Below are 60,847 nucleotides of genomic sequence, written 5' to 3' on the forward strand. Positions count from 1 at the left end.
GAGAAGCTTTAAAAAAAAATAAGTGTGGGAAAATTGTTGGATTTGATGATATTCCAAGAGAAGTGTGGAAATGCTTAGGAGATGAAAGAATTTCTTGGCTTACTAAACTTTTTAATATTATTTTGAAGACTAAAAAGATGCCAAATGTGTGAAGAATGAGTATGTTGATTCCTATCTTTAAGAATAAAGGTGATGCATAAGATTGTGCAAATTATAGAGGAATTAAGTTGATATGTCATACTTTAAAACTATGGGAGAGAGTTATTGAGCTTAGGTTACGACGTGATACTAATGTTTCTCAAAATCAATTTGGATTCATGCCAGGTAGGTCTACTATAGAAGCCATACATTTATTGAGAGGTTTGATGGAGAAGTATAGAGAGAAAAAGGAAGATCTTCATATGATATTTATTGATTTAGAGAAAGTATATGATAAAGTTTCAAGGAGGGTTCTAAAAAAAAAGAGTTAATAATGATTATATTCAAGTCATTAGGGATATGTATGCTAGAGTTGTTATATGTGTTCAAACAAAATGTGGTTTGACCGAGTATTTTCCAATTTCAGTTGGATTACATCAAGGATTAGCCTTAAGCCCATATCTTTTTGCTTTAGTCATCGATGTTCTTACTAGATATTTGCAAGAGGATGTTCCCTAGTGTATGCTTTTTGCTGACGATATTCTTCTTGTTGATAAAACTAAATAGGGAGTTAAAGGTAAACTTGAATTATGGAGGTCAACCTTAGAGCCTACAGGTTTTCGTTTGAGTAGATCTTAACCGAATACATGGAGTCTAATTTTAATAGTAATAGATCTAGTGGGGGCTTTGACTTTGAGCAATCAAGTCATTAAGAAGAGTACACGTTTTAGATATCTTGGGTCTATTGTTCAGAGAGATGGTGAAATAGATGGGGATATTATTCGTAGAATTCAAGTTGGATGGATGAAGTGGAGGAATGCATCGGGCTTGTTGTGTGATAGAAAAGTACCACTCAAACTTAAGGGAACATTCTATAAGATGGTGGTTAGACCTGCAATGCTTTATGACGCAGAATATTGGTCATTAAAATAGAAGCATAATATTAAGTTGAGTGTTATAGAGATAAGGATGCTCGGGTGGATGAGTGGCTTTACTCTTAGAGACAGGATACGAAATGAGCATATACATGAAAAGGTTGGAGTAGCTCCAGTGGAAGATATGATTAGAGAGAGTTGTCTTAGATGGTTTGGTCACATAAAACAGCATCCTTCCGATGACCCAGTTAGGAGAGTAGATGTATTAGATTTAACCTATGTTAAGAAAGGTAGAGGTAGACCTAAAAAGACTTAGTTAGAAAATATTAGAAATGACATTTCTTTATTAGATCTAAATGAGAATTTAACTCTTAATCGGATACAATGGAGAAAAATGATTCATGTAGTCGACCCCACGTAGTGGGTTAAAGGCTTGATCTTGTATGCTCTAGCAAATTGCAAAATATAGACGTTTGGATGATCATAATAATATTCTAAATTTTGGAGTCATTTTAGTCATCTTATTTTCTATATTCTTTTTTTTTTTTTTTTTTGAATGGGACCTATGAGAATGGATTTTGTTTTCCAATATTTTGATTACCTTGGAAGGGCTTGGTTTATTGCAGCAGGTTTTGTTAATTCATCTCTCATCAAGTATAATGCATGATGCAATCTTTAATTCTTCTTGTTGCTGCAATATCCTGGGTTTTCCTTCAATGTCTTGGTTGCTTGGTAGTAACGCTTTTGTTGCGCTTTTGCTGTGTCTTCACTCTTACAATAAAATTTTATTCTAACCCCGCCAGGAGGCAGCGCCCCCTTTTCTTTGGGCTCTAGCGGCGTCTAGAGATTTGGGAGAGATCGATCCTCCTCTCGAATTGAGGATCAACTGTATCTTGCTATTTTCCATTTCTATTTCATCAAATAATACAAATTTTCTACTATTTTCTTGATTTTGTGTGGATTTTTGTGGAGGATTTTTGCTATTTTTCTAATGATTGATAAGAATTATTTGAGATATTCAAGTGTTTCCTATCAATATCCCTCAAAAAAAGCTTAATAATAACAAAAGAAAAATAAATATTATTAATAATAAAAGAAACTCTTTATTGCTTTTCACAATTTGTCATTTGTTAACAACATTCTAATATTAGTATTTATTAATCATTGTCAATTGTCACATATTTTATGCCTGTATTGATATCTCACAGGTGGGCCATCCCTCACACGTATGTCCATGTAACATGTTAAGCAGTGTTAGGATCATGTCAGGTTGTGTCCAACTTGTGTTGAAACTTAATTGTCCCTCATGCAAATATCCTTGTGATGTATTGAGCATGTTGGACATGTATTGAAGAGTGTCAGAGATGTGTTGCATTCGACACGGACATGAAAAGTATTTGGAAGTGTTTTTGCTTCCTAGATGTTCACTCACTTTAGAATTTTTCAACATGTATAAGAGTAGGGGAGACGGAATGGTCTGCCTGGGAGAAGGGAAAGAGGTTGATAGCAATAAAGAGAGTTAGGTAAAGAGAGCTCATTCAGTTTCTCCCAATAGGAATGCATTAACTTCAAAAGAACAAAAGTGATGCAGTAGGGTTTACAGCAAAATGTTTAGAAATGCCAAAGCTACTGACATGATATCCAACATATTCCAAACCTGAAATAAGCTATACAAATAAATAAATCTGTAGAAGAAAAAATACTCCTATATGTTCTTGGCAAACTACAAACAAACTAGTTAACAGGACACCTTCAGCACAGTTCTTGCTTATCAGAAGATTCCATAAAGCACTGGTTCTCTACAACCTCTCGGTTCTGTGCAGCAGTCCTTAAAAGACTAGATTCCAACATTTCTTCAACTGTCCTTCCTCGAAGGCAGAACACGATTACAGGAAGCAAAACTCCCATGAGAATTCTTTCCTTCGCAATATACACACCAGTAGCTCATCACAGCAAAGATCATAGCCTTCATCAGTTGCAGCTCCACAGTAATAGAAGCAATCAACAGCAGTTCTGCCTCAAAAGCATTACTCCTTCCTCAGGACAGAAACTATCTTCCGGGTTCTTGAAACCGAACCTGAAAGCAGCCAGAAGCAGGGAAAGACAGAGAAGGGAGAATACGATAGGCGACAAATTTACTAGGATACAAAATGAATTAGATTGCCTTTACAATAAGGATGACGGTCTATTTGTATCCATACCTCAAAAGTAATTGTGTACATATACCCTCCAATACTAAACTAGTAAAAACATATTTTACAGTTGACGGACCAATTCAAAAAAAGTAATGGACTGTGATGTTACTAGCTGGTCTGGGAATGATTTCGTAGTGGAGCTTGAGAGGATGTTGTCTGGTTGTTTGGTACCCTCTGCATTAGGATGTTTTAATAATTGATATAAGGGCATGTTCATGACCATCCAATCAAGGCAGACCTTCCATAATTACTTTTGCATATGCTTATGATTTTTACTTTTTTGACAATGCCATTTTAAGTTTATCTATTGGGCATGTCCACGGGCAGTGCCATTTAAGGGTTTTCTTAAAACATTCTCATTTAATTTGGACATCTTTTATGTTGTCTGCATAAATTTGATGTATCTCTAATTTGGACTATAGTGGGAAACTTTTCTGGACTCTGAGGGACGTGTCATGAATTCAAAGGATTTGATTAAAAGAATATTTTATGGTGGATTGGAGCACGAATTGCGGAAGGAGGTACCATTCTATTTCCTGTGTACTGGAAGCACTTGGTGTCTAGCTTTTGATTTTTTATCTTATAGCTTAATTATGAGTTTGCAGGTTTGGAAGTTCTTGTTGGGATATTATGAATATGAATCAACATATGCTGAGAGGGAATATCTTGAATCAGTGAGGAAATTAGATTATGAAACTATAAAATCTCAATGGAAGGTGGGTATGGTTTCTCGTGATATTTTTAAGTTCTAGTTTCAAATCTACCTTCCTCGTATTTGCATGGAATTGTGTGGTCCATCATTGTTTCTTTCGATTATTTTTCTCTTCTTTTTGACCAAATGTTCACAGGGCCTATTGTTATTATCATAAAATTTAAAAGCATCACTCCCGCTATAAAATGGCAAGAATGACTAGCTAGCAGACTAGTTAGTGGTAAAATCACTACGTGTCTATTATATGTAATTCTTACTTGTATTTATATAATATTGTTGAAATGCTTTATCAAATGTGAGATGAACATAAAACATAATTGATAAGTGCGAAATTGGTTAAATCAATGTGTTAAGTGTTACTTAAATATTTGAATTTTATTCAATCATATTTGAATCTTATGAATCAGACCTTGGCCTAATGGTTCATAATCTTGCTCCCAACTATGAAGTTGATTCCTACTCATATTGTTGATCATTTCTTGGAAAATATTAGCGTACATTTTTATTTAGCAATTACAAAAGCATAAGCTATAGGCCTATAGCAAACCTTAATCTGATCTTACCACCTTTATTAGTCACTCCAAACTCATAGTCACCATAAATGCTTTTACAGCTCAAGAGAGGACTATAAATTTTTTTCATGTGGCATGACCTGGAAATTTAATTTCCATTTTCAGAAAATTTGATTGCGAAGTTGTAAAAAGGTAGGAGGAAAATGGATAAAGAGAAAATCATAGTGACCGTCATGAATAGTTTTATGACATTTTTAGAATGCATCTTCACTTGCTAAGATGCAGAACTAAAATGAAGTTTCTAAAAAAGAGTTCTATTTAATTCATCTAAAAATTCGTGTACTATTGCAATAAAAAATTTATCTTGAATGATGAGTATATTAAGGGCTCTAGAATTAATGCAAAAATGTCAAGTACCATCATGTTTTTGAACAAGCAATATCGGAATAGAAAAAAAGCTATGGATCATGACAATTAATGTTGGAGTTAGGTATTTCAGAAACTAATTGTTCCATAGTACCATTTTGAAAATGTGGAGAAGGATAAGGAGGGACGTTAACAAGTTGAGATAAGGGTGGAGGATAAATAAGATATTCAATGGTATGAGGTTGAGGTAAATCTTGTGATGGTTGAAACAAATGTTGAGATTGTGTGAGTAAGGTAGAATTGGATAATGGTAGATGATGTGTAAGAAAAAAAAAATCTGTCGGAGAAGGTGACAGTTGTGGAGAAGGGATTCAGCCGATGAAAGAGGAAGTATCTTGATGGAGTGGAGTATGTGGACAGTCAATATACAAACTATCAAGTTTCTTGTCTATGCAATCCATGAAAGAATGAATTTGTTGAAGGGATGAGCCAATGGAAAAAGTGGCTACTGATATTAAGAATATTGCAAAAGATGTCCTTGGAGTATCAAAGGGAAAAGCTCCCAATAGTAAAAATAGTTGGTGGTGGAATCCTAATGTGCAAGAAAAAATTAAAAATAAGAAGCTTTGTTATAAAAATTCACGTAGTGGGATAAAGGCTTGATGTTGTTGTTGTTGTTGTTGATGAGCCAATGGAAGCAAATTGAACATCAAGTTGTTGTAGAGAATTTTGTATGTCGGAGAATTGTAATTCTCGATTTGTTTGCATTGCTCGAATGGCTTTCGCCAAATCAGCGTTTCTTATGTTGAGAGTTCTTGAATTGTTGAGGTTAATTGAAGTAGTGCCAATGTGGTTCTTGAAAACAAAAACCTAATGTGTTCTTGCAAAGAAGAATAGGAAATTCATGATGCAGTATTTGGCACTAGTGTTGATGACGGTTACTTTTTGATGAAGGTTCCTTGTTTGTTCTTGACAGAAACAATTGGCTGAAAAAGTTGTAGCATGTAACATTGTTGTTTTTGATAGATACGGATAAAAAATAACAGATCTCCAATTTGCTGGTTTTGATGTTTGTTGTTAAAAATAGCATGTCTTCAAACTGCCAATCTTGAAAGGGAAAAAAAAGGCTGCCAAATGTTGGAGAGAAGATGCAGATTGAAGGATGTCAAATACAAATTGGCTGGAATGTTGTAGGCTGAACTGAATATCTGTACAGTGGTCGCCTGATGGAAAGGAGGAGGAGAAGGTACTGGGAAGACTTCAAACAGCCCAAGAAGATGGTTGGAAATAAGCTGGCAAAGCTGGGCTGAACAGGAGGTGGGCTGGTAGCTTGTTCAGCTGAAAAAAAAAATGGCAAGAAAATGCGGTTCTTGCAGTTGAAATGGTAAAGTATTGAAGGACAGAAGTGTCTTTGGAAGAGAACTGTTTTGGAGGCAATTTTTGAAGCGGGCTGATTGTAGTGAAGAGGAAAAGCCTGTACCGAAGATGGTTGGACAGACCTTCGGTTGAAAGAAAGCTACAGTCTAGTTGGATGGGGACGGTTTAAGGCTAGTTGAATGAGGACGGTTTAAGGCTGATCGAAGGCTGCTGAAATGCGGTGGAGAGGCTAGTCTCCAAGAACTTGAAGTAGAACCTGAAGGCTGCCGTGGAGCAGTGTTTTCCGATGGAGAAACAATATCTTGGCTGCTGAAATGGAGATAGGTGGTGGGGAAGGAGACTGGACCGTTGATGAATGATGTGGAAAGTTGAGTTTAGTGCAACAAGAGCACCCTTTGTTATGCTTCTTGGTGATCCAAGAAGCTTTGGCACCTTTCGAGTAAGTGAAAACTTCCAAGAGAAATAGAAAACATTGAGAGATAAAAGGAAACTAGAAATTTTATTTATTCCACGGTATATCTTTTCAACTAGAAAGGTATTTATAATACTTTGGTAGACCAACATATTAATAAAGAACTGCCTACCTAAAATAAGTAAAAGAAACACTAGACTAGTGCTTTATTCCATATTTGGATCTATTTGTCATTTAAGAAATATAATATGTTGATGTATAACACTCACCCACTTAATTTAGTATGTTCAGCAGCGTGACTTAACGTGTGAGTGCTAATTTGGGTCATGGCTTCCTTGTATTGTTGGTTTTATCTAAAATTTGAAATCTAAAACAAGCAAATGAGAGGCAGTTGATTAGGGGACTAGATGCTTTTAAATACCAACATCTGAGACATGTAAAAATGATTTTTAGATACAATAAAATTTTTTGCATTTTTACTTTCAATCTTGTGAGTGATTTTTTAATGTGGGATTCTTTTGAGTGCAGTACAAGTGTGATGACCAACTTTTGGGGGATGATCTTTCCTTATATTAGCTTGAGGCTTTAATTTTCTTTACTTTGATGACTTTTTTCCTTTATGATTTTATTCTTAAATATTTAGTTGTTGGTGTTGCCAGATTCTTAATTTTTGGTTAATTTTTCTACTACTGGGATTAAATGTTATGAAAATATTCATAGCACATGTGGTTCCAAATTTTTATTGTGTTTTTTTTTTTTTTTTTTTTTTTTTTTTTTTTTTTTTTTTTTTTTGAATGATTGATCAATGCATTATCATTTTAATTCAATTTCACGTAGTTTTAGTTAACACCTAAACAAAGCAACTTTTTGTTTATTAATTAGTTTTTGGTCAGCAAATCATACTTTCTTGTGTGTGATTTACGCCCATTGCATCATCCTAGTTGCTTTAGGAACTAGCATCATTTCGTGACTAATACAGCTTTTGTGTATACAGAGTATTTCGGTGGTACAAGCTAAAAGGTTTACAAAGTTTAGAGAACGAAAAAGTTTAATTGACAAGGATGTGGTAAGAACATCTCTACTTTCTACCAGTGGGACGACTTAGTACAAAATTCTACTGAAGTATCTTTAAGATAGTATGGCAATTCTGATGTCACGTTATTTGGTTTTTTTCCTTGTTTTTTCAAGGTCAGAACAGACAGATCTGTCCCTTATTTTGAAGGAGATGATAATCCAAATGTTATAGTTCTACGTGATATACTGTTGACATATTCATTTTATAATTTTGACCTTGGATATTGTCAGGTATTCTGTTGTAGTGTTTAATGTTCTTTTGAATGAAGGACTAATCATATATACTTTTTACTTTCACTTTTTTGTTATTTTATGGCTATGCTGTAGTCTTAACCCACCTTAATGACCAGGGTATGAGCGACCTTTTATCGCCTATACTATTTGTTATGAGGGATGAATATGAGGCTTTCTGGTCTTTTGTTGCGCTGATGGAGCGCTTGGGGCCCAACTTCAACCGTGATCAAAGTGGAATGCACTCCCAACTTTTTGCATTGTCTAAGGTTGTCAGTTTCAGGTTTATGATTCTAGAAGTATATTTTAGAGTGCTTTCATTGAAGTTATAGTTGTGCATGTTGGAAATCGGTTGAGGTTCTTTCTTTTTTTGTCTTTATGAAAAAATTATAATGCTCTATAGTATACAAAATCTTTGTATGTGCGGCCTTGAAATTTTTCATTAAACATGCATATTAAAAATAAATAATCAAAATTGTCTCTAAACTTCATATGTTGTATTCATTTTAGTCCCAAATTTTTTCAGATATTCAATTTAGTCCCTCAACTCAATAAACTGAATAAATTTAGTCCTTATGCCAGCTGTCAGTTCATTAGAAAGATGAAAATTAGTGGAGGTCATATTGTGCTTTTTAGGTATGAGCTAATATTCAGGGATGGCATTAACCCTAAAAAGTCTAAAATGCCCTCATCAAAAGCCCCCCTCAATCAAGTTTTGTCCAAAGAAACTGTATGAGCAAATTGATTCAAATTTGGATAATCAAGGAACTATATTAAATACTCGAAAAAGTCAGATTAACGTGGAAGAAGTCTAAGGACTACTTTGATTATTTTCTATTTCTACCCCGACTTTTAACTTAAAATCTTAGTTATGCTATTCCACCCCGACTTGCTCCCCTCCCACCATTACATATCCCTCCAATCTCAAACGAACAAGAGTTAAAGATCACTTACCATCATAACTTTCAGAAGCAACTTAAAAAGAAAAGTAAGAGAGTCGGAGAAGAAAACTTTTGTATTTGACAAACTATTTATCCTGGTCATCTAGTTTAGAACATGTCTACTCATGCACCCATCATCCTTCTGCATCTATGTCAACTGCCGGAAGTATCTTGGTCATTTGAATAAAGAAAGGATTGAATAACGGAAACCTGATTAAGAGCTTTTCTTGAAATTGAAGAAGACTATCTTGTAACCAAAGGGGCTTGAAATTTATTCAAACCTTTTCTATGAGAGAAAAGGATGAAAATGGTCTTGACTCTTTTTAAAAGATCAAATAGTCCTCAACTATATTAATAGGAAAATTTATCTCCATCCTCAGGATAATTGTTAAAACAAATCTAAAAAAAAAAAGTCCCCTTCTAACACCTTGGCGCTCATATTAACCAAACTACCCCTAATGATTGAAGAAAAAGAAAACAAGCCCCATATTAAAAAATTAATTACAAAATGACCCTCCTAATACTATCTCAAGATTCTCAGGTAGGAATAGATTCGTCCGTGATGCATTGAGCATTTTTTGTTCATAATAAGGTGAGAGCACTATACCGTTAAATTTAGTGGAAATACTTGTGCTCCCTTGCAAATCAATTTGGTATGCATTTTTCACTAATAAGCTTTTGATGAATTGAAAATGGCCTTTGGCCTTGGGTTTAAAGCTTTGCAAATGATCCTGTAGAAAATCATTGTTTTGTAAACGGACTTGCAGCATTTGTTAGCCTGTTCTTGTTAACGGTGTCCTAAAAAATTTTGACGGGGTCTAACTTTTTTATACCACATAAAAGATGCGCTTAATATATCATAATTCTTTATTGTTAATGCGTGAGATGGGTGGTTAACTCTTTTTTACAATAACTGACTTGTGTGATGAAATCATAATTTTTTTATTTTTATTCTTCAATTCAGTTATCATGTTCTAATTTTTTCTCTTTTTTCAGCTGGTAGAGCTTCTGGATCATTCGCTGCATAATTACTTTAGGCAGGCAGATTGTCTAAATTATTTCTTCTGTTTCCGTTGGATTCTCATACAGTTCAAAAGGTAAAATCATGTTATTCTTTTCTCATATTTGTTTCTAAATTATTACTTAATTAATTTGTGACCAATGGAAAAACTACTTAGTATGTCTAATAATATGTTGCACCGATACACCTATTTATGAAGGTATCCAATATCAGACACATGTCGGATATGGACACGCGCTCAATGCGGCTCAAAGACAAGTCGGATATAGAAAAAACGTATCCAAATCAAATAATATTTAAATTAATTAGGACACACGTATCAGATACGCATATCTTATTAAGTAATGGAAAAAAAAGAATCAAGTAAAATGAGCAGCCTGTATTTTCTATTTTGCTATATCATTTCTGAAAATAGGGAGTGGGGTTAGGGCTTTCTTTTTTTTCATTTGCGGGAGCGGTCTGACGTCTAAGGAGGATGATACACGAGAAGTGATGCTGACGAAAGGTGATTCATGAGCAAGGAAGGCCATACGAATGTGTTGTTGACCTTTACACATCTGCCAAATCATCGTGAGCAAAAGAGGCAAATTTGGTGACTCGAGCGACAATTGGCGATCGCAATGCATCATTTAAATGATCAAATGATCTCCAATCACCAAAAAGACTGCGATGTTAAGATCATAGCACCGAATTTACCCAAGAGGGAACCCCTCACAGCCGAATCGAGCAGAAATGGTCAAAATCAACAATCGACACTTGAATGGACGCACGACGCTACCCAAATGACATCCGATCGAAAAACGGACTTCATTATTGCTTCTGAAACATTCGAGTCACCTAAAATCAACTATAATTTTGCCCAATGAAATTTGCACACAAAATTCAGTACACGAATCGAGACGCACGAGGAATGAGCGAGTACAATGATCAATTTATATTAATTTAAATCAACTCTGTGATGATAATAAGATATTAATTATAGTTATATTATTATATAATTATATATTTTAAAATACTATATCTTATTATTATTACTGTACATATATCCTGACTTACTTGCATATTGCCCCCCCCCCTTCCTTGTAGATCGTCGCTGAACTATCGCGTCTCTTCGCCGAACTATCGCGTCTCTTCCCTCAATTCTTGCTCAAACCCCATGCCGAGTCGAAGTTCTACCTTGTCATTAAAAGGAAATTGAATGACATGTTGTTTGTTTCTTCCCCCTGAATACTCAAACACCTCATAAACAAGATGAAGGTTTTTACTTACCTAGTGTAGTCCTATTAACCCCAAGAGATTTGTCAGTTTATGAATCTTTTATCTTGACATAGGCGGTGGACAAATCATCTAAAAATCTTATGTGTTTGAATGCTTGATTGGCAAAGCCTATTTTTCTTACTACTTCTATGTATTTTCAAACCTTCAAATTTTATCATGTTTGTTTGTTTATGAAAATTCCAAAAAAATTCAGAAGGTAAAATCATGATATTCTTTTATGATATTGTTGTCTAAAGTATGGAAAACTACTTAGTATGACTAATACTATGTTGCATTGATACACCTATTTATGAATGTATGCAGTATTAGACATGTTTCGGATACGAACACATGCCTGATGCCGAAGGAGGGTATACCATTTTCACGAGCAGGGAATGAGGTTAGGGTTTTCTTTATTTTTTCTTACAGGAGCAGCCTGACGCCGAAGGAGGGTGATACACGAGTTGCTAGTGACGCCAACGGAGGGTGATACGCAAGCAGGGAAGGCCATACAAGCTTGCGTCTTCTTCGATTGCTTCGTCTTCGTCATAGGAGCAACACGAGAGCACGCGAGACAAGGAGAACATCAACTAATATAAATGGAAGGAATCAACTAAATCTACAATAACAAACCAAGAATATGACACATGTCTAAACAAAAAACTACTGTTACAACATACATACTAAATCAAAGAAATAACTATTACTAAATAATCTGCTTCTAGGAAAATGGTTCAATGTATGAGTTGATCATACAAACTCAATAGAAAATTTTCAATTTGTTAAAGAATATACGAGAAGAGACAGGGCATGATATATGAATTATAAAAGATGTCTAAATAACAATGCAATATTAATGAATTAAATGTAATCATATAGCTCGAATCATTGTGGATATGGATACCGCAATGATCTTGCTTTCGTCGCCTTCGAGCATCACCATATATCAAGTATAATAATAAAAAAGTCAATTGTTATATAATCACTCATGAAAAATAGTAATCCATGTCATGCTAATTTATTGATTTGCTCTCAGCCATTTGTCATCATTCCTTTAATATATGCCCTTTTTGTTAAGATATCCGGAACAAGATGAAGGTTTTTACTTACCTAGTGGAGTTCAATTAACCCCAAGAGATTTTTCGTTTTATGGATCTTTTAGCTTGACATAGGCGGTGGCTGAATCACCAAAAAATCTTATAGGTTTGAATGTTTTATTTTTTATGCCTATGTTTCTTGCTACTTTTATGTATTTTCAAACCTTCAATTTTTATCATGTTAGTTTGTTTATGAAAAATCCAAAAAAAATTAAAAAACCCCATTCAATTTAAAAAATTTTAAATTTTATACCATGAAGATAGGATTCGATTTTCTCACATTTTTTTTAGAATTCGTTCTAGTTATTCGACCCATATTGCTATTATGCTTTATAAAATACATTTTGATATTTGAAAAAATCACATGCTAATATTTTTGCCAAGTATTGATTGTAAGATATGACTTATTGTGTATTCGTGTTAGATGGCCGATTTTTTGTTTTTACCCTTTTTGTATTAGTTTGTTAGGGAAGAATGATGTAGTACGGGGAGGGGTGTAGTGGCAAGAACGAAATCCAAGCGCCCTCCCGAAAAACCTGAAATAATTCCTTCTAGAAATCTGAAAGATATTCAGATTTCTTTCAGAAATTTGCTGCAGCTTTGGGAGGAAGAGGGCTTAATATTGTAATGAATTTGGAGAGCTTCTAGTGGAGGAATTCCCACGTGATGGTCTTGGAAAATTCGGCCAGCAGATTCAGCTTTTGGAAATCTTTTTTAAAAGGGTAAATTTGCACTTATGGAGAGATTTCAAAAGCCAATTAATTTGGGGAGGGAGCCGGCTGTAATAGAGAGATTTTCCTCAGGTTTTCATATTCAAAACTTGAGAAAATCTTCAGCAGAGGGTGGCGTGTGGGCCTTGAGATTTTCGGAATTATTTCCAATACGTGGAAGACTCTTTGCGGGAGGAATTGTGGGCAGGATATGGTGGAGAAAAACAAGGCAAGAGCTTGAGATAATACAGCCAGCAGTGAGTTATGATGGAAGTTAATTCCCAAAGTAAAAGGAGGTGTTTTAGGAAAGATTTGAGCAGGGGTTAATGTAGCTGGCAGGAGGTAGAGAGGGAAAATAGGGATTTAATTCCATAATACACTCTCAGTTTTGGTAAGGAAATAAAGAGGTGGAGCTGTGAGGGATTAACGGCTTGGGATTTAATTAAATGCTAGGGGATTAAAAATGGAAAATCCTTTGGATTTTGAATCTGTAACAGAGATTTGAAATTCAAACAGTACGTAAAATGGAAGAAAAAAAAAATAAATCCTTTTGAATTTGAAATTCAAATAGGATTTAAAATGGAAACTTAAAAAAAAAAAAAAAGAGGTTATGAAGCAATTAGGAAATAACTCCTAATTGGCTCATAAAGGGGGCCGGCGGTTAGATTTGAATTTAGGAGTTATGAAAGTGAGAAAAAAAAAATCAGATTTTGAATTCAAATTTCAAATTGATTTAAATTAAGTACTTTCCTAAAATAGATGAACCAAATTAGGAAAGAATTTGAAATTTGAATTTGAATAATTTCAAATTCAAATTCATCCCTAAATTAACCCTACCAAATTAGGAAATCCAAAAGGGGGTGGAGAGGAAGGTTCAACTGGCGGCTAATGAGGTGGAGCCGGCAGCATGATGGGTGAGGTGGCCGGTGGCTTTTGGAGAGCTCGGTAAGGAGCTTGGTCCGTGACGTTGAGGGAGGAGGAAGAATATGAAAATGACCACGGTGAGCGATAAGAAGGAAGAAAACAAAAACAAAATAGGAGATCGAAGATAAAAACGAAAGAGAAAAAAATAAAAACCGCGAGCCTCGGACTCTTCCGAAAACTGACGGGTGGTTCTTTGCCCTTCTCCAAGGGACTTCAAATCACGAGCCCGGACCCATCCTGTGGCTGGTGAAGACTTCGATTCCTCTCATAGGAATCTCACTAACGCTCTATCACAAGAAGAACACAAATGTGGAAAACAATTTTTCATATCAATAATTCCTTCCATTACAATAGCTTAAGGCCCTTATTTATAGGCCCCAATATGAGAAAATTCGAAATTACAAACTTGCCCCTTGGGCCATAACACTCAAACAAACTATCATAGGGGTAAAACAGGAAATACATTAATTTAGAACTAAAATTCAGAAAAAAAATCATAATTGAAGGTTTAAATGATAGCCGTCGATTTGCGACGCCTCCTGTGATAGATGCGCCAGATCTTCGTGCCGATGTCCGCATCAAAGAAACTACTGAGGCTGAAAGTTCAGGGGAGAAAAACACTTTTTTTGTTTTTACTAGTTCTCAGTAGCCTGAGAGTTACTGTTCTATCCATTTTTCTGCTTGCTTTGTTCATCATGCAGGATTCCTACATCATATATATTAGACTTGGTACCTTAAACTTCACACTTGAGTTTTCATTATAAGTTTATTTTTATTCCATCTTCAAGTATATAAAATTTCAACTAGGTCCATTATAATCCAATAAATCTCAAAGTTTGTCTAACAACAATATCATCATAATTATAATTGTCGTTGTACTAGTAACTTGTAACTTGCAGGAGCACCTAGCAAACCATATTAAATGACATGTTATACTTGGTTTGTGATCATAAAATTAATAATAAGCCACTCATGAATCATATGGGTATATGGGATCAACAATCTAGTGCAGTGATTGAATAAGCACATGATCGCAATGAATTCATCAGCGTGATGAGTAGGTGAGTCATGCAATGAGCGTTGTAAGCAGGCCCAATGAGATGGCTAGGATTGATTCTAAGAAGGGGATGAGGAGAGCGAGCTAACTTGGATCTGATTTCATGTTGGAAGGGACAATTCTTGTGTGTTATTGGCTGAATATTTGTTATAAGTAGAGAAAAAAAAAAAGATGATAAAAAGGAAAATATTTTTAACTAAGTAAAAATAAAATATCTTCCTAATATGGTACTTTAACGAGATACCTATTTTCTAATCCATTTATTTATCTATGAAAATTGTTAGAATCGTCAACCAAATTATTGAGCATATAAAAAAAATTCATGCAATTCTTATGATAAATAAGAGGCAAGAAATTCTTAATGAGTTAGAAGGTTTTGAGCTTAGGGAAAAAAACTTAGGAGAGAGAAATAAAGTAATCCAAATAGCACAGAGTGGGAGAATATGTAGGATGAACAGTTCAAAATGCTTTCATTTAAATCTAAGTTTTATCCAATGCTCGAGACCTTTTGTATGCTTGGGATGAACAATTCAAAATGCATTCATTTAAATCTAAGTTTTATCCAATGCTCTTTGCCTTTTGTAGCGCTAGGGATGAACAATTCAAAATGCATTCATTTAAATCTAATTTTCATCCAATGCTCATAACCTGTTGTAGCGATAAGATTTGAATAAAATGAAAATGATGAAAATACCGAGCTTATTGGTAAGTATCGAAAAATGTAGCAGAATACCAAATAAATGCTAAACAAAGTCTCTAATTTACATCTACCTTTGGATGCATCAAATATGAAGCTTATATATATATATATATATATATATATATATAGATCTTTCCATTTATGATCAAAGGAGAAGATTCTTCTTTTTACCAAACCTATGCGGATCGAATCACGATCTTCTAATTATAAGAAGAACAAGAGATCTTTCTCGATCAATCCCTTTGCCCCTCATTCTTCGAGAACCAGAAATATCCTTTTCGAGTTTGAATTTGTTCATCTGGAATTTGTGTGTGTGTGCGCGCGCGCGCGCGTTTTAATCTTGGAAACATGGGTTGCGTCACTTAGCTCGTCCCTACCGAAAGAATTTTAAAAGTTGTCTTATTATTCACTTTTTTTGTTTGACTGCAGAGAATTCGAGTACGAGAAGACAATGCACTTGTGGGAGGTGTTATGGACACATCATCTATCAGAGCACTTCCATCTTTACATATGCATTGCCATACTTAAAAGTCACAAGAAAAAGATAATGGAGGAGCAGATGGATTTTGATACTCTCTTAAAATTTATCAATGGGCTCAGTAATCAAATTGATCTTGATTCAGTAATTCGAGATGCCGAGGCCTTGTGTGTTTGCGCTGGAGGAAATGGAGCTGCCTGTATTCCACCTGGTACCCCACCATCTTGTCCAGTTGATTTAGATGCTGGACTCTATGATCAGCAAGATGATGAAATATTGTGAAGGTTTTTTTAACATATTTGCATAGTCACAGGAAACTATTTGAATTGTTTAAATTATTGCCAGCAATATTGTAATATTCTTTCGCTCTCAACCCATCTATATTTTTTCTACTAGATAATTGTGATATCTAGTGGGATAAAAGCTTGATGTTGTTGTTGTATAATTGTGATATCTGAAGCCATTTCTTGGTTTATATATATAATTTTTTTTTAATCAAATTCAGTACAAAGAACTATTCCCTTCAATCATTTAAAGTATGCTAGTCTTCAAAATTACATATAATTTTATGTTTTTCAAATCATTACTATAGATGTCCAAATTTCCGTACTTTTTCATCTAAACCTAAATTTACTTGATGCATTTTATTAAAAATTACCTCTTTATTTTGCTCATATTCTATTACATTAGATACCCATCCTTTTTTTTTTTAATAATATATATTACATCATTTTGATCATTGTGATTTTTTTTTTCTTGCTTGAAACAGATTTTATAATTTTTCTAAATAATATTTTTAAGCCTTTGATAATTTTTGCTTTAATAGGCGAAATTTTTATCATTATGTTCTAAATAATCCCATTTAATAAAATCATTTTTAATCTTGCCATATTTTGGAAGGATAAATAGCTCCTGAATTGCTCTTTTGCAGTTAAATTCTATGAACTATATCAAATTTCTTCCAATGATGATCGTGTGTTCACAATTTATTTCCAACGTCGGCCACACCGATGCGGCCCATACAAAGTATTGATATTTAACTTCTATTCTATGGACATCTTTCAGTTTTGGCATTGATATTAGTCTCTTAAAAAGATTTTATATGAACATCTTTCCTTTGTATTATTCTATTAAATCATTTCATAATCTTCTTAATAATGATGGTAGTAACTCCTAATGAAACTTTCTTCTATTAAATCATTTCATAATTTTCTTAGTTTTTGGCAACCTATTTTGGAAAATTTTCTCCTAATGAAGCGAAAATTCTGACTTGGCTCGTGCTCTCTTAAATTTCCTTAAGGGGAAGGTATTTTCATAATTGCAGTGATAATGTCCTCATAATATAAGAGAATTTTTTTCTTTATATCCCATAATAGTAAAAATTAGAGAAATATGTTTGCTTTCTTCTTTTATGCAGAAAAATGCTAAAAAATTTATTTAAAATCAAAATATTCAAAATATTCCCAATAAATGCATATTGCTTTTTGAAGTTGAATTATGATTTGAAGATGGTTTGAATTATGGTTTAAAAAGAATATTTGGTTATTATTTAGCCATTGTTTGTAGATTATTTGATTATGATTTGATTATATATTATATTGAATAATGATATAATAGAATGCAATGAAAGAAACTACGACATAATCGAGTGCATTAGAAACAATTATGTAAATTGATCATAAGAAATGAAATATAGCAATCATGAGTTTTATAAAACATAGAAAGCAGATTAGTATATATCAACACAGTAGCCACACCATAGAGTGCATTTTAGAAAATTGATGTAAATTCATGACATTCATTGCAACATCCACATCCTTGACTAAATAATTGTATACATGAGAATGATAATTGAACCTATGGCTCTAAGTTGTTGTGGAATGAATCTATACATTAAGGGTCATTGAAGAATTGTATGCGATCTATGTAGTTTTGAGAAGATTTTTCTTTGAAATCAAGCTTGTCCAGTGTTGTGTTGCAAACACTCTATTCTTGTCACTACAAATAAAATATAAGGGATTATCATATTTAATGTGTAAGAATCGGGGCCTTATTAAGTGAAACCTACTCAATATAGTTTTAGCCTTCCTTAAAGTTAACATGTTGATTGGAGCCAAAATTATTATTTTGTGTGGAGTCCGAACGTAGCTCTAAGTTGGACTCCAATCCATAGTCGACACGTATTTTTTGGGTTAAGTTTTTTTGTGCAACCACGTGAATTTTTTTGCTTACACGCAACCTCGCCCGGTCCTGAGGTCCTTAAATTACAGTATTTTAAGGCATGAACAACGGACTTGCTATAATAACATGTATTTTGATCTGGGTAAATATTTTTTTCTAGAGTCAATATAACTCTAAATCACAAGCTATCTTCGTCATAGCAATGAGATTGTGGTATTTTAATTGCGCTAATTTTTTTCGTAATTTTTTAGCACCGATAAAAATTCTTAAGAAATTTGCACCTGTCGGTACAAGTCTGTTGATATAAGTGATGATTTTGAGACCTTTAGGTGTCCGTTTTGCAAACCGATTTCATCGATATTTTTTAAATAAAATGATTTATTTTATGGATATTTTTCTATAATTTTTAAAGTCTCAAATAATTTTATATAATTTTTTTAGAAATTGAATAAATTAAGTAATTATATTATTATATTCTATTAAAATATCTTAATGCATTATTTAAGAATCTTTTATTTCCCTTAACTTTCGGCTGAAACAGAAAACAGATAATAGTTTAGATAAAATAAGAGAGAGTGGGAGAGATAAAAGAAAATATAGGTTTTGGAGGTCATGGTGCGATTTTCGTCAGTCCGCCAAGTTGAAAGATTTACTCGTCTCACTATAAGAAATCATTACCCTATTTTACAGTAATAATGTCATCAAATATTTTTTTTATTTTTTATCAAATTTGTGTTTTCATTACAGATAATTGAGAATAATTTTGTATTTATAAAATTTTCACCGCTTAACTTTTTATATGCTATAGAGATTGAGATTATGAACGTTTTGAGTATTTATTTGAGATTTTTTCACCGGGTCATTTTAAAAATACAGTGATTTTTGCCTACTTAAAAATTTATTTTGATGTCTAAAAGTATTGATTTTATTCAACTAAAACTTCATAATGTTATTTTAAGAAATATTTTATAATTTAGTTAAATTTTGAAAAATATAAAATTTTGTTCAGTATGATTTTTGTTGTCTATCATTATGACATTTTTATATTTTCTGAATTAATCTTAATTATGATTTATTTGTTGCAATGCATTGAAAATGAATGTGTATATATGAATGAGATTACTATTATTATATTGTGATAATAATATATACAAAATACAAGTAAAGACCAGTTGACCTGTTGGTTGGAGAATGATTGACATGTGCATGTTAGTAGACTGACGGGCTTTCCTTTAAATACTGTGATTTGGTGTTATCCTCTACTGATTCATGTGATACACTGATTGAGAGTTATAAGGAGATGATTATTGTGCTGACAGGCAAGGAGTGACGACTTTATTTTCTGAGCCAACGATTTACTAATACTAATACAATATTGAAAAACAACATGATAGCCGAGACTTCTTATTTGTTTACTGTGACTATTGAAATGCATGTTCTTTAGGTGTTATTCTTATTATTATACAAATATATTATTATTATACGGATTTACTGTTATTGCATTATTCTACAGCTCTTGCCAATGGATTATTATTGCTACCGATATATATACATATACTATTTGATACAACTAATTCATTATACTAATACTAAACATGTAATATACTGAGCAGGGGCGAAACCAGGAATCTTTGGTTACATTATTCTATTTGATTTACTTTAGTAGTCATGAAATATTCCTATTCTTTTTACAAAATCAAGGAACTAAAAATGTCCCCCCTATATTACATGGGGTTCCGCCCCTAATACTGAGCACGTGATATATAATATCTGGATAGTATATTGACGTAATTTCAACAGACTTTATCGATATTTTGATTTGATGTTTTATACGATTTATTTACTGATTGGTATTACGGATACGATGATTGCCTTATAAATTTAATACTCATACTGATTTAGTGACTTTCAAACCATTCTATTTTTCTTTTTATAGATTCTACTACTACTGTATGTGAATTTTATTATTTTTGCACTAATTCAATGATCATGAATATAACTATTATGATTTGATCCCTAACATGCATATTTCTCCTTTAACGTGCTTTGAATTCAATTATAAGTTTAGATGGCTTGCTGGACTTTTTAGCTTATTATATGTGGCTAAATGATTTTAAGTCATAATAGGGGAACAGGAGTGTGAGGTTAGTTAGGATTCTTCATATCATATTTTTTTCTGGTTATTCTTTTGTACTTATGATAGAGCAGTTATGATATGATTGTATAGATCTTGAGTAGTGTTTATAATTTTTAAAAATGAATGTATATGTCCATATTAATATATTGATTAATAAAATCTATTTTTATTATTTATTACGAATAGTTGATATTAAATAGTTATGGTTATTATTTACTAAAAGATAAAAGACTAATTAATCCAATTTAAATTCTGGGACATCACAATTGCATTAAATATTTTGGGTTTCTTTATAACTGAAATTATTTTGTGTAGAGTCCGGACGCAGAGTTTATATACACCTTATTTTAAGATGTCATATATTACATTTGACACTACATTTACTATTTTGACTCCACACAAAATAATTTCTTATACACACTATCTATAATAGCTTTGAAATAAATATAATACATTTGATAATGAAAAAAAAAATATCTTTTAAAAGCTCATGTATTTTAAGGGAAATCTAGACCACTTGTACATCCTATGTATAAGAAGTTGTACACATTGTGTACAAGGTCTTGTGCACACTGTGGACAAGCCTCTATTAGCAATAAAAACTCAGTATTTGACCATATAAATATATATTCAATATTCTATAATTTTTTTATAAGGAAAATTAATAAATATTTTAAACTTTTCTTGTTGCAGATGTCTATAATAATTTTGAAATAAATATAATGTGCTTGATAATGAGAAAAAATATCTTATAAGCTCATCCATTTAAAAGGAAATCTAGACTACTTATATTCATTATGTACAAGAATTTGTACATAGTATGTATAAGGTCTTGTATATAGTGTGTACAAGGTCTTATACATATCGTATACAAGCTTTTGTTAGTAATGTAAATTCTATTGCGAAACTATTTTCATGGATTATGATTTTGATTGTAGAAAACACTCTTATTTCTCTACGACTGTCTTACCTACTGACATTTCAGGTCCACAAGATCAGACTGCTATTGGAACCAGCTCAAGATTGGGTAGATTAGGTCTGAGTCAGTTTGTATCTTTTTCCTTTCTTGAGTCTAATGTAATTGGTGTGGCTCCTGATGCTAAGTAATCTTGCACACACACATATTTGAAGAATTTCTGACTATTTCCTATAATTTATTATTTTTTGTAACATCGTCCGGGACGATATTTATATCGACCTGAACGATTAATTCAAAAATAAAAACCCTAATTAGGGCATCCTTATTAAGGTAGCCATCATAAAGAACATCGTCTTGGACGATCCTTATATCAGCTTGGACGATAGGCTCAAATCAGAAAGTGTCAGCCGCCAAATCTATTTAGGTAAGATTTATTTTTGGATATTAGCTAGGCCGATCCATTACATCAGCTGGATGATTTAACACAATTATGCTTAAATTGATCTGGTATTTAAGAAAAGCAATTAAGACTTGATTGCACGATTAAATCGTCCTAGACGATCACAGGATTGGCCAGGACGATACACTGGACGATTTGACATCGGCCAGCTTCTATTCAGGGTGATGTTCATGACGATTTTCCTTTGATTTGAACTAATTGTCCAGGATGATATCCTATCAGCTTGGACGATATGACCAAAAATCTTTTGATCGTCCCTAACCTATCGGACTGATTGAGCGTATTTTACGCTGATCAGCCAGACCGATATTTATATTGGCCTGGATGATAATGTCGGTAAGTTGCATTAATGAGCTTGTTTTAAGCTCCTCTATTTAAGCTTTGACAAGGCACTTCGTGAGTGTCTTTGACAGCCATTGTAGCTTCATTTTTTTAGAGGGAACTTGAAGAGAGAGCTTGAAATGGAGAGAGGAAAGGGTGGAGTTTGAGAGAGGGAGAAGATCCTTGGAGGGGGTTTCAAGGGAGTGTGGAGGGGGATTCCACACGGTTGCTCCGACGAGCTTGCACCTTAGTACCATCAGATTCAAGGCTTATCTTGAAGAAAGTTCTGGAAAGAAGAAGATATCTTTGGTGTCAAAGGACACGGCTACTCCGCCGCACCAGGGAAATTGGGAGTGATTTTATAAGGGCGCCTAGCTGTGGGGGATCAAGGAGATACACTGAGTTTAGTGAAATACTCGGAGGGTGCCTCCGAGGAGTGGACGTAGGTTAAGGTTTGACCGAACCACTATAAATTTGGTGTGTTCTTTCCTTTATTATTTCCGCATTTTGATTTCTGTGGCGAATCTTGGTTTTGGTTGTGATTGTGTTTTGATCGAAAGATTTTTTAGAATACCGATTCACCCCTTTTTGTTAGCCTTGGGACTAGTTCATAAGGGCTTAATATCCCTAACGAACTTTCAAACTCTTTGTTTAACCTTGTACACATATATTCAATCTTCTATAGTTTTTGTATAAGAAAAATTAATAAATATGCTGAACTTTTCTTGTTGTAAATGTACATCCCAAAGGTTACTTTCCGTTGTAGGCCCTCAACATCTAGAAATATTTGTGATTATTTAAAAGGGTTATTAAAGGATGATGTAAAGGATGCTTTGAAGAAGTAAAACATGTTTTAATTTATGGAGTTCTCTCAATTTCAAAAAAATACAACCCTAATCTACATTTTGATGTCATGTCAGTATGTGCCCAAGCAAGCATTCATAATCAAAGGGCACGAGCTAAGATTTGCAGCAAATGAAGTGGCTCTAATGATAGGTTTGTCAAACATGGGTGATTTGATATACTGAGAAGTTAAGCCATTAACTAGGTATACTGGAATTCAAATCAAAAATGAAATGAAGAACATTAACAAATCAAGCCCCTCTAATGTTATTATAAACATGTAAAACAAGTTTTTATTATCCAATTTATTTTTTTCCTACAATAACTATAGAACCCCAAGGAGGCTCATTACTATTGCCCTGAATATAAATGAGTTCACTGGGTATAATTGAGTTATATCAATTAGGAATTTCTTAGTTGTTTAGTTTGATCATATAGCGATGAAGTATGCTGATGATGTCGCCTTAGGATATATAAGTGGTTCTGTTCCTTTATTAATAATGAGTATTATCTCTAAATATATTATTAATGTTGAATTTTTTAAAGGTGAATTTGTTCCTTTTTTTAATACTACATATTGATCATATTTATATTTATTTTTGGAGCACACTTCCTTTCTCGACTCTATAGTGTTTGTAGTAAGACCCCATTTCCTTTATAGGGAAGCAACATTTTCATTTATGTTATCCAGGTCTTCAACATATCTAGTAATCTTAGTAATGATCAGGTTTAATGATTTTCTATAATCTTATACTTTTTTATTTATGATTCTTTTATTAATAATGCTTTTTTTAATATATCAAACATGTACACGCTATGTACATGCTTTTATAAAGTATATATAGACTTTTAAATATTGTGTACAACCTTATACATATTGTATATAAGGTACCACAAGCATGTACACACTGTTTACAAGCTTATCACAAGCTGTTACAGGGTTGTACACACTATGTATAAGCTTGTAACTGTGTAGCCTTGTGCATAGTGTGTACAAGCTTGTACACAATGTGTACAAGGTTACTACAAGCTTGTGCAAACTATTTATAAGGTTTTTACAAGCTTAGAAAGGTTGTACATAGTATGTACATGTTTATACATAGTGCAGACATGTTTGTACAAAGCATGTAAACACTAGTACAAGATTACCACAATGTTGTATATAGTGTTTAATGGGACTTAGTATGCACATTTTTTATTCATTGCAATGTACCACTGAGGAAGAAGCAACATTGATTGCTAAAGTTTTCACAACCTCACAATCTTCCTTCTAGGTTTCTTAGTCTTGTATGTCACTTTTATTTTAGCCTGAATGCATTTAGACTCTTTAAAGACTAAAATTTTTCTACTCATAATTAAATAAAATATTTTGGCCAATATAAAAAGATAAACAATTTTAAGAAGTAAGAGCTCAAGCTCGCCGAGGGGTTTACACATTCATATTAAATCTTCTCTTATTTGTTAGGCACTTCCCCATCTGTGGATTATAGCATACCACCTAGCCTACTAGGGTGCAATTTTGTCTAGGGAATGTTGTACAATCTCTAAGAAAAATTTTATTTTCTAAGCCAAAATTTTAAACTGCTTCATATAATTTATGCATACAAGGTCAATTAGCTTGCATTACATTATAAATCAATTAAATTAATAAAATTTTAATTACATTTGAGCATAATTATCCTGTATAAGTAAAGGGGCCAATTTTGACATTCTCTAGACATCGACCCCAATTCCTAAAAATTTAAACAATATCACTACACATCTTTCATAAAAAATCTGACTTATGATTTTGAAGCACTAGGTGATTAGTTGGCTCCATAATCCAAGCCAAAATAAATCCAGATATACATATCATTAGTTAGGTTCAGGTCGCTATGGTTTGATGCCAAAAATAGATTTAGGATCTGAGGCGAACTCATAATCATAAGACCCCAATTTTGAGAATTTAATTAAAAAAATCTAATAAAATGACAACTTGAATGAAAGTCTCCTCTAAATCAAGATGTAAAGCCCAACATATAAGATAGAATGAGACATTTTTGAGTTATTTCATAATCCCAAAATGCCTCCTACTACTTCTCGACTAACTTTCAGAAAAAAGTGTTCAAAATTTCATACAATCCTTATTAGAATTCTAACCTTGCCCCTTTAATATCACTCCTTTAAATCTCAAAGATGAAATTTCTATCATTATTTTAATCGAGAGTAATTATAAGAAACTCAAAATTTATATGATGTAATTAACTATGAGGGTTGATGTAATTAATTATGAGGGTCTGCTCTCGTAGGAGATTTAAATACCCCGGATTAATATAAAATTTTAATCAATTTCTTTGAAAAAAAATCAAGAAAACCAATGACGATCATTATCATCATATTCGAATGATTAATAATAAATGATATTTTCTTTCCTTGGGAAGATACATCATTTATTATCATGATTTTGAATATTAAATTAATGATATTTCATCTAGACTATTATAACCAAATACTCGATCTAACATCATTATGACCCTTCGGGATAATAGGTAGTTTTTTCTTGAATTTAACAATGGTAATCATGATGAAGCTTTCAGAATCTGAACCCAATAGATAATGATATTTTTTCCTTCCAAGGCAATATATTATTATAATGATATGTTTGACTTTAAAATTAAAATTTTAAAAATTAAATTTTTTCAAAGAAATTATAATTTAATTTTAATTGCTTTTCACCTTTCCAAAGCATAAAAATAACAATGTTACAAGCTTATACAACATGGGTTGTACACATTGAATAAGCTTCTATAAATAGTACAATGTTGTAATAATACAGAGAGGGTTGTAATCACTATGTATAGAATTGTATACATCATGTATAATATTATACAATATTGTACACAATATGTAGATACACACTTTATACATGAGCTTGTACACACTGTCTACCTAAATTTGTATATATTGTGTACAGGTTTGTACACTGAATGTACAAGCTTCATATGTTTTTTTTTACAGACTTTACATTACTAGATTATGTAGATCATTCTACATTGGGTGCAAGCATGGACAAATAATGGGGTGCAAAAAACTTACTCTTAATTTTTCTCTTCTAATTTATGAATAATAATCCACTACCAACTTCAGATGTCTTTTATATATCTATGAACATATGACCATCATATATATCTTTCCTAACTCTTGCTAACCATTGCATTAGTATATACTTCTCATGGATATTCATAATATCTAACTGCCTCAAAACTCTCAAATAATGAGAACATTGTAAACCCATAGCCTCAAAATTTTCACAAGTGTATTGAATATTACTACCATTTGCATCAAAATGAATAACTCAAGGAGTTGACTGGTCCTTATTCCCTGTGATCCCAATGAAAAACTTTGAAGAATTACTTGAGGCATGCTTTATACTCATGTAACCCACACCATGTAAAAATTCTTCCTTAAAAAAATAAATAAAGCTTTCTTGAGTAAAATCGAGCAGCTTGCTTTAATATTTGGCTGCTTTTTATCACATGTACTGCTATGGATTGGTTGCATTTATAATCTTTATGTTGTTCATTCCAGTGTCATATCCTTTGCTAGGCCAAAAAAGTAATTAGTTATTGACTTGTTGGATTCGAAATGCCATGAAACATACTATTAGTAAATTGACTATGCTATGTGGATAGAATGTTCATGTTAAAAGAGTCCTTATTAAATGTTGTTAACCACTTATTTCTTGTCCTATAAAGCTCCTCTAACCAACCATTAATATGGAGGCTCCCTTCTATGATCATTTCAACCCATGTTTTCTCGAACTACTCCTTAGTGTCACACTAACTCAAACATTTATAAAAGAGTCATCTGACTTTATCATTACTATTAAAGCACCAAACATTTGATGGAGCCTTCTTAGAGATGCCATTGGCATAGTCTATGTTGTGTGCTAGGTAATGTAACTTCTATAGCCCTAGCCCTAACATGATCTTGATTAGTAAATATTGTTATAGGATATTTATCACTCATTATTCATACAAATATTCTAAACAACTAGTAAATGATTTAATTATTTCCTCTCACAAGAAAGCCACTCAAACTAGAATGTTTTGCCAATGATTATTAACCTCGATAAACGGTGAACATACTAAATTATATTTATTAAGCATATAGCTAGTACAACAAATTATTGTATCTACAAAGCAGTCATAATCTATCATACACATTCCGTCAATAAAACAAGATTCAATAATCTATCCAATTTATCAATTTGGACATCCCATGCAAATATAAGGTCATCAACTTGCCATTAATTACATAATTGAATTAAAGAATTATCATATTCAATTTTTTTTTCTTTTTTTTCTCTTTTTGAATGTAATTGTAAGCATCTTTCTTAGAGGATACAACATTCTCGATACCTCCAACTTCATCCGCAAGATAGGAAAAAATATCACGGTTCTAATTCTGGCCTTTGTCATTATTTTAAGAACTAAAGCATTCTCATCACTCATGTACCTATATGATATGAGAAGATACTTATCTTTTTGCCTAGCCAAATCATTTATTGTGGCTTTCTATAAATTTTTTTACCTTTTAATTTCCATCTTTATCATCTATAACCTAATCATAGCAAGACAATCCGTTTTGGTATCTGAGTTTTTATACTTTATTTGTAAATTCAAACCAAGACCCTTCTTGAAACTAGATTTTGAACAAACAAAGTCCTTATATCTTATCTTTATGGAATTGGCCTAGTAATAGTGATGTTCTTTGCGAACACTAAAGTCAACATTATTTGCATATCTGTAGTACATCTCGCATGTCTCCTTCTCACACTTGTACACACCCTGTGAAAGAATGAAAAAAATATTATGAGAAACACTCCAAAAGTGTTTATAACATTTTACAATAATTCTCTAAGCATACACTGTGTACACGCCTTGTATATAATGTGTACATCTTTGCACACAATATGGACAGTCTTGTACACAGTGTGTAGAACTGTACACAACCTCTAAAATATTGTGTACAGTGTAAAAAATTATATACATTGTGCACAAGATTGTACATAGTGTGTACAAGGGAATAAATACACAGGTTGTATGAGGAGCAGAAGGCTTTCAAAAAAAATTACAAAAAACATAAAAAGTGTATAAGCACAAAATGTATTGAAAAGTGGAAAAACACCACACATATCATTGAGCGCCATTTATCTAAGCACAAATTTCAACTTTTCTTTCAATATTTCTAACTAAATGTTGAAAATTTTCAAAAGAAAAAAAAAGGCGAGAACAAACATTATTACGGATGTATATTCCAATTGAGGCATTCCTCATAAGAATAAAATTAAATAATACATAATAATCCGTAAAAAATTTGCTGATAAGTTTAAATCTACAGTTCCTCCTTCTCAATTGACTTCCCGTTCATCCAAACTTACAATCTCCGCACAATCCTTTAAACTTATTGTCTGAAAGTTTTTAGTCTTCGCATCTTGTGGGCATATCATCTCATCAGAGATTTGAATGTCATAAAAAACATTCTCCATCTTCTTCGCCAGTTCCTCCAACATTTTGGAGATGATTCAAGAAAAAGTTTTATTCATTGAAAACTCGTGACCTGACGATCCGGCCCAGCTATATTAGTTGGCGCTCCTTTAAAAAAATATATGTGGCTACACAAAATAACTTAACCCAAAAGTACATCCTGATTATGGATTGGAGTCCGGACGTAGAGTTATGTCCAGACTCCTTATAGAATAATTTCTCCCTAAACAGAGGGTAAAAAATATATGGAAGGGCATATCCAAGGGGGGCCGTGGGGGCACGTGCCCATGGATTTCCAAAAAAAAAAAATCTTCTCAAAGTTTCCCAGTTCAAAACATTTTTTTAATAGGTTGGATTGCATAATTACTCCGTCTCCTTTCCTTTGACTCCACTTGGACCTCTTCTGAGAGAAAGACCGCAGTTCATACATGGTGCCAAAGCCTGGAGGTCGACTTTGACGTCATCTACAAATAGCATGGAAATGACAAAACGTATATGATGACCTTCTACAGGATCGAGTTTACCTGGAAGAGAAAATACAAGTGACAGCAAGCAAAAACTAGGGGTTCGGGTAAAAAGAATACCTCTGTATTCTGGGATTGTATTACTCTTTGTAAAATGGAAGAAGACAAGTAGACAACTCCTCTCTTTCTCCTCTATGTATAACCAGCTTTTCTAAATGCTATTTTTGTATAAAGTAAAAAGGCTGCAAAAATAACGGCTAAATAGAAAATAGTAAATAAGATAGTGGGGACTAAGTAGTTGTATAAAATGTGCCGCCAGTATGACTAGTTATCCGGTATTGCATCAGTCCTCCCCGGCTTCGGAAGAGCTCGACTCCGACGAGCTGATTGAAATGAGGGCATCGTCCGCGGGTATGTATGGTGAGAGGTCGGAGACGTTGAAGGTTGAGGTTGTGTGGCAGTCAGCTGGTAGATCTACGCTGTATGCATTGTCATTGATTTTGGCGGTGATAGGTAATGGACCAAGCTTACGACGGCTTAATTTCGAGAAGGTTCCAGGTGGGAAGCGTTCACGCCGGAGGCGAACCATGACCAAATCTCCAACTTGAAATAACTGTTCCCATCGATGTAGGTCTGCAGCTTCTTTGTAGCGGAGATTCGCATTGACAATCTTTTGTCGAATGTCCGCCAGCATCTTGGAATAATCTTCGGCGAAGGAGGTAGCGGCGGGAGACCTGCATTTCGGTAAAATGGAGAGGTCTACAGCAGTATTAGGCGACTTTGTATATACTATATCAAATGGTGCCTTCCCTGTAGAATGATTCTTCATCGCATTGTACGCGAATTCAGCCCGAGATAGGACTTCTTCCCACTGTTTAGGCTGGTCTAGGACCAGACAACGAAGCATGTTGCCCAGTGTCCTATTCACGACTTTCGTCTGGCCGTCAGATTGGGGATGGTAGGCAGAGCTTAAGTTCAACTCGGTGCCGAGTCGTTTCCATAGTTCACGCCAAAAATGGCTTATGAATTTGACATCACGATCAGATGTGATGCTCCTTGGCAACCCATGTAAGCGAACCACTTCATTAAATAAAAGGTTAGCAACAATCAAGGCATTGGAGGTTTTCTTACAGGCGATAAAGTGGCTCATTTTGGAGAAGCGATCGACGACCACCATTATAGAATGGTGCCCTCGCCTGGTCCACGGTAAACCGAGTACGAAATCCATACTCAAATATTCCCAAATGGAGTTGGGTACTGGTAGCGGCATGTATAATCTCGTGTTTTGAGCTCCCCCTTTATACATTTGGCACGTCGGACAACTGTCTACATACCGGAAGGTGTCTCGTCATAATCGGGGCCAAAAGAATCGTGACTGCAATTGCCGAAGAGTATTGTCTCTTCCAAGGTGTGCCGCAAGTCCTCCGACGTGTGTTTCTCGGATAAGATGTTGCCGCCACGATGAGATCGGGATACAAAGTAAGTTCTGTTTGAAGAGGAAGCCATGCTTGACTGAATAATCTTCATGTTGAAGAGTTTCCTTGCAAAGTGTCCAGGGGGTTCCAAAATCCAAGTCTTCTTCATATAGATCTTTCAGGTGGTCGAGTCCCACTAGATCAATTTGTAACGTGATGAGCAGTACAGCCCTTCGGCTGAGAGCATCGGCTACTCTGTTTTCTACTCCCGGCTTGTGCTTTATTGTAAAATTAAAGCATTGCAAAAATACTAGCCATCTCACGTGCATCCGGTTAATACTTTTCTGCATGTTGATATATTGCAATGCCTTATTATCACTGCAAAGAATAAAATCTTGGTGTAGTAGATACGATTCCCATTGCTTGAGTGCCCGAACGATTGCATAAAGTTCCTGTTCATATGCTGCCCATTTCTGTCGGGCTGCGCATAGCTTCTCGCTAAAAAAAGCAACAAGTTTTCCGAGCTGAGATAATACTGCCCCGATGCCGATGGATGATGCATCCGTATCGACTACAAAAGGGTGCTCAAAGCTAGGGAGTGCTAAAATGGGTGCAGTAGTAAGAGCCTCCTTGATGGCTTCGAAGCTCAGTTGTTGTTCGACATCCCACCGAAAGATTTTAAATTTCAGGCACTCGGTAATAGGGGCCATGATCGTGCTGAAATTTTTAATAAAACGCCTGTAAAAATTGGCCAGACCGTGGAAGCTCCTCACGTCGAAAAAGGAATTGGGCTGCGGCCAATCCTTAATAGCTGTTATCTTGCGGATCTACTTCAATGCCACTGCTGGAAACAAGGAATCCAAGAAACTTGACCTTTGGAGTAGCCAGCTCACACTTCGGTAAATTGACATATAATTTCTGCTGTTTTAAAACCTCAAATAGAGCCTTTAGGTGATGTAGGTGTTGCGGTGGGTCCGAACTGTATATACGAGGATATCGTCAAAGTACACGATGCAAAATCTGCCCAGAAAAGGTTTCAGAATCTCGTTTATCATTCTCTTGAACGTGGACGGTGCATTACACAACCCGAACGGCATGACCTTCCACTCATACAGTCCCTGTGGAGTTTTAAAAGCCGTCTTCCATTCGTCACCCTGTCGGATACGAATCTGATGATATCCACTACGTAAGTCCAGTTTGGAGAATACCGTCGACCCCGCGAGTTGATCCAGCAGTTCGTCGATGCGAGGCATGGGGAAACGGTATTTGATAGTAATTTTGTTAACTGCCCGGCTGTCGATGCACATCCGCCACGTGCCGTCTTTCTTGGGAACAAGTAAAGTCGGCACCGCGCATGGACTGAGGCTAACTTGTATGAGCTGTTTCTGTAGTAGATCATCGATCAGTTCTTGGAGTATCATCTGCTTCTTTGGGTTGAGTCGATAGTGGGGCAAGTTCGGTAATGTAGCACCCGGCGTAAAATCAATCTGGTGTTGAATTTTTCGTAATAGGGGCAGCTCGGCAGGTAACTCTTCAGGGAGAATATCCCGATATTGCTCCAGGAGTTTGGACACTTCCTTCGGGTATTGCTGTAGTGAACTGCAGTGGTTTGGCTAAGTGACAAACAAGGCAAACATAGGAGTATGATCCCGCCATCCCGTACCAGATTAGTTCCTGAAACTAGATGGATTGCTGCCTGTTTCGCAGATTCCTTTCCTGGCGATGGTGTACCGGTCACGCCTGGTAAAAGTCGTAGCTTCCGCCCCTTCCAATCAAGGGAATATACATTGGCCCGACCATCATACTGAACTCCTACATCGAATTGCTATGGCCGGCCCAAAATCAGGTGGCACACGTCCATCTCCAAGACGTCGCACAACACTTCGCATGTATAATGTTTGCCAATGGAAAAGGTCACACGGCAGGACTCCGTGACAAGAATTTCCATTCCTTTCTTGACGTCCCAACTGATCGTAAAAGTCGTAGCCTCCGCCCCTTCCAGTCAAGGGAATACACATTGGCCCGACCACATACTGAACTCCTACATCGAATTTCCATGGTCGGCCCAAAATCAGGTGGCACACGTCCATCTCCAAGACGTCGCACAGCACTTCGCATGTATAATGTTTGCCTATGGAAAAGGTCACACGGCAGGACTCCGTGACAAGAATTTCCATTCCTTTCTTCACCCAACTGATCTTATACCGATGAGGGTGTTTAGTGGTATTTAACTGCAATCCTTGAACGACAGCTTTTGCAATAATATTTTCGGTACATCCGCTATCTATAAGCAAATCACACACCTTACCACTTATAGTGCACCGAGTTTTAAAAATGGTGTGACGTTGTGAAGCTCCATACTAGCGGGGTGCCAGTAGCAATTTTTCTAGAACTCCAATGAACGGTTCCCCCTCATCAGCTTGCACGTCTTCCGCCTCATCATCTTGTTCGGCCTCAGTACCTTCGGGCTCTCCTCCGTCTTCCATCTCGGCTAGTTGCACTTGCTGCCACTAGGGACACTCATTAGACTTGTGTCCTGGTTGAAAACAACGAAAACATTTAAGTGTGGATGGCCTCGCATAGGGATTAGCATTCTTTGGCTTCTGCATAGTTTTCCCGTCAATTCCTGCAGTGGACGGCCCAGCAGCAGGGGCGGTCGGATTGGTGTGCGGGGACACTCTCGCTAAAGGTTGTGAGTTAATTTTATTAGGAGTTGTACTAGGCTCTTGCCAATGCCGTCGATAGGAGGGAAATTTAGATTTGCGATTCTGCTGCATCTCAATTTTCATGGCTAGGTTCACGGCTTGGGCCGTAGACCAAACGGAATTCAGCTCCACTTGGTCTTGAATGCTGTCTTTGAGGCCTCCGATGTAACGAGCTACCAACTGATTGGCGGACTCGTTAAGATCATTCCTTGCACTCAATCGATTGAATTCTTTGGTGTACTCGCTGACCGATCTCGCGCCTTGAACACAATGTTGATACCTCATGTACAAAATTTGTTCGAAATCGGTAGGAAGAAATTGCGCCCTTAGCAATTGTTTCATTTTTGCCCAACTGCGTATACTGCTCCGACCTTCCCGGCGGCGAGACTGCAGCGTTTGTTCCCACCAGGCACTGGCTCCACCTTTTAATCGACACACTACATATTTCACTCGCTTCTCCGGGTCGATGTCCATGTAATCGAAAAAATTTTCAACCGCATTTTCCCAATCAAGGAAATCTTCAATGTGAAGATGTCCATCGAAGAATGGAATATCCAGTTTCACCTTAAATTCACCTGGGTGCTGTCGGTATAACGGAATTCGACGATTCTGATGGTGATCTACCTCATAGCGGTCCTCCACCTATTCACCACTGGAATGCCACTGATGATTGCCTCATTCCAGAGTTGGATCTTCCTCTGATTCAGACGGTTCTTGCGGAGTAATTTGGGGTCGCTGCATATTCCGCTCACCGTCCCTTCTCCTCCTGGGTACGGGTCAATTTGCTCTGACCTCTTCCCGAATCTGCTCTTGGTAATTGGCATCGCCTGAATGAGATTAAACTCTCGGCGAATCTCCACCGTCAGCCGCTGCACGTCGGCCGCCACGTCGTCAATCCGCCGCTTGACGCGTTCTTGATCAGCCCATATCATCTCAAGAGTTCGAACTCCCTCTGTCGCCGGCTCCTTGCCTTTGTCCGTCATTCAGTCTCCAGGTGATGGCTTTGATACCAAATTGATGACCTTCTACAGGATCGAGTTTACCTGGAAGAGAAAATACAAGTGACAGCAAGCAAAAACCAGGGATTCGGGTAAAAAGAATACCTCTGTATTATGGGATTGTATTACTCTTTGTAAAAAGAAAGAAGACAAGTAGGCAACTCCTCTCTTTCTCCTCTATGTATAACCAGCTTTTCTAAATGCTATTTTTGTAAAAAGTAAAAAGGCTGCAAAAATAACAGCTAAATAGAAAATAGTAAATAAGATAGTGGGGACTAAGTAGTTTGTTGAGATGTATAAAATGTGCCGCCAGTATGACTAGTTATCCGGTATTGCATCAGTATAAAGCACAATTTATTCTATAAGGTAAAGAATCCTGTATTTAATGGCTTCTTTGTTCTTGCGTTTAACATCTTGCTGAGTGTAAAGCATAGAAAATGATCCTCTCCTACTCTGACAACTATTGCCTTTGTTGTTGCTTCTCGCCTCTGTTTTGATTGTTTTATTTTCATAATGTAACAAATTGTTGATTCTTTTATCTATATATTTCTTCATTCAAAATAATCAAACTGAGAACTTTTGCTAGAAATTTGAAAGTGATTTGGACAAAGCATATGCTGGAGGTACATGATTTACACTAATGGCAGAATTAGAGTTTATTCTTTCTCCATGATCTGCGCTAATCACCTTTAACAAGATTTGAAATTAATTATGTTCTCATACTTATTTAAGATTTTAATTTTATAATATAATGATCGATTAATGTTTGATTGTTTTTAGTAAATAAAAAAAATTATAAAAGAATATTTATGTCGGTCCCGGATGAAAAAGTTCAGAAAATAAAAAATAAAAAATAATTATTTAGGCCCCGTCATAAAAATTCTCTAGTTCCGTACTGCTCCCACGATTCGCTGCTCTTCGGTGCAACCAAATTCCCGGCTTTCTGCTACGGAATTTTCATCTTCTCGTTCTAAATCCTGCTTAAGTCCTGCTACCGATAATAGACCCTCTGTTTGGCAACAAGTGGGATTTAACTTTAGTGGGATTTAATAAATCATGTAAATCCGGATTTAGTAAATTCGAAATATGTTAAATCCTAAAAACTGTTTGGAATGTTAAATGTTAAATCTTGTTAAATCCTGAGAAACTGTTTGGTAACATATATTAGGATTTATGGCGTTTAGGGATTTAAGTATAAAGGAGATATTTATGAAATTAAGATCATTGCATAAAATATAATAAAATCAATTTTAGGTCATATAAAATGACCAAAAATTCAATAAAAAGTTAATTACAAACTAATATGGACTAAAATGGAGTTGAAATATTAAATAAGCTAATTATATTAATATTTAATCACTAATTATATCATTAATTGTCGTTGCTTTATCGTTGCTGTTCGGCTTCGTTGATTCGCAGGTGTACAGATTGCGCGCGTCGCTACTTCGGTTCCTTCGTGGCTGTTCGACTTCGCTCCTTCGGCTTCGTTTATTTCGCAGGAGGTGTACAGATTGCGCGCGTCGCTACTTCGGTTCCTTCGTGGCTGTTCGACTTCGCTCCTTCGACGACTTTCCCTTCTTTTCGGATCGGAAGTTACGACATTTTGATCGGAAGCTAGAACAGGAGCTCGCTGGCTGTGAAGGTAACTTTCTCCCTTTCGCGCGCTTCTAATGTTAAATCCCGTTAAATCCACCGAACCGAGGGATTTAGTAAATCCGGGATTTACGGAATCCCGGGATTTAACGCTCGCACAAAAACCGTTTGGTTGGATTTAGCGTAAATCCGACTTAAATCCCACGATATATCCGATACCAAACAGCCCCTAAATTTCGGCGAAACATCTGGAGCTACGTTTCTTTTTCCTTACTAGAAGCAGGCAAGGGCTCTGCGATCACTATGAGGGATTCCGTGTCCCTTTAATTATCCCTACTTTCCACTGAATGCTCTTTTCTATCTTTATGTTCTCGATATAGAGATAATAAATGATGATCCTCCATGCAAATTTTATTATTTGCAGATGGGTTAGAACAGTGATAAAATTACCAAACAAGATCTGAGAAGCTCTCTAGTTTTGTATCAACCGAAGAAATTATGCTGTTATGCATACATTATGAAAACTAGGCTGCAGCAAGGCTTTTGCAGGTGCAATCAAAAGCATTTTAGATGTTGATCCCAATTCATTATCTTTTAATCTTTCTTTTTTCTCTTGATCGCTGTGCTTGTTAGCTGTTATTGTTTGCTTAGATCATGTTTCATTATATTTTCCTTCACATATTGTTTTTATGTATTAATTGTTGCCCTTTCTTTAGCATAATTTATGATTCTATCTATTTCGTTGCTTGTTGCAAATTGAGTAGATTTGATTTGTATGTTATTGGTTGTGGAATTAGGTTAAAAACTTATGCATCTCATTCTAATTAACTTAAGAATTTTTCATAGTATGATTATATCAATATTATTCTTTCCTATGGTGCCTATGGGAGAGATGGATAGAGATAATGAAAGGGGAAGAGGGATATTGAGAAAGTAAGAGAGAGAGAGAGAGAGAGTAAGAAAGAGCGGGGAGAGAGAGAGAGAGAGAGAGAGAGAGAGAGAGAGAGAGAGAGAGAGAGAGAACGTTGTTCAAGTTGTAAAAGGAAATCTCATCGTGTATGCCAATATATGCAAATTTTTTGCTTTGATCGATATTTAGGTATTCTTTAGTGTAATTTTCAACTAGGATACCGCCGCTAATAAACATCCGTATTAAACCCCATTTTATACATGTTTTTTACTCTCTAAGTATTTGTGATAAGCAGTCATTCTTAGAGTAGTGGCTGAGGAAAAATGGTAGTTTAGGAATAAGTATGTGTTTCAACTTTTATCTTTATTGAGTTTCTCAGGTACCAAATATAAAACTCTATTTGATAGTAAGAGGTAAAGCAAGGGAGGAAAAGGATGTCATCGATTCAAGTTCGATTGATAACAGTGTCCTTGGATGGAAGTGGAGATTACGACAAGGTGCAGGAAGCAATCGATTCAGTGTCACTTTCTAATGGCACGAGGACAGTGATCCAGGTGTCCCCTGGGCTTTACAAGGGTCCTTTATATGTTCCTAAGACCAAGAACCTCATTACCCTTACTGCTTATAGCCCTGAGAAGACCATTATCTCCTGGCAGAACACTGCCACATGCATTAACCACCACCAGGTTCGTAAGTACCATCATAGCGTTATCATATCTTTTGGTTGTCCTATCATGCGTTCACTCCTAAATTAGATTTATTGTCTTTCCTTCTTCCATTGATAAATCAATCAGGCATCACGTGTGATCGGCACTGGAACATTTGGTTGTGGAACCGTCATCATTGAAGGAGAGGATTTCATTGCCGAGAATATTACCTTTGAAAACTCAGCCCCTCAGGTTCATTTAGTAATATTGTTTTTGCACCGGGATGATGCAACGCATGCTTTTGCAGTTTTTTTTTCTTCTTGAATGCTTTATTTTTGCAGGGTTCTGGCCAAGCTGTTGCGGTCCGAGTTACAGCGGATCGTTGTGCATTCTATAATTGCAGGTTTCTTGGATGGCAGGTGCAAGTTATTTGACAATCTCCCTCTTTATTTGCATGCAAATTGTGCTTGTAGCATCTACTATACCTGTTCATTTTGTGATAAAAATTTCAAAATCTATAGAAAATCTGTCATCTAAATAAATCCATTCACTTAAATAATTATGAATTTGATAGCAATGGGACCAATTCTAAACCATTTTGGATAGTTATTGATGGTGATGGTCTTGAGTACAATACATTCAATTCTCATAAGAATTCTACTTTCCTCTTGGCAAGTTCAGTTGGATTGTTCTTGTAGACTTCAACATTATACTAGTAAAGGTTATTTCCTTGTCAGTGGAAGAATGTGACTCTTCACAATTTTGTAGGATACCGTATATTTGCATTATGGCAAACATTATTTGCGAGATTGCTATATTGAAGGAAGTGTGGATTTCATTTTTGGGAATGCCACTGCACTTCTTGAAAATTGTCACATCAATTGCAAATCTCCAGGATTTATAACTGCTCAAAGTAGAAAATCCTCTCAAGAATCAACGGGTTACGTGTTTTTGAGGTATGCTGTATTTACTATTTTTGCCCATGTGCTGTTTGTGTGCTGCAAACCATTTAGCTCTTCATGTGTAGATAGATCCCATGTTCCGTCCTTTTTTGTCACCTTTCATACTTTTACTGGCAAGCCACCCAGGCAATGAGCAGGGAAAGAATACTTCAAATCATTTATTTGTAGGTAGAATGTGAACAGTTGCAATAAAGCAGTTTAACTATTCATAAGAGTTTTATTTTCTTCTTGAGAAAATAACCTAAACAAAGCCACGCAATGGAAAAAAATTGCAATCTCCGTGTTTAATAATATTCATATCTTTGCATCCCTATTCATGCATCATGGGCAATAATCATGGTTTAAAGTTGTGCAATATATGGCTCGCATTTGTGCAATTCTAGTAAAAAACGCCTCGATGCTTATGCCTCGAGTTTTTTTTATGAGGCTTGCGCCTCAACTTGGTTGAGGCCCGCCTCTCCTCACTGACATGAGGCTTACGCCTCATGCTATATATATTAAATCTTATATAAATCTTGAAGTAAATGCCCAAAATTAGACTCTATAGGAGAGGAGGAAGGGGAGAGAGCAGTTCATCATAATGATGATTCAAATGAAGAACCCCTTAGTGATGACAGTGTTGATGACTTATGAGTTCTTATGTGATATGTTATTGCTATTTATTTTTGGAAATTTGAATTATATGTTAATGAAAAGAATACTGGGATTTGGGAAAGATAGAATTTTGAGTTGAACTATATTTCACGTTGTCTTATTATTGGGATATTTTGATTTCACTTCATATCTTATGTTTTATATTATTCACTTATTAGTAAATAAAAAATTTATCATTTTATGTTTACGCAATCTTTTTATTTTGAGGCTTACGCCTCAAAACACCTTGAGGCTTACGCCTCGCCTCACGAATGAAAAATGCCTCAATACCCGAATACGCAATTTTAAACATTGGCAATAATAGAAACTTTTTTTCTTCTGATAAAAAGAAAAAGAAGGAAACTCACTGATTCTTTAGGTCCTGTTGCTCCCCATCCAACAACCCCAAAGCAATTATGAACGATGCTAACAATTCCAGTAGTTGTGCATGTACATTGCCATGCACATACTAGCTTGCAATCACATGAACCAAAATAGTCCTTAACCACATTCATGAGTAGGGGCATGCATTATTTTAATAAAATTGAACCAAAACGGACTTATTTGGTTGGTTTGGTTTGGTTTTTAAATTATAGGTTTGATTAATTTGGACTTTCTTTGAATTTTGACTATTGGTTTAATTTTTGCTTTTGTAAATCTAGTCAAATAAAAAATCGAATGACATTAACATTTTCAAGTATTAAATAAAAAAAGTTCATGAATTATAGATAAACAAGTGATAGAAAGATTAACATGTTCAATGCTTTATATGCTTATTTGAAATTATTCTTTTTTTAATTACAAAATACTATTAGCATTAAAAAATTTGATTTACTTAAAAATAGAATCGAAGAAATCAAACTGTATTTCAGTTTGGTTGTACATATAGTTTGGTTGGTTCGTTTTTCTAAAATTTGAGATTCAAACCAATTTGTTTGACAAATTCATCAATCAATACGTCCAAACAATTTGAATGCACACCTATATTCGTGAGCATTTCTTGAATAGTGAAAAAATAATAATTGATTAAAGTTCAAAGCAGCAGTCCATGTTAATAAAAATAACAGTTTTTTTTGCTAGAAAGGGAAATCAAGCCTGGAAACTAACTAAACATAACATAAAATTAACATGGAACAATATAGTAATTAAAGAGAAAAGCTGTACTTAGAAGATAATGATTAAATAAACTAATGTGAGAATACAACACAAAATATCTAAGAAATGCTAAAAATGAAATTTTCTATTGATGAATTGCAATTATTCCATACCTCTTCCGTATTTTTCTTATTATCTTTGAATTTAAAGAAAAATCTAAAAGTACTATCGGAGCAAAATCATGAAGAAAAAAATTTAAACTAGTATGTTTCCATGCAATGAAATTCTACAGGAGCAATATCAAGCTTCATCCAATATATATATGTGCACAGATCTATACAATAATCATTATCATCAATCATTTCTAACAAAATGCATTTTTATCATAATTATAAAAGAATATGTCTATCATGTAAAGAACAATGCCTCTACAATACTCTATTCAATGCAATAAATGTATAATAATATGCATGCTATTACTAATTAAATCAGAAAAGCTAATCCTGTGTTGTATCATGTAACATATGTATCATATCATATGATAAATCAATATCATTTTAGATTATTTCTATTCCTCCATCATCCATATTCAATTATGATCAAAATGATCATCTATATATATTGAATTCATGTATATCAATGTTATAGATTGTATCATCATGCTCAGTCATATCAGCATGTCATGTTCATGTGTATCCATATTTTGCTTCATATCACATTAAGAATATCATTATCATATATCAATCAATGTCATAGATCATATCGGATTAGGGTCATTATCATATATGACAAGGCATTAATCATGTGATAATAAAATGTATTTGATCAGGATATGTAGAACATGACATTGTGTATTATCATATATCATTATCATGCATGTTAGTACTATATATCATATGAAATCGTCATATAATTATCAATCGTATGCCGAACGGAACTAGCACAACAATTACATGTCAATCATAAGGTGTATTCTCTACATCAATCTCTATTGGTCTATATTACGTTAGTAACATCATATCTATGCATCATTAATCCATATGTACCAATAGCAAGTTAGGATTTTCACATCAGATTGTACAGTATCGCCTATTATACAATATCAATTGTACCATATCATATCAGTCTTAATCATAGTCAGGTGGCTTCATATGGGAATTGTCACTCCCATCAATCATATTATATCCTATTATGCCTCCCATTATATTATGTTCATTTATGCAAAACCACTCAGCCTACCGTCTTACACAAGGTATCATATCATATCTCAACTAATTTGAATCAATCTTATTCAGCAGTCAGCTTTTCTTGGAAGCACACATTCAAATCTGATATATGTGTATATCATATTTCTTATATGTAGGCAATATCATGTAAATTATTGTAACAATTTTTGATAATCAATGCATTATGCTTATTTTTCTTATATACTTATTTAATTGGCAAATCAGTACAGATATATGCATGTTGTTGCCAATTAATTCATATGATGTCAAGTGTGTATGTTATATCAATTATGCATGTCCTGTTGATGGGGACATCAACAGGAGGTTCTGGCGCGTTTATTAGAGGATGCACCATAGATCGACGACTACGATTATGAGCCTTTATTTTTTATGCATTCTATGTATTGTTTTATTTTATATTTCAGTATTTCCTATTTTACCCCTATGGGTAGTTAGTTTGATATTGTAGCCCAGAGGGCACTTTAGTCCTTTTCTTTTGTTATGTTGAGGCTGATATATAAGGGCCATCTCTATTGTATTAGATGATGAATGATGAATGAAAAAAAATTACTACTTTCTTGTTCCCTTGAGTGTTGAGAGCTCTTGAGAGGAATTTGGTGAGATCCCTAGGAGAGGGAATTGTAATGCCCACCAGCCGCCGGAGGGATCCGAGCTCGTGGTTTTCTTCTTTTCTATTTCTCCTTCCCTTTCCAAACCACCACCACCTCTCTTTCCTCCACCCAACCGCCACCTACCTCTCCCACCGCCAGCCTTTCCTCTTACCCCAACCCATGGTCCAAGCCCCCCACCGCCAAACCCATCCTCCAACGGCCCAAGCTCCAACCTCTCCCCTAGCTACCTAGGGCCAACCTTGGATTTCCAATTCAAATTGCCTCCTAAAACTTTCCTAAAGTATCCAAATATTGATTTGGAAAGTCCCTTTTTATTTGCAAATTATTTCCTTATCAATAAACCCAAGTTAGGAAACCTCCCTAATCTCCTTCATCTAAAATTAAATTTCAGATTTAATCCCCCTATCTCCTTAATTACTTCCCCATTAAGGCTTTCAATCAAAGCCCTCCCTCCAAGGAAAAACCGCCCACCTAGTCCTCAATTAGTGGACATTCAAATTTCAAATTTTCTCCCTCCTTCCCTTCTTAAATTATGAATTAAAATTTCAGATTTTGTTTATGTCCTTCCCATCAAATTTAGAACAAACTCAAGAGACCTCACCCCTAACCCTAGCTGAAATTCCCCAACCCATTTTCCCCATTGCCTCCCTCCTCTCTTGCTTCACATATTATTTAAGGAAGAAGATTCACCATCATTTGGTTCATTTCTTACCATGCACGGCCGATCTGTATGTGGATCCTAGAATACTCTTCTCCTTGTCGAACATCATTGACAATATTAATCCTCCAATCCAGTGGAACTTCTACATCGTTCACCCACTCCTCCAATTCCGACAAGCTTTTCTCTTGACGGTATCATAAGATCCCTCTTTCTTTTGGTGACATCGTCAATACTGCTAAGCTTCTTCTTCCACTAAGCCATAAAGAAAATGAGTGAAGGAAACTCAAGGTGCATGTTCTAGATATTAATATGTGGATTCTTGTTATGGCATAGCTAGTTTTACTTTACTCTTTACTAATATTTTAATTGTCTTGTTACCCTAGCTTGTAATCACATGCCAAAGCAAATTACAATTGAGAATTCCGAAAATAAAATCTTGTGATACATTAACCTTAAAGTGGCAAGATCTACAACAATTTTCCTAATTCCTTGCAATTCCTATTTGTATCACGCACCTGTCATTGTCTATGTATGCCATGTCAATCTTTTATGCATGTAAATTATTTTGTCAGATTTTAATGCAATGGTCATATATCAATTTCATATGCATAATTATTATACTTTTTCTTGGAGAGTATGCATCAATTGTAGAAGTACATAGTGAAATATCAATATGATCATATTAATGTGCAGAACTAGCAGATCTATTACATATAAAAAATTACAAGTAAAAGTTCGCTAGAAATTCATATCACATCTTTTATGTATTCAGATCAATTTATAACCCGGAAATCCTACAAAATTCAAAACAACTGAAAACTGACCTATGGTATCAATTACTTACCTAGAGATAAATACTTTTTCTAACTTGCTCGATTGATGAAATTAGCCCTACAGCCTCAAACCCGACTTTCTATCTCTTATCCATTTCTTCTCCCCGTTCTTCTCTTCTCCTGGCCAAATAAAGAATAATATAGGATGGGAAAGTGAGTTTAGATATTTATATAAAAACTTTGAAAGTGGTCAGCACTGTAGTGCTACATCATGTAGAGTCATTGCGCTCGCAAGAGTTTCTCATTCTCTTGAAACTAGTCATAACCTGACATCACCTCATGGCTAACCCTGCAGCGCCCCAAGAGAACTTAATTTTCTTCAATTATATAGCGCTTAGGGCCACATCACTTCGCACAAGGGTAATTCTGTTCTTATCGAAAATTTTCTCCGAATTCATTCTAAATTCATTTTTTTTTATTTTCTAAATGTCAAAAAAGCCAATCATACTTAACAATTTTATTAGGTCCTATTCAGGTCAATATATATATTATATTTAATGTTCAAGTGGGTATCACAAGGAGTCTCCTGTAAACAAACAAATGAGAGAGAGAGGCTTGTGTGGTGGAGTAGAGAGCGTGAATAGGAGAAGGAATTTGTATGTACATGATGGAATGAGCTGGAGAGGCCTATTTCTTTTTTTTTTTTATATTATATATATATATATATATATATATATATAATTTTCTTTTTATAAATTTAATAATGATAATAGTAATAATGAATCATTAAAAGACAAGAGATCGACCCCTTGCATAAATTCTTGTTTTGCTTACGCCTCAGAATTTCGTGTCTTTGATGCCTTGTGCGATTGAATTCTTCCTTCTCACATGCAATAACCTATGCAATGTGCATATCCATTATGGGTAATTTTGATGCTCCAGACACAACGATGAAGTCCATTTCATAAACGGGTGGCATTCGGGCAACGTTGTGATGTAGATTGTCGTTTTCACTCACATTCACTTGAATCAAATGCGGGAGGTTCTCTATTAAGTATTTACAACTTTTTGGATACAACAACGAAATTCTTTTTTTCGAACAAATGTTATTTGGGTAATTTGGTGCAACATTATGCCTGCTAATTGTCGCTTCTGTCATTATTCAATCAAGTTGTGCACTAGCTGTGCTTCTGGATCTCAATCATGGTCGAGGCATTTCAAAGATCGTCACATGTGACTTCATGTTCGTTGATTGCCTTTCTCATCGCCTTCACTCGCATGATCGCATCGATTGTGTAATACATATGGAGGTCAACAAAATCTCCATCTTAACACTTAATAATAAGGGCCCATAACACAAACAATTTATCAAATAATCATTTCACACCAAATATCACAACTACATGAGCTTAAAAGAAAATTCCTAGTCGTATAATTATTGCATAAAGAGGTTGGGTATCTAGTGTGTGGTTGTTACATTATTATTCGATATATTGTTTTATTATGTAATGGAAAGAGATTTAGTTTTTAATTCAGTTTTGATTTCATTATAAGTTTGGGATTAAAATTTTTATTTGAATTTGTTCTATATTTTAAAATGGTTATGAAGAATTTATAAATTGATCACTGCTTGCTTTGAGAAGCGTGTCATGCTCAGTGTTCTAAAATTCAATGATATAGTACATCATTGCAGAAAAAACTACTTATTTTAAAGGGATCTTAATGAATTCTCTTTATATTTGGATAAGCAAGAGATGTTTATTTTATTGAGAAAAGCAAACTTATTTATGGATTTCACTTAGGACTAGATGAAATTCATATAATTGGGTAAAGTAAACTTCAAGATAAAATGTTTCTAAAGAGACTTGGAAGTTTGATTTAATTTAATTAGAATGAATGAGATAACTCATCTATTTTTGCTATGTGAGGCAATTTATAGTTTGGATCGATATGTGAAAGTTTACCAATTTGAATCGTTAAAGTAGGTGGGCCTTGTTTTTAAGGCCATATGAGAGAGATACTTTGCTTATTTGGGCAGCAAGAAAAGATGAAACTTAGGCTATGGGCCTATGGCTTTGGAGCTTAAGATCAGACAATATTTAAGACTTTTAGATCTAAGAAAAATCATTTGCTCACTTGGATTAGATAAATAATCTTTAGTTTTGAGGTCAAAGGTAAGAAAGAACTCCCATTTGTTTTCAGTCAAATGGAGGGCTATTAAGATTTTATCATATGTTAGAAGATGAATTTGTTCACTTAGTTTTAGGTACAAGCAAATGAAGACATGTTCTAATAGCTTTTGGGGCTAAATAAACATGAAGGTCTGATAGATTTTGAGGCTAAGGGAGTAAGGATTGTTATGTTCTTTTGTATCGCATAACATGATAGGAATATTTACTTGAATTGGGTTTAAGTAAATACAACAAGATTAGGAATTTTGGTATCTAGCTTGGAGGCTAAAGAGTAATGAAATTTTCTAGGATGTTTTGGCTAAGGGAGAATGGAATTTAATCAATAGCTTTTGAGCTAAGATTTATGAAATATTCTATGACTTTTGGGTTCATAGAAATAAAGGTATTTGCTTAATTGAAATAAGCTAATATGATTGAAATTTAAAGATATAATCTATAATTTTAGGACAAAAAATGAATTACGGATCTTAAAAATTTTGTGTTCAATGATGACAGTTTCATTTGCTTTGTTTGGGTTAATCAAATGGATATGCTAGGATTGCGATCATACGCAAGAGGCAAGAGATATTCATTGATTTTGGCTCAAACAAATAGACCAAGGGACCTAGAATTTAGTTCTAAGGATTGTTGGTACTCTTTTGGAGATTTTAGAGGGTTTTTAAAAACCTCTATGAGAGTCCAAAAAAGTATCCTACAAAGAGAATCTATATAGAAATAATTCAAGTTGAATTTGATTCAACTTGAGTCAAAGCAACCATAAGATTTTGTCTTAGGGCAAATTAGATCCAAAGGGGTCCTATAGTTCATTCAATGAAGTGTTTGACGTTTTAGAAAGCTCCAAATCACCACTCATGAAGCGAAAAAGGACTCCTAAGTAGGGTTCCTACTTTTTATGATGTTTTAGTTTCCTTAAAATAGGAAGGGTCATTTCTATGGCATTGAGAGGGTCTTAAGATTAAATTTTTAAATAATCTATTTCTTTGAAATAACATAGCAAGTAATTTTGTATTTTTAGGAAATTTCAATGATTAAAAATATTAAAATAAATATAATCAATTTCAATCACTATGAGGTAACGTTGACCCATGCACTAAGGAACACAAAAAAGATCGAAATTGGTGATGCGAGCGATGGTAGGCGAGCAGGACATGTCACTAAAGTGCTCAAATGACCTCTGATGGCCAAACGGGCTGCGTCGTTGCAATCAGAACGTCAAATTTATTTGAGAGTAAATCCCCTTCTAATCGAAAACTTTTTCTCAATTGATCACCCTAGCCGGACCGACCATCCATTTGATGCCAATTGAACAGCCCAATCCTCCTTCCTATCCCGCAAGACCCCGTCGATCGTACCCATCTCCCGATCTGATCCACTTGCAGCAATTCGTCAAACCATCCGCTTTCAGAAGCTGACCTACTACTACTTGATGCCTCCTCTACCTGCCTACCCTTCAACATGCTCCAGCCGATCAGACATTAGTTCCCTCTCCTCTATCCGACCGGAATCCACGAACCCGTTGAACATCTCGATTTCTACCTCAACCTGCCAGGTCGACCCAAATAGCCTAACAACCAAGCCAAACTCCCTCTCCCATTCTTTCACATGTCGAACACAACCCGACCTATCGTAGACCTTCGACCGATCCACATGCCTCCTCACCTTCGTCCGGTCTGCACATCCCCTAAGCCTTCTGAACCCGATGCCTCCTCCTCACGGCAAATTATTGCATCCGATCACCGGACGCAGAGATAGGTCCGGATATTAATAAAATATTATTTTAAATTAAGCGCATCAAAAGCGCAAGTAAAGCGCAGGTAAAGTGCAGGTAAAGCGCAGGTAAAGCGCAGGTCAAAGCGTAGTCAAAAGCACAGTAAAAAACGCAACTAAAGTGCAAGTCAAAAGCGCATGTGACGTGACAAATTTTTATTGGATGTCCGAACCTATTCTCCATGTCCGGTGACCTGATGCAATAATTTGCCCCTCCTCACAGTTGATCCGACCTCCACAACTAACATGATTCCACTCCAATCAGCCGCCGACTGCCAACCTTTCGCCCCCTATTCCTGACTCTGATCCAGCCAAACCAAGCCACAAGTCGTTCGCAACTCCCGTGCCTGATGCCTGGCCCTTCCTACTCCTGTTCGAAGAGACCCCAACAATCCCCCTCACTCTTCACGTGAAAACTGAAGCCGTCCTCCCTCTTCCTCCTAATTACAATTCCCAAACATCCCACTATTTCTCTAATCTACCAACTCAGCCCCACACTTGCCTAAGCTAGCAGTTCCCCATGTTACCTTACTTCAAATCAACCTAAGATTTACACTCCTCACTCTCTACTGGCCAAAATAGCTCCCCAACTCTCTAATTAACCAAAACAGCCACTCTTTATTATCATTAATAATAATAATAAGTATTATTATTATTATAAAAAAAGAGAAGAAAATCAAAAGAAGAAAAGAAAGGAAATTTTTTAAAAAAAAAAGAGAGGAAAAAAGGATTTGTGTGCTTGACGTCATTGCCGCCTCGACATCACCATCGTCGCCTTGCTCACAAAGGTATAATGATCATTGAACTCAAAAATTCAAAATTCTGTTTTTGGTGCTTGCCACCTATGCACGTTTTTTCTTAGTAGGTGGGAGGGTGATCGGGCAACGCTTGTAGTGAGGTTGGTGAGCCTTTTGCACATTTTTCTTAGCATAGCGGGGTAAAATTTAAGCACCCGTACGTGCTTTCAAGCTGACGGGAAAATTTGCAAGTTTTTCGTGTAAGTACTCTTACAACCAATGCACGCCTTTCTTGGCATGGTTGGTAGAAAACCACAGCCATGGTGTCGCTTCACAGTGACCATGCATGCATTTCTTGGCTTGGTGGGCAGGTCTAGACTCTCAGAAATTCCCCTAAATAGGGGAGACGTTGGAAGGTTGTTGAAGTTCACATTGTCGGGAGGTTACTTCGAGCTGAAATGCAAGCAAATACACTAACCTTTCTGCAAGTAAAGGAGGTTGACATGCAATGAATATGATGATTTTCTAACCAATATATGCTCAAGAAGCTCGAAGTAAACGCAATTTGCATGCAATCAATGTCACATGATTGCAAATAAATATGACAACCAGCTTGCCAACGATAACACTAAATATGTTGTTAAGTATGATAGCCATCCCACAAACATATCCAAGAAGATTGTAATAAATGCAATGATATGCGCATGGATAAAACATGGGAGATATGCAACAAATATAACAACCTCCCTGCAGTCAATATCAATTTGCGAGCAAACACATTAAAATGCCGATGCACAACAAATAAAACCTAACTAGCCTCAATGCCACCAGATCTACAAAATTCTTACAAGGGGACAAATGTTGGCCTGTAATGGCAAAACAAAAAAAAAAAATCAAAAAATACCATACCTACTATGTCGAGGCCATCTCGTACACGTTGAGCTGTCTGTTCGCACGTCGCAGACACGACCGCGATGCTCCTCCCACGTCGCACGACTTCGCGTCGTTAAAAAGCCGAAGAGAAGAGGCCTTTGGCCTCTTTCTCTCGCTCCTGCTCTCTCCGAAAGTTCCCTCTCTCTCGATCTCTCTCTCTCTCTCTCTCTCTCTCGCGTTCACTTCTCCGTTGATGTTCGACTTTGTGATTTCACAGGAAGTGTAAAGATTGCAAAGGTCGCTACTTCGACTCTTCATAGCTTTTCTACTCCGCTCCTTCGCAGTCGCTGGACCTCGCTCCATCTCCGACGACTTCCCATCTTGTTGGAACGGAAGTTACGCATTTTGATCGAAAGAAGGAAGTGGAGCTCGCCTCTTCAGCTCCTTCGTGCTGTTCGAGTTCGCTCCCTCCATGACTTCCCATCTTGTTCGATCGGAAGTTTGGCATTTTTATCACAAGCAAAGATGGGATCCCGTTGACTATGAAGATAACTTTCTCCCCTTTGCATTGCTTCTCCGGATCCTTCAGGGCTGTTCGACTTTGCACCTTCAACGGCTTGCCCTTCCTGTCGAACCAGAAGTCACGACATTTTAATCGGAAGCCAAAACGGGAGCTCGCCGCTGTGAAGGTAGCGTGACACCTACGACGATGTAGGTGAGCGACCCCTCGGCTCCAAAACCCTGCCATCGGTGTGTGTGACGAACCGGCTAACCACCTATACACGTTTTTCTTAGCGTGGTAGGAGGGAACTCGTGTGCGACGCATGTGACGGGGCAGGTAAGCCTGGTGCACGCTTTTCTTAGCGTAACCGGGACAACTCTTAAGTACCCGTACACGGCTCTGTACCTGCGGGGAAACAATTGATCTTTTCTTGTAACAGGTACTGAAGACCCATACACGTTTTTCTTAGCGTGGTGGGGACAGACTTTACACGATCACGGTGTTCTCGTATGAGGGCACCTACCATACACGCTTTTCTTAACGTGGTGGGAAAGACCCAGTTTTTCATAGTTTTTTCCTAAATGAGGGAGACGCCGGGAGGTTGCCGAAATTTTGGGTGAATATACGACTGCACTCAAACCTGTTTGAGCTCAAAAGAACAAGAATTTGGACTCAAAAGAGCAGTGAACTTGTGAACCTAAATCTGAACAAAAAATTAAATGATTTCTAAAGGTCAAATCCAAATAAAACAAGATCAAATTGGAGTCAAACTCAAATTAATACGAATATGAAATTGAACTTGCAAATACTTCAGAAGACCACTTGAACATGTACTTATGAACTCGAACTTGGTCTTGGACTAGTTTTCAAATAAATGAAAAGATCTTTGACTCAACTTGGACTTAAATGAGAATTACAAGAGATCATGTTATGACTTGAAATCAAATGGACTTAGTGCAAAGGAACAAAATATTGGACCTAATCAAACTACATGCAAACAAGAATTCAATGAAATGCAATCAAATAGCAAACGATCATCATCCAAGTATCAATCGACATTCATGGTTACTCAATTGAGATCAAGTGGAGGATGTATGTTCGATGAGGTACACGAATCACTAAGTTGTAGATTGGACCTTTAAATGATAAATCACTGTTGAACGAGCCTATTCCTTCAAACGAGAATCATAATTGGGGCAAGGAGTGATGAAACTAAAACGAATCAAGCTCTCCAATCAAGTTGATATCTGTGTGATGATTGAACAAAAAATGTGATAATGTGCCTACATGCAATGATATAAGACTATTCATACATACAAACACTTGCTCGTAGATCAAAGTAGAGATACTCGCAAGCAATGAAGATCAACAAATATATGGATTCATCGATCTTATACGACGTATGATTGATGTATCACAGATGTGACAAATCTCCTACAGACATATGTAGGTGACAAATGCAACACCTTATAGTCAACATAAGTATGCGACCAGAGTGTGAAACCAATACAGCTCGCATATGACCAACGCTACCCAATTGTAATCAACGACGAATACTGAAATCACTTGTGGATAACAACAACGGGCATATCATAAATACAATGAACCCCTATGGACACAAGTATAAATATCACATACAACAGTGGTGATTAAGATCTACGAGTACGTCGGGCATGAGGGCAACTCAATGTACGAAAAGGACAACTCCTAGCAGAATGAAAGGGATGTTTGAACAAATTAGAATTAAACTTCATGGTGTTCCAAAGTTTCTTCTTGATCTTATACTTGAGAAAAAAATAATCCTGGCATCCACAAATATCAGAAATAACAAGTCTACTATACTAAAGATCTTGAAAGTTCTTTTCAAGGTAATGGTCACAAATTTCAAGAAAGAACCTCCCCGGTGAATGAGAAAGGGGAGTCAACGTCAAGATCATGAGATGCCTCACGACATCCAAATAACACCGCCACGGGATCCACAACAATCATGCAAGCGGACAGAAGGCGTTTCCAAATATTTTCAAAATACCCCCGCACATGCACCGTAGTTTGTATACACATAGGTACACAAAGGGGTAAATGCAATCATAAAACCCGCATGGGCCATAGCGAGCGGTTTTTGTTACACACGTGACGTCTAGGAATGCTGTGCGGGTCAATAAGTAAATTTAAGTTCGAACCTAATCCTTCTATGCGGATCAATCGGAGTCGACAGGTTTCGAACCTCCAGACGAATACATGGTTGTGGCGACCGGTGTATTTGTTTTAATACATTCATATTAGGCCTTCAAGGCCTATAATCAATAGAATTCACTAATAAAGGTATAAACCTACGAAATCCGATCCTCCTAAGCAGGTAAAAAGGAGTAGACATGGTTCGAACCATCGGATAAATATGCGGTCATGAAGTCGACCATAATATTTATCTTATGCATTCATATTAGGTCTTCAAGGCCTTTAACAAAGAAAATTCATAAATAAAGGCACAAAGCTTATGAAATCCGATCCCCTATCGGCAAGTTGATAGGGTCGACAAGGTTTATCAAATGAAAATGATCCCAAACAACCCAATGATGGCCGTGTTGAATAGAAAATCTCAACCGGAGAGATTAATTTCAAGTATCCAAAATGCCACCCAAGTACCTAAAATCCAAAATTCTAAAGTCCAAAATATTTAAAATGAAAATTCAACCATTAAACTACTTAAAGTAAAATCCATTCACCCTCCGCAACAGTTTGCCGAAGTGGACAAATTCAAAAATAATTTCAGCTCACGTAGAGTTAAATGCATAGTCTAAAATATCACTAGGATTCATTCTCAAACAATCTACTGCTAGTAAGGACGTGGTACGTGTCCTCTGACCGACGGTTTTGCCGTCAAATGACACCGCAGGATAAACGGTTATGACCCGGGGTCCTCTGAACCGAGTGATTTTGCCTCCAAATGGCACCACTAAATATCGGTTATGGCTAGAGCCAATATGTTCCTTAATGACATTAAATCCTTGAGATTTGAATCAATAGGATATGATCGATAGGGCACAAAGCCCTCTGTTAGCTAAGGTGGATTCAATTTTGTCCCCTTAGACAAACATTCACCCTAGGTTTACAAGATACCCTTGGACGATGCAACCCATGGCTGCCGACAAGGATCCTTTTGTCAGGTTGGGTCGACTACCTCCTCTGACTAAGTAGACCAGGGATCATGATGGCCCGGGACGACGAAATCATGGGATCTTGATCGGGTCTATCATCCATTCCCCCACCATCCGCTTTAAGTGCAAGATGGTGCAATTTTCATTTTAAATATCAAATCTTCCAACTTTCCAAATCTTCAAATCATAATCCCACTGTTGCTACTATATGCCAGATAACGTGTATCTCTACGTATCTGATCGATGACTAGCCTTAATCGAAAATTCTCTCTCGTGATCGGGAGGGGTAATTAACTATGAGGGCTTGCACCTATAGGAAACCAAAACTCAGATCATAAAGTTCTCGCAAAATGAGGGTGAAATTTCTGGGTAGTGTCTTATCTACAAACCCATCTGCCTTTCAAAATTTACCCCATAACTTAATTCTGTTAAAACTCCCTCGCCAAAGAAAAAGCAAACAATCGCGGGCGGAGGCCGGGGCCGAATTTTCGGAGCCCTCAACAGAAGACATTTACAGGCCCCTAAAATGGAAATTTGCACATTTTTCAAATAATAATCACTCGCATAACCAATCATATTTGAATATTTCAAGAACACCCCCTTAGGCATTGAAATGCGCACTAATGCATTTTGAAAGTGCTTTGGATGACATTTAAAGTGCATACACATTACAATATGCAGCGCGCATTATGCAAACATATCATTCAATATGCAAAGTACGCCACACTGTGGCAGCACGTTACATTGACATACAAATACACTATGCATATACAATTTGTAAAATATAGAATATGTCATGCAAGCATATCGTCCAATGTGTAAGATATACTATGTAGCAACAACACTCTACACCGATATTCAAACACATCATACACTATATGAGAGTATTGAATCCTCATGCAAATGCACCATGCAAACAAATAGGCTATACATGAATGCATTATACATAAATATTATGCAAATACATCATACACTATGTTAATGCATTAAACCACCATATAACATATCAATATATCATGCAAACACATTAAGTAGCGTGCAAACGCATTTGTTACCTGCCGAGTGTTAGCTCGCTCTCTAGCTTTGGGATGTTTTAAGGAGAACCACTATTTAAGGATGGCGGATAGGCAGCAGTATACCTACCAACATAGGGTTACCACGGGAGACAGGTTCTTTTGTTGAATGTACTTTTGATGTTTCTTTTTTTTTTATGAATCTGCATGTCTAGTTATGATCCACATGTGTAAATTTCTTATGATAATGAAATTTTTGTGTTGTGGAAGTTTTAGTGGCTCTTTATAATTATTTTGGATGTTAAATATATTAATATTTATGTGATGATATCTGAATTATGTTTTTTTTGTCTGATATTCATTCCTGCCTTGTTTACTCGAGCTTACCAGACCGGGTCGTGACACATAGCGTCCATCAGAGTATTTAGTTTTATACATAAATATTAGGCCTTCAAGGTCTCTTACAAAAAAACTCACATTAAACTGAACATCTTAGGTTCTTATACTTACACGATAACTCAAAAAATCAGGAGCTCGACCTGATCCTCTGTTTGTAAGAAAACAGAGTTGATAATGTTCGACTAATGAAATGTCATACCCCATAAATCTCTGATGATGGTCGTGTTGATAGAAAATCTCAATAAGAAGGGACTTCAAACATTTAAAGTGCCTTTCAAATTCCTATAAAATACAAGCATCTTGTTGACCAATATACAAAGAACAAAAAAGGAAGGAATGGAAAAATCCTGCATACACATACCTTGCACCCGGCGGATCCTCGAATCCTTGCCGAAATCGCGCCGATTCGACGCGATTTGAGTCGCTTCCTGCAATTTGTACTCAGAGCCGGCCTCGATCGAGCGTCCGAAGAGGTCGTTAAATAGCGAAGGAATGGAGACGACACTGGCTGCTTTTCCGACTCTTCCCCCTCTTCTATTCGCTACCCACACGGAAGTCCGCTCCTTGCTTCCTTTGTCCGATTGCAAACTTCTCCTGGATCACGATTCCTCTTGCAGCTCTCGACTCCAAGCTCCCAGCCGACCTCCTCCTCCCATATTTCGACCCGCCTTCTTCCTCCCGTTCAACCAAAGCTCCCTTCCCCCTTGCCGTGTCCGTCCGACCTCCGATAGAGAGGATCCGAGAGAAAGAGAGAGAGGGAGAAAGAAAGAGAGAGAGAGGAGAGCCCGAACTCCTTTACCTGTTGCTTTCTCCGATCCATATAGCCGAACTCCTCTCACGATCCCCTGCTCTAGGCCGAATCACCCTGCCTTCTCTCTATAGCCGAACTCCACCTTCCCCGATCCAACCCGTCGCCCCCTCTGCCTGTGCCGACTCCAACCCGAGAGAGAGAGAGAGTGAGAGAAGGAGAGGAAGTGGGTGAGAAGACATACCTTCATTCTTCCTCCCATAGCCGACCGCACCCTCTGTCTTCCGATCCAAACTTTCCAGCAAGTCTCTAGCCCGATCTCTCTCCCAATCTCCCTTGGCTTAGATATTATGGTGCTTATTATATATATATTAGTATAATAATATATATATTATATACAAAAAAGGAGTTTTTTTGTTTAAAATAAAAGATGGTTCTTTTCTCGATGCTTGCGACGGGCCGGCAAACCCCCAAGGTGCTCACGTAGCGTTGAGGGCGGGAAACCTATGCGATGCTTGCGACGAGATAAGGATCCCTCTTCAATGCTAGCAACGAGCCGGCAAACCCCCGAGGCGCTCAAGTAGCGTTACAGGGCGGGAAACCGGTGCGGAGCTTGCGGCGAAGGGGGTAAAAATGTGTTCTTTATTTTTAATAAGTACCCCCGAACGCCCATGTGGTGTAGAGGGGGAAAATCTGTGTTTTTTCTAACGCCTGTTTTCTTCTTATAATCAACAAACATAAAAACCCTTAAATGCTCACGTAACAGGCGGGGATAAAAAAAATTTTATTCGCGACCGCGGTGTCATTTTTGACACCTACCTGAAGCGCTCATGTAGCGTCGATGGGAAAGGTTGCCTCTTGGTTTTTCCCCTAAATGGGGGAGACGCCGGGAGGCTGCCTGGGAAATTTGGATTGAAAATCCAAGGACTTGACAAAAATGAGATTTGGACTTGGACTTGTTTGAACAAAAATAAGCTTGATGCAATGAATTTAATTGAACTCAAAAACCAAATAATATAACTTAAGCATAACTCATGAAATGAACTTGAGTTGAACAGCTCACTTGAAACTTATGAACTTGGTTTGAACCAAGTGAGGACTTAGACTTGCCATATGAACAAACAAAAGTGAAACTTGAATGTGACCGAAGCTGACAAAGAACTCGAACACACAGGGACTTGGACTCAAGCTAGACTTGTGAGCATAAGCTTTGAACTTGAATCAACAATAACTCAAATGCCATAAGAATGTGTAATCTAAAAATTACACTTTAATGAAAGTTGTAATTCATGTGTGAGATATTTTCTCTCAACAAATGATTATGTGAGATTCATGAATCAATTGATGTATAAGATATCATCCATTCATATGAATAGGAGACTTGTGTTGAAACACAATGTCAAACAATTGATGCAAAAGGTATGTTGAAAAAAATTGTCATCTACATGTAAGTCCCTTGTAGACTAAAAGCTATATTCAAAGGCAATGTAGGTCGTAGTATCATCCACTACAAATGATAGTAAGGGTTCATGCAAAATTGATTGGCTTGAACAAATCTACAAGAAGCATGCAACAAGTGTTGGGGTATTCATACATCCACTATAACAAGGGAAGAACGAATGCTTCTACCACCTACAAGAAATTTATGAAAGTTTGTAAATGACTGTGAAACATATTTAGGTGATTGTGATAAATGTTTTACGATCAACTTCAATGAGTGAATGCTACACACTATCACAATCAATCACACTTCAATGTTGAGTGGATACATCAATCCATTACAAGTAAACACCACATGGTGTGTAACAAACAAAGTTTCTTATAGATTCGTTATAATTGCAAAATGTCATCCACGAACAAGAGGGAAAATGCTACAACAATTTGATGTTGGGAGATCTACGTTCAAAGCAATTTTACTCTATTGACAATGCATGCAGTAGTCCAACCTACGACCAATGTATATTGAGTGTTGTGGCACGCTTGAAGTCAATACAATATGAAAGCAATTCACTACATGAGTAACATTGATTGAAATGATTGTAGAAGTGATGGATTCTATACAATATAGCTATACACTCGTACTTCGACATATCGTTCACAAGGTGGTGTGAAAGCCATGTAAGTTAAGGGAAGACGTATATGATGCAATATACAATGAAGAAAGCTTTTATATAGATCTTGGCAACATACATACAGTGGGTATAATGGACTCACACAGTCCACACACATATAATGTCATAGGGGGTGGTGATATATGCAGACCTATAAACTTACATAAAGACCTATGGTATACCCAATACAATGTTCACAAGCAAAAAGCAAAGGATCTGCAACATAGATCTCTCTACAAAGATAGATGTATGTACTACATGCCCTGATGGGTAGATGCAGAAAGACTTCAGTAAGTGCAGTATCCTGAAGTAATTTCAATATATGGAGTACATCTACCTGCCTATCTATAGCAATGGCAGAAATACTATATAAAAGTCAAAGACCACAACAAAATACATGGAGATACAACAAGTGTAAGCTCCAACGATCAAATAAAACCAATGGACTCGTTAGCTGCACTACGATCCAACAACAAAACAACAACAACATCAAGCCTTTATCCCACTACATGGGGTCGGCACTACGATCCACCTACAAAAAAATATAATAATAGTACAGACAGTCTACCGTACGAAGCACGAACAACTCCATTCAGAAGCTGCTACGCACGCCACGGATCTCAACCTCCGTACAAGCAGAACAGAAGGCTTCTATTCCAAGAATACCCCGCAGTGCCAATAGTTTGTATACACATAGCACACCTAAAAGGGGCAAATGTAATCAAATACCCGCATGGGCCCCGGGAGCGTGTTATTGGTACCACACGTGACTGTCTAGGGATGCTGCGCGGGTCAACAAGTGAATTCAAATTCAAACCGATCCTTCTATACGGATCAATAGGAGTCGACAGGGTTCGAAACCATTAAGCAAATATGTGGCCGTGACGCAGAATATTTATTTAATACATTCATATTAGGCCTTCAAAGCCTAAAATCAAAAGAATTCACTCTCAAAGGCATAAAGCATACGAAACCCGATCCTCTGTCGACATGCCAGACAGAGTCGACAGGGTTTCAAGCTTTAAAAATGGAAATAACCCCAAACCACGATGATGGCGCGTTGATTGAAGATCTCAACCGGAGGGTCCTTTCCAAACACTTCAAATTCCACCCAAATACCAAAACTCCACAAACACAAAAATCTCAAAATCCCAAAATTCTAAAAATATTTAAAAATTGAATAAATCCATCAAACTTTAAAGCAAAATCCCTTCCACCTCCGCAATAGTCTGTGGTGGACAAATTCAAATAAACTCTAGCTTACAAAAGGCCAAATGCCTAGTCGAAAATATCAACTAGGATCCATTCTCAACATCTCTTGCAGTAGACGTTGGTACGTGTCTCTAACCGGCAGTTTCGCCGCCAAATGACACTGCAGGTAAACGGTTTTGACCCGGGCCCTCTAAAACTGAGTGCGTTTTGCACCCAAATGGCACCACAGATAGCGGTTATGCCAGAGCATAACGCTCCTTAGTGACGTTAAATCCTTGAGATATGAATCAATAGGTATAGATTGATAGGGCACAAAGCCCTCTGTTAGCTAAGGTGGATTCAAATTTGTCCCCTTAGACAAAGCATTCAACCCGGTCTACAAGGTCCCCTGACGAACAACCATGGCTGCCGACAAGGATCCTTTTGTCAGGTTGGGGTCAACTTACCTCCTCTGACTAAGTAGACCAGGGACCACGATGGCCGGGACGACGGAACCATGGGATCTTGATCGGGTCTATCATCCATTCCCCACCATCGCTTTAAGTGCAAAGATGCGTGAAGTTTCTATTTTAAATATCAAAATTTCTAAACTTCCAAATACCCAAATTCAGAACACAATTTTCCAATTCCATCCCCATTGCTGCTACTATAATAGCAGATAACACGTATTCTATATACGTATCTAATTGACGACTAGCCTTATCGAAAGTTCTCTCTCATTATTGGGAGGGGTAATTAACTATAGGGGCCTTGCGCCTATAGGAAACAGAACTCAGATTATAAAGTCCTCACCAAATGAGGGCGAAATCTCTGGGTAGTGTCTTATCTACAAACCCATAATGCTTCCAAAAAAATTTACCCCGGAACTTATATTCAGTTTAAACTCCTCGCCGAAAGAAAAGAGCAGCGGAGGCGGGGATGAAATTTTCGGAGCCCCAGATTTCTTGGTGAATCCACTGGGGATTGGTTTTTCTTATCCATCCTTTGGCTAGTCGTCTCAGTGCCTATAGTAAGAGCTAATCTAAATCGTACTAAGATTTTGTGTCTTTCAAATGATCGTTTATGATTCAAACTCGAATCTTCTAAAATGGTCATTTGACAAATTCATTTGGCATCGGTAGAGTTTTAAAATTATTTTTATTCTTGCTTATGCTAATCATTTTTGTCTATTTTTATTTTTTGTTCTGTGCAAGTCTCTCTTTTGAAAGTGCGGTGATTGATCAATTTTGATTACTAACCCTTGCCTTTCATTTTAGCAGATGGATCTACAGAAACCCGATGACTGTCCAACTGGACAAGGAGCCAGATTCAAGCTGATCGAATGCTGTTATTGAGACCGAAATGCCGGAGCTACCAATCCAGTTTGGTAGCGTTTGACTTCCCGCGTGGCTGCAAGGAATCCGCCATTTCGTGAATGGTAGGAATGGAGAAAAGTCCCTGCCAGAAGACTCAATGCTGATGAAGCTGTCACCCGTCATGTGGCATCTGCCGGCACAACGACCTGTTGCTTGAAAATTCTTCGTGGGAGAATTTCTGTATTCGAGAGGCTATACAGCCTAAAGCCCTGACCACAAGAGAATTGTGAATGGTGGAAGAACTCCGTGGTGACTGCAAACACCCACACTGTCAACCAGGTTATCTGTACTGGGAAATACGATGCTGAGGCCTCTCATCTGGAGGAAGGCCTCAAGGAGGCAAAGAAGGAGATGAACGCTGAGCTCCGAGCTCACATCAACAACTCGGTCACCCATCAAATCTGCCTGCCCAAGAGTAGAATCTACCATTTCCAACCCGGAATGGGTTTGCAAATTTAAAGTGGTCAAAAAGAAAACTCAACTGGTGAGCTGAAGAAATCATTTTGGGACCAGCAGCCTGAAGTCCCAGCTCCTTCAAAGAGGAAAGAACCTGAAATCCTCTCGCCCGGGTCTATAGGGTCCTGAAGACTGTAAAAAGAGAAGCGATCTGAATATAAAGAAGAATACCAACGACCATGATGTCGAAGCAAGGACTCCACAAGAGAACCTTATTTGTTGCGGTGGAGAGGATAAGAAAGGAACATATGTCCCACGCGAGTGAACATCGGGGTGTGAACCCTGAACCGCATGTTCAGGGATCCACTGCGAAAGGTCTCGGTGGAAAGGAAAACATCTGGAGGCCAAAGCCTCGAGAAATGAGAAAGAAAGAAGAGAAATGAGGACTTGATCTGGGCGTGACATCAGGTGGGGCTTCCCGGAGATTCGCCCCAATCTACACACAACGTTCGAAAGTGGGGCCAAAAAAGGACCCCATAATGACATTCCTTCAAGACGGTAACACTTGGAGAATCCTCCAGGGGATATCCCGTCGCTCTTCATCCCCTCCAAAAGAAGAAACCAACTTTGATCGTAGTCCTGCGTTGAAGAAGTCCCCGTGCCTAACCAAGAACCGGAAATCCAGTGGCGGCGGCCGCTCAGAGATCCGAGTACTAGAAGAGGAAAGAAATATGCAAGGGGGAACAACATTAAAGAAGAGGATTCCTGAGATGGATGAAAATATACGAAGAATACCTCGAAAGGGGAAGAAAATATAGAAGAAAATATTGATGAATTTATGGAGGAAAATTTAAAAGGAGATATACAAGAAGTAAATAACACCTTGGACATTGGAGGTAGTCTATATAGTGAGACACCCCAATGCTAATGAGGAAGTCTACTACTACGATAAGAAAAAATGATGACGATCAACAACCGCCAATTAGGCGAGTTTATCAACTTCGTCGTGAGCTGGTTCCACGACTGGCAGAGGTGGTCATTCCCAAGCTGAAGAAGAAAGAGAAGAAGCCGAGGAGAATCCCTTTGCTTGACCGAGAATGTCACAACTCGCCGGACATGAGAAGACAGATGAGGTCAATTATGAAGGCCGTAAAGATAGAGAAATTTTCAGTTGAAATGACGTAAGCATGACTGGATGATGGCTCAG

General features: G+C 36.3%; 3 protein-coding genes across 4 annotated transcripts; 2 read left to right on the top strand and 1 right to left on the bottom strand.

The window, feature by feature from the left end:
* Nucleotides 1-3,598: 3,598 nt before the first annotated feature.
* On the top strand, nt 3,599-16,584 carry LOC110113682 (TBC1 domain family member 15-like). Its single transcript, XM_020846352.2, has 7 exons — nt 3,599-3,729; nt 3,814-3,924; nt 7,582-7,653; nt 7,776-7,892; nt 8,012-8,161; nt 9,830-9,930; nt 16,029-16,584. Exons 1-7 carry the CDS (start codon nt 3,664-3,666, stop codon nt 16,357-16,359), a joined length of 948 nt encoding a protein of 315 aa, XP_020702011.1. The 5' UTR covers nt 3,599-3,663; the 3' UTR covers nt 16,360-16,584.
* Nucleotides 16,585-31,292: 14,708 nt separating this feature from the next.
* LOC110113693 lies at nt 31,293-32,831 on the bottom strand. Its single transcript, XM_020846369.1, has 3 exons — nt 32,707-32,831; nt 32,151-32,538; nt 31,293-31,958 (listed from the first exon to the last, which is right to left on the bottom strand). Exons 1-3 carry the CDS (start codon nt 32,829-32,831, stop codon nt 31,293-31,295), a joined length of 1,179 nt encoding a protein of 392 aa, XP_020702028.1.
* Nucleotides 32,832-35,547: 2,716 nt separating this feature from the next.
* Nucleotides 35,548-38,308, top strand: LOC110113677 (pectinesterase 31). Of its 2 annotated transcripts, none has more exons than XM_028695350.1 (6): nt 35,548-35,690; nt 36,066-36,190; nt 36,931-37,237; nt 37,346-37,450; nt 37,540-37,617; nt 37,967-38,308. In XM_028695350.1, exons 3-6 carry the CDS (start codon nt 36,986-36,988, stop codon nt 38,291-38,293), a joined length of 762 nt encoding a protein of 253 aa, XP_028551183.1. In that variant the 5' UTR covers nt 35,548-35,690; nt 36,066-36,190; nt 36,931-36,985; the 3' UTR covers nt 38,294-38,308. The 2 variants fall into 2 exon arrangements, with proteins under 2 accessions (XP_028551183.1, XP_028551184.1); XM_028695351.1 differs by having other exon boundaries at nt 36,959-37,237.
* The last annotated feature ends 22,539 nt before the right edge of the window (nt 38,309-60,847 follow it).

Source organism: Dendrobium catenatum, unplaced genomic scaffold (genome assembly GCF_001605985.2).
Source record: "Dendrobium catenatum unplaced genomic scaffold, ASM160598v2 fragScaff_scaffold_624, whole genome shotgun sequence".
Lineage (NCBI taxonomy): Eukaryota > Viridiplantae > Streptophyta > Magnoliopsida > Asparagales > Orchidaceae > Dendrobium > Dendrobium catenatum.

Excerpts from the sequence above, each read along its gene's own strand:
- LOC110113682 (XM_020846352.2), top strand. The coding sequence starts at position 3,664 with ATGAATTCAAAGGATTTGATTAAAAGAATATTTTATGGTGGATTGGAG. Across the intron at positions 3,925-7,581 it reads CTATAAAATCTCAATGGAAG|AGTATTTCGGTGGTACAAGC; the intron begins GTGGGTATGGTT and ends TTGTGTATACAG. Across the intron at positions 7,893-8,011 it reads TTGACCTTGGATATTGTCAG|GGTATGAGCGACCTTTTATC; the intron begins GTATTCTGTTGT and ends CTTAATGACCAG.
- LOC110113693 (XM_020846369.1), bottom strand. The coding sequence starts at position 32,831 with ATGGAAGACGGAGGAGAGCCCGAAGGTACTGAGGCCGAACAAGATGAT. Across the intron at positions 32,539-32,706 it reads TTGCTACTGGCACCCCGCTA|TTGGGTGAAGAAAGGAATGG; the intron begins GTATGGAGCTTC and ends GTATAAGATCAG. Across the intron at positions 31,959-32,150 it reads CAATTCGATGTAGGAGTTCA|CCAAACCACTGCAGTTCACT; the intron begins GTATGATGGTCG and ends TTTGTCACTTAG.
- LOC110113677 (XM_028695350.1), top strand. The coding sequence starts at position 36,986 with ATGTCATCGATTCAAGTTCGATTGATAACAGTGTCCTTGGATGGAAGT. Across the intron at positions 37,451-37,539 it reads TTGAAAACTCAGCCCCTCAG|GGTTCTGGCCAAGCTGTTGC; the intron begins GTTCATTTAGTA and ends TTATTTTTGCAG. Across the intron at positions 37,618-37,966 it reads GCAGGTTTCTTGGATGGCAG|GATACCGTATATTTGCATTA; the intron begins GTGCAAGTTATT and ends ACAATTTTGTAG.